Here is a 72,089-nt window from a genome sequence, read left to right as displayed (position 1 = left end):
CATTATAACAGGAAAATATATCTCGTATTTTGTATTCAAGGCTTCAGCTGTCTATTTATTTGGGCCAACGAAACAATAATTCTCTGGCATGTGACGTCAGATTGGCACGAAAATGCGTCTACGTAAAGTTGTATGTCTGTCCGGCTTAGACACTTAAGTTACGCTAGAAAAATCAAGCTAGGCAAAAGAGCGCTGTGTTCGAAAATCATCAATTGCCAGGGCATTTATGTTAGAAGCCGGTTAGAACTGATTGCCTTTCATTAATTACTATTTTCCGTTTACACATAACTTTTTGAAACCTGTTTTGCATGTACGCGAAACCACATTGCTGTGGTTTCTTATCTTCGCGTGTTGCTTCTTAGTACACGTTGCCGCTAATTCCGGCCGCGGCAGCAGCATTTTCCACGGAGGCGAAAATGCTTGAAAACCGTGTACTTAATTTGGGTGCACGTTAACAAACCCCAAAAGGTCAAAATTTCCGGAGGCTTTCCCTACGACGTCTCTAAAAATCATATCGCGGTTTTTCGGCGTTAAACCCCATCAATTATTATTATTACACGTTGCCGCTGCTTCGACCGTACAAAAAGTGCAGAAATGGAAAAAGGTAAACTAAAACTTCTCTTGTTGCAGTCCTCTCTACTCCCCCGTTAATAGCGAACCATAAGGCAGCGACATAACAAACACGTCTTCGATCCGACGTTGATCTTCTCGTTGACACAATTTGACTGCGGTGTCTTAAAATAATAGATTTCTGGCCTATCTATGACTCTTCGTAAATGAATTAGTTTTCTAAACACCGGAATAAACTTACACTGCAGTATAGCTGCGGAATTGCACCATGATTTCTGTGCAACGCATGAACTCCAAAATGGTACTTTTTTATGCCGAAATAATGTGCATGTTAAATAATACTTACAACATAAGCCGAAGACGAAGATGTATGTGAAGAGAACACCAAACAGACATCGCTTCATTTTTTTTATAAAGAGACGGGGGCCGTCTTATATTTCGGCTTATAAACATACGACACGTTTCAAATTTATTTTATAGACATTCACTTCCTGCCAAATGTGCCAGTATTGCTATCTCAAGAGAACATTTAAAATAAGGTAACCACAGACTGAAAGCTAGTTAAAACTGCCGTCATATTGTCGTTAATCACGAAGCCTTTTCACGTAGCCTGCTTGCCTGTACGCCATTCCTGCAGAAATGTATTAACAATTCAGCATGATAGAAAGCGTAATTCATTCCTTTACAGTCTAATCTTGGATGTTCAAGTTACACGCTGTAGTGATATTGCAACACACATTCCTTTCTTGCTATTGTCAAGACGTTTATTAACGGGCACTCAGCGACGGCGCACGGCAGCGACAGTCAAAGCGGGGCCGACTCTCTGCACGAGGGGCGTGCTCTCCGAGAAGAGAACGACCCACTGGAAGGCGCTCGAGAGGACGACCCATTACTCAGTAGGAATGCTTCGCTACAATTACCCCGGCGACGAAAAGGGAGCCGCCTGGCGACCTAGCAACTTGTCACTATGAGCGGGTCATGGTAGGGCTTCAGGCGCGCCACGTTGACAATGTCGCACCCTCGACGGCGCATGTCCGAAGATGGGTCGATGGGTTCGATCAGGTAGTTCACCGGGGATGTGCGTTCGACGACACGGTAGGGGCCTTCGTATTTGGGCAGTAGTTTGGAAGAGAGGCCAGGTGCAGTGGTAGGGACCGAGAGCCATACGAGCGCTCCAGGAAGGAACGTGGGCGCAGAACTGGTGGTGTCACCGCGAATGCTTTTCTGCCGCTCTTGGCTATGCATAGTAAAGGTCTTGGAGAGCTCGCGACACTCCTCAGCAAGTCTGGCTGTGGCAGAAATAGGCGCGCATTCAGATCGATCCGGCTTGTAGGGAAGGATTGTGTCGATGATGTGCGACGGGTGCCTGCCATACAATAAGAAAAATGGTGAGAAACCAGTAGTGCTCTGAGGAGCGGTATTCTAGGCGTACGTGACGAAGGGCAGAATGACATCCCAATTCGTGTGGTCGGCGGCGACGTACATCGTACATTTATACGTACGTTTATACAGACGTACATTTATATAGCCGCCTAAGAAAAACTTAGGCGACTATATAAATAATACATGAATGGATACAGTCGAAGTTGGTTTGGTAGACCAAAAAGGGCTCCGCGTATTGTGAACAAGGTATGTTTAGTGCCTCTGAAGTACATAAAATACAAGCACGACGAATCGCAAGTGCTCCTAAGATTTAGGAGCAATCAGCTCTAATGTTTCGGTGATGCGGAGTTCAAATGTTCATTTTTTTGTTTTTCCAAAGCTATGACGGCCTTTAAAAAAACGTCTAATGCTGAACAATGTTGTTCAGAAAAGTGTTGCGTGTAGAACGCGTTCATTATTTACGAGCATATCAGTGTTACAGCTCAAAATATTTTCTCGCCAGTTTACTAAATGTCGTAGGCCATTCTGTATGAATTTATTCCCAATAAATGAAAAATTGCAAGAGCGATAATATCCCATCTCTGCACCACATAAGCACTCATGGCAACGTGGTGCAGACTCAAAGCCTTACACTAGGAGTCATTGGATGGTATTCTACCTAAAAGTTACAAAATTATGCAGGTTGGTTGTAAGCTCTTCGTACAAGAGGTGAGTTTTGTTTTATATATTGCTGTATTAATTATTATTTGCGCAAAGTGTAATCCTGATGGGCTAATACGGGTGTGGGTGTGTATATAGAACACTGAACAATAGTGAGAATATGTAGATAAATAAGCAAAATTAAATAAATGTTACAGCTGTTCCACGGTTTGTGAGAATCAATTTAAAGGAAGAAGCCAGTAGACTCATGCGATAAATTCTAGTGTTCCATTACACAAGAAAACAATGCAGGGCACCTCAAAACTAGTGGTTCCAAGACTTTGGTAGCAGTGGAGCTGGCGTTGCTCCGCTCCTTCTCGCCCTCACCTGCCTATTTTTTATTTATCTTTCTATATTAATTTGTCTTTCACGGTCTATCTATCTTTCTTTCGCTCTATCTGTGTATTTCTCGCAAACTCGCATACCTTTCCACTCTCTTTCTTGTATTCCCTCTCTTTCTCTCCTTATTTTTCTTTCTGCCTTTCCTTCTCTCTTTTTCTCTTTGTATGGTGTGTTTTACTCTCTCCCCTCATTGTACTAGTCCTCACCCTCACATCTGTCCTCCTCTCTCTCACTTTCCTTTCAGACCCCCTTGCTATACTGCACTACACAAGGCTATGTTCCCTGCTACTGTGCCTCGATGGCCTAGTGCTCGCTTTAGGATGGTGTGTAGGCGGGTTCGAATCTCGCCTCGCGAAGAAATACTTTTCCCCAGCAATTCCCTCTTTCTCTGCTTTTATTTCTCTTTCCTTGTATAACCCATTACTCTTTTTCTATCTCTGTACTCGTCGTCTCGCCTAGTAGAGTTAGTGCATTCCACGCCGAAGAAAGGGGCGTTTGTGTTTTGGGAGCGAAGCATAAGATTACAACGTCAAGTAGAGGACGAAAAGATCGCACCCCAGTTCATGCTGAGCATTCTGGTGGCATCGCGCATACTACGGTGAGCTACAACAGCTTGCCTGTTAAAATGCTTCATTTAGATGTGTCTGTAAGGACAAAATAAGCCGGACTTTTTTGTGTTGGACATTACACCAGGAGTTAGGTAATGATCTGAACAGAACTGACTCAATGAGTAACTTACGCAGTGCAAGACGCTCAGGGATTAAAAAGCAATTACACTGGTTCCATGTACTTCTATCAAACAAACAATGATGCCCTAGAATTTGTAATGGGTTTAGGCGTACGGTGCACGACCATGCACAAAAGAACGCAATGGGACCTGTATATTTTTTCCAATTCAGTGTGTCTGTCTACCACGAAAGAAACTGACGTAGAAGTAAGCGATATCTAGAGCAATAACGCCGATCAGCAAGAAAATAAGGCGTCCATGTCAAGGAGAACAATCTAAACAAATTCTAACCACTGATTGGTGCAGATGTACGTTTAAAAATACGAAACCTGCTGCTACATCAAGGACTTCTCATGGATTCATTCCATTGCAAGCGCACAAGTGTGGTTCATATATAGTTCACGGTTGCTATTGTCTCGGCAAATGATGAAGAGACTGCGTGACCTGAGAACGCCCTATTTTAATATCACGAGGCTGCGCGCCTTTCAGTTCTCAGTAGCCGCATTCTGAGCAAGTGCAAGATAATACGCAGACGTGTGAGACGTGCACACTTGTAACGGTAGCTGGAGTAGCCCGCGCAGGCGTATGCTCACCAGGGCCCGTGACATCAGTTCTCTTATTCAATTCGGAGCATGCCGCTACTGCGCCCGCAGGGAAAATAAAAAAGAAATGCTACATGAATACTCAGAATCCTATTTACTGGCTTTTTGCCAGGAAATAGCATTCTTTGATTCGGTAGCTACTTCGCTTTTGCTAACACATTTTCCTGGCTTATTTAATTTACCCTCGCCACGGATCGCTTTTCCGGATCCTAATTTGTGCAATTCGCCTACATGTTATTCTTCGCGCTGCATGAGTAGAGATAGCTGATATAAGGCATCACACAACGCCGTACAATATGCTATTAGGCGATTTCCACGCATTTTCTTGAGGTCATTATGTATTTTGACGGGAATCGTGTCCTAATGCCTATTTCTAGCATTCATCTATGCTTACCTTATTATGACGACTGGACGTCCTTACCTATTCAAATAATTGTTTAAATCCTTGTTTTAAGGTGTCACTTCACGGCTCGAGTACCAAAGTTCGCTTGCAGTGCGCTTCCTATCGAGCTCTATGTACTCCAATAAAAAATTCCCATTTTTCTTGTTTTTTGCCCAGAACCTTAAACTACCATTATTACTCTAGCGCGTGCCCTTCAGTTCTCGCCCTCTTTCTCCGAAGAGTCAAGTACCCCGTGACACACATGCGTTTTTTTGCGATTTATAGGGATATTCGTCACACTCTTCACCGAGCCGGCTCCTCTCGCCTTTGGGTAGCAATAGTCATTGAGGCAGCACCCGCGATACTAAGATGCCTTCAAAGGTTATAGCTGTCCTGTTGTTAATTTTCGAATAATATCTTTCCACTCCCTGATCTCAAGCTCTCAAGACATCCATTTTTCGCCTCCAATAAACCCAGCTTGCGACAAGTGATGACTAAGGATATTTACGTTTTTTTTCGAGTACCACCCATACCCGATGCCACTACTACTTATGCTGGTGCAGACGGAACTTACTACGTCTATTGTCATTGATGCAGACCTTCAGTTTTCCAGCATCTGGCCCAAGAATCCCTCAGTTCTATTGTCGCTAGTAGGGACCCATTTCCGAAAAAGTCGCATCCTTCCGCAAACAATGAACGCAGGTGAAATTCGTTGCCGCACTACCCTCCATCAGCGCCGCTACGATAGATCTTTTTTTTTTCATTCTGGGTACGCCTTCTGCCGCAACATATGACGTGCTCAAGCACACTCCTGCGACACATGGAGCCGGTATAATAAAGTAATTTTCAAGAACTCCTCTCCGTACAATATATTGACCAACAATAGTGGAAAGACGAGCAGGCTGCGTCTTTATAACGTCAGCGCGCGCTTGCACATCAACACCAGCGCCGCCAAAGGGATAATTCGTACGTGCGAGCCAGCAAAGCGAAAGCGGTACTCCAGCGTCCGGAGATGACACATATCTGTGAAAGAGAGAAGCGGAGGCGAAACGCCAACGCCGAGAGTGGGGCGCACTGCGCCTGGAGCAGCAAACCACAGAAAAAAAAATTACACCATCTCCCGCTAAAGGGGACCATGAGCCGATGCGAAGCCGGAGCACTTGCACGATCGCGTTCCGTTGGCGTTCGTTAGGCATGCTACCGACCTCGCATCGTGGAACGCGAAGAGGGACGCTACGCGCGTCGTATGTTCCATCTAGCCTGGCCGTTAATTTTTACAGGGCGAGTGGCGAACGCGGTCGACAGGCGGGCGAGAGGCGGGCAGCGTAGGAGAGGAGAGAGAAGGGAAGGGGACGCGCATGCGCTCGGGCTCATCGCGGCGTTGGGCATGAGAGAATTTCGGCATGTAGAGCCCGCGTTTCAGAGGTGGAGTGCTGAGGGGGAAAGGGGAGAAGGGAAGTGGAGAGGAGGAATGGAGAGAGAGAGGGGAAAGGGAAAGGGAGGGGGAGAGGAGGAGTGGAGATGGGAGGGGAGAGGGAGAGGGGAGAGGGAGAGGAGGAGTGGAGAGGGGAAGTGGAGAGGGGAAGTGGAGAGGGACATGAAAGGGGAAAGGGAAGGAGAGAGGTGATGTGGAGAGGGAAAGGGGAGAGAGGGGGTGGAGTGGGGAGTGGAGAAGGTTTGCGCATGCGCAGTAAGGGTGGTCACGCCGCACACCACCACCACCACCGGATTGAACTCCGCTATAAGATGCTTCACATCTAATATAAAGTTGCATTCAACGTAAAAGATGTACGAAGTGCGGAGCAGGGATTCGCCTGCGCTTTGGTGACGCTGGTGTTCACGTGCAAACAAGCGCTGTCATTCCGAACGTACAGCCCACTCTGCATTCACGGAGGAACGGAAACATCTATTTGTTATGCAGTAGCACCCTCTCCTCTCCGCATTTCGCTCCTTCTCAGTGTCACATCAATGTGTCACCCCCTTGCTACACTACACCTTGCACGGTTATGCTTGCATTATGCTTCCGTTCTTCTTTTCTCTCCTCCTCATCTTCACATCTCTCCTCACATGCTCACTTCCCTTTCCCACACCTAGCTATACTATCGTACGCACAGCTACGCTGTTTGCACTTCTCCTCTACCTTTTCCTCCTCGTCACCATCACATCTCTCCTGAACCTCGCTCCCCTTTCCCACCCATTGCTGTATTGTACAACACATGTCAAAGCTATACTATGAATATTTACGCTATGCTTTACCCTTTCCTTGCTGCATTCGCTCCTTCTCATCCTCACTTCATTTTTACGTCAATTGAAGCACGCAGATACGCGGCCAATTTTTTCAACCCCTTGCTGTACCGTACTATGCACGGCTATGCTCGCCCTCCTCATTTCCTTCCTCCTCACCCTCACTTCTCTTTTCCACCCCCTTGGCATACTATACTACACACAGCTGTGCTATGCTTTACTCTCCGTCTCATCCTTCCCACCCCCTCATTCTCACTTATCCCCCCCTAAGCCTCACTTCGTTTCCCACCCACCTCCTATATTTCACTATACATGGCTCCACTAAGCTCTACCCTCCCCTCTTTCTGACTCAGATTCGCTTTTCATTTCATCATTTATAGAGGAGATCTACATGCGTGCCAAAAATACGTGCGGACTGCTTGCTCGTTGAGTTGGCTATAAATGCTCACGCATTGAAAGGCGCGTCTTTTTTCCCCGGCTGCATTGCAATGCGGTATGACGATTCTAGAACGTCGAGCAAGTTCTCTTCTGTGTGTCCAGACTCCAGAACAGCCCCTCGTTGCTGTATAGGCTAGCTCAGACAAGAAATCTGCTATCCCGCCCTCACCTCTGCGGGCGTGTCAAGTGAAAATGAAGATGCAGCACACTCATGTGACCAGCGAGTGGTAGATTTTTGCGCATTCCGCCCAGCTCTGCATGATGTGCTGCGTGTGTGCGACTGTTCAATGCCGTGGAACGTTTTTTTAAAGGAACACCATTTTCTTCATTCGTTACGTTCCGTCGTGAACGTAACGAGACATAATTAAATTCCACCAACCCTTATTAAACAGTGGTGTTTTTCTATACCTCGAGCAAGGAACTAGTTCCTGCAAGGTCGTTCCTAGAAACGCCGTTCTCTACAACACTCAGTGGAGGGCTCCTGAAATCTCCACAATCTCTTGTCTTTTATCGTGCGCTAACATCGCATGGCACATGGGGCCCGGCCCTAGCATTTAGCGGCATGAAAATGCGACCGTCTCGGCCAGGATCGAACGCGCGACTTTGAGGTCGGCAGCTGAGCATCGATACGACTGCACCACCGAGGTGGACATGCATGTGGAGTTTTCCGAAGCCTGTCCATATTGGAAAATGTTCAAACATGTACCTAAAAAACGCTTATAAAGGGTCTAGGAGATGTGCTAGCTGTTCATAGAACTCATGATGATGAGTCCGAACGCCAGGAAATATCGACACACTAGCATCATACTTTCCGGCCCAACACAAGCAACGAGTCATCGTCTGTAGCACCCGACTCGTTTGTGGCAGTGTCGGCATTTCTTGCCAACTCAGCAGCACTGTATGAGTTGCCTAAATGTGTCCATATGCTTCAAGATTCCAAGAGCTCTTGGCGCGCCTATATATCCCACGGAAGAAGAGGCACACCCATTCGGCCTCGGCTTCGCGCAGACAGTAGTTCATAGGTTGACATAGCCAGGGTGATCGTTGGTATCCACTTATTCCCCTCCTATGATCTCTTTTGGGTATACCTTCTCGCGTGCCTTCTCATCCTATTTCTCCCTTCTTCCTTTGCGCAGACAGCTTGGGTTAAGCTAGTGTCCATGGCATTAATGATAGTGTCTATGCTTGGTAGGTATTTGCGCCTTAACGTGTCAAGTTTTAAAGGTGCCCTAGTCAGCTTTTCTTTAAGTGAACGCTTTCGTTGCGGAAGGAAGCATTTGATAGATGGTAGGATTCGTTAGCATTACCTGATCGCCACACTACGAATAATAACGACTAAGATGCATGAGTGGACCGTTTACAGCGGAGCTCTTATTGTTTCCAGCGAGTCACCCGTGTACAAAGGTCCAGCGTACGGGGAAAAACGCCTGGGGTTGCAGTCTCGCTTGGCAAACAGCGGCTTCACGCCTGCCGCGGCTGGTGCACTTGCTTGATGGTAATCTTTACTTCCTATTGACGTAAAGCGCTGCATAGGCACTTTATCTTACTTATGTTCCGGCTGCGCAATCGGTAAGCAGCGCATAGTGAACATCGCCCAAGAACAGTTTCCCTACGAAGAACATCAGCAGGAGCAGAAGCGCGAATGGGGGCGAAGGCGGGCAAAGGTGGCCGAAGGTGTTGATGGTTCGGGTCCGCCGAGTATTGGCACAGCGGCGGAACAACATAGTCCCCGAGAACATCAATGTTGGTAACACAAACGTCAATGGGCAGGCCGGCGGAAGGAGCACTGTACGCACGATGACTTGGCCGAACGGCTAGCGTAGGTTTGCCTTCCGTTGATGTGCATTCGACGTTTCAAGCATGGCTGTGGGCGCTGACCACCGTTGGAAAACATGTCAGGGCACAGCTCATAGCGAACAGAGCAATGATGAACGGGCGTACTATTCCTCATCTTCTCAAAACTGGAAATAGGAAGAACAAATAACTGAATGGACACAGATAAAACATGTCAAAAGGAACGCGAAAAGGAGCATGTGTGAAGTCATCAGCACGTGTGAGCACGTGCGAAGTCATCATTAGTGTGGAGTCAACAATTATGCCTGTCAGTCAAAGGAACGAAGGCCTCAGGGCCTACAGCGCTATGAACGCATTTCAGTGGTCATTTCTAAAAAGGTCAGAGCCTCCACAGTAGAACGAACGACCCATTTCTTATACGGCACCGTGAATCTGTGATATATTGCATTGAAGCCGCACATATAAAACTCGCGAAAGCAGAAATCGCCTCGGCATGCTAACGAACCCAGTTCAGATTACGTGCCAGCTAGATGTGTACACAAATTGGTGCCATCCGTTTTTGTCAGGAGTTCATACACAAGCGAAAACAGAGAAGTCGTTTATGCACATTTAACTAAAATGGCAGTGAGATAAAGGATAAGGAGTTTTCACACCAACCGGCCCGATGCTGCCACATCATGTCACAACCATGGATGGGGCAACAGCAACATTTTCTACAATTCAGGTCAAATTGCTAGAGGCCTATGTACTTAGATTTAAATGCACGTTAATGAACACAAGATGATCAAAATTTCAGGAGCACTCCATTAACAGGTGTTTATAGTTATAACGTGGTTTCCGGATGCAAAGCCAGCAAAAATATATTTAGTGATTTTCCTTATGGTTATGCAGGCTCCAGTGTTAGAACCGCATACGCAAAACTTGATAAATTTTCTGTTCTGTACTAGAGCAATGTACAACGGCTTATTGCCTATTGTCACGGGGTCGTGACGTCGACGAAGGCAGACGTCGGCATGTTGAAGATGAAACTCCTTATTTGGCCGAACTTGTGGCCGGGAAAGTGAAAGTCAAACTGTAGCAATACACACTGCACACTGATAGCGAAGAACAGAGCGTCGGCCGTTGAAAAACTGAACATCGCTGGGATGCGCCGTCTTTGATACATCACGCGTCGAACTTTTCAGCCTTATAAAAGGTGGTAGCGCAAGCTCTGGAATAATCTTGACAATTCACGTCATGTGCGCAATATTAAAATGATCCACTACAATCTGAAATCTTCTCAGGCATTCTGGCGCACTTTTCGCAAGGCAGCCGCTAGACGTACAATGCGCCGGTAACAGAAAACATAGAAAGAAAGGAGCTTGTGTGGCATTTCCCTACTCAGAAAAGGCATCGCCCCGATGCTTGTAGCAGAGCATGGAAGGGAAAACAAATGCATAGAGAAGGGAAGTACAATAATAAAGCAAAAAGGGACAACAAGCAATAAATATAAGCAAAATTACAATAATAAAGGTAAAGGTACACTCCTCAGGTTCATTAACGCGCATGAAACGGCTTAAGGCACATGACACGAACGACTTCAGGTCATGCACAGCGGTATTGAGAGTTCGTAATGCCGTCCGCGATAACCTCGTAATCAAGGATGCCGAGACGTCGAGGTACCTTGTATGGCCCTTAGTATCGCCGAAGAAGTTTTTCACTAAGACCACGTCGGTGTATCGGCGTCCAGACCCAAACAGAGTCACCGGGCTGGCATTCCACAAAGCGTCGTCGAAGATTGTAACGGCGGCTATCGGTCGTCTGCTGATCCTTGATGCGTAGGCGGCCGAGTTGTCGGGCTTCTTCGGCACGCTGAAGGTAGACAGTCACGCCGAGGTTGTCTTCGTCGGTGACGTTGGATAGCATGGGGTCCAGCGTCGTTGCCCGGTTCCTTCCGTAGACCAACTCGTAGGGCGTTATCTACGTCGTTTCTTGCACGGCCATGTTGTAAGCGAAAGTCACGCACGGAAGGATGGTATCCCAGGTCTTGTGTTCGACGTCGACGTACATGTCCAGCGTATCGGTGATTGTCTTGTTTAGACGCTGAGTGAGGTCATTTGTCTGTGGGTGGTAGGCGGTTGTGCGGCAGTGACTTGTCTGGCTGTATCTGAGAATCGCCTGAGGCAGGTCCGCAGTAAAGGCTATGCGTGATGAGGACCTCTGGGGCGCCATGACGTAGGACGATGTTCTCAACGAAGAACTTTGCTACCTCGGCGGCACTGCCTTTGGGCTGGGCCCGTGTTTCGGTGTAGCGGGTCAGCTAGCCGGTACCTACGACGATCCACCTATTACCGCAAGTCGACGTTGGGAACGACCCCAGGAGGTCCATCCCGATCTGCTGGAATGGTCGCCGAGGTGGCTCGCTGGTCTTGTTGGCGGTCTGTTGCGTCCCTGACATTCTCTACACGTCCTTACGTAGCTAGTGACGTCGGCGGCAAGGCGCGGCCAGTAGTACTTTTCCTGCATTCTTGTCAACGTCCAGGAAACACCGAGGTGTCCTACTGTCGGGTCTTCGTGTAGGGCGTGGAGGACTTCTAGTCGCCATTCTGAAGGCACCACTTGAAGGTACTTGGCTCGAAGGGGTGAGAAGTTCTTCTTTTGGAGAACGCCGCTGCGCAAGAAAAACCGCGCCAGTGCTCGCTTGAATACTTTCGGAACTATGGCAGTCTCGCCATCGAGGTATTTCATAAGGCCGCTGACGTTCAGCGAAGTCGTCGGCACTTATGGTTCCCAAGAAGCAGTCATCATCCTGGGCGCCTTGCGGCGGCGGGTCCACGGGGGCAGGAGTCAGGCAGTCGGCGTCAGAGTGTTTTCTTCCGGTCTTGTAAACGACGGTAATGTCGAATTCTTGAAGTCGCGGGCTCCACCGTGCGAGAAGACCTGAAATGTCCTTCAAGTTAGCTAGCCAACACAAGGCGTGGTGGTCGCTCACCATGGAGGAAAAAAAAACCAGGAGGGAGCGTCACGTGACATTTCTGAAGCCCAGCCAAAACAAATAAAACATGGGCATGCTGGGAAATGAGCACCCTCACGTGATAGGCAAGCGGTGAGAGGGGGAAGCGGCGTCCGAGGAGGTTGGCTTGTGGACGCTAGAAGCGCGCGCTCGTCAATTTTTGTTTTTTGTTCATGAGCCCACCAAAAAAGGAAATGAAACAGGAGCACCATGGGAAATGAGCCTCGAACGCGAGGAGCAAGCGTTTCAGAGGAGGTTTGCGCGGTTTCAAAGGAGGATTGCGCGGCTTCACATGAGGTTGGCTTGTGAACGCTAGGCGTGCTCCCTCCTATATTTTTTTCTTTCCTCCATGTCGCTCACAACTTTGAAGGGCCTGCCATATTGATAGGGGCGAAAGTTGCATGTAGCCCAGATGATGGCCCGGCACTCCTTTTCTATTGTGTTGTAGTTGCTTTCTGCCTTGGATAGCGACCGGCTAGCATAGCTGACAAACCTTTCCAATCGATCGGTCTTCTGTACAAGCACGGCGCCGAGTCCTGAAACAAGCACGGCGCCGTTCCGAAATTGGTATTGGCTACACCCAGGACAATCCAGGACCCTTATGGGACGGTTACATTCCACATATTGCCCGCTTTAGCAAAAATAAATAGGCGGACGTGAGCCAACCTAAGGACGAGTTTACAAGGTCTTGAGAAAACCACTAAAATATCAAACCGCCTGTTAATGGAAACAACTGTGAGTAGCGAGTGCGATGCGTACACACACTCCCCACCCAACTAGCGCTGACTCGCCTGTGTTGCATGACCGTATTGGAGCTTAAATGTGCTGTAAGGGCAGTAGCTGTTTTATAGGTGCGGTCTCTTCCCAATTTGAGTAGTGCCAAGGCGGTCATTAAGGGTCTCTGACTGGATTCCAAGAGATGGCAAACACGTGAGCGGGAGACAGAAAATTAGGTGGGTAGATGAGATTAAGAAGTTTGTAGGTATAACGTGGCAGCAGAAAGCACAGGGCCGGGTTGATTGGCGGAACATGGGAGAGGCCTTTGCCCTGCAGTGAGCGTAGACAGGCTGATGATGACGATGATGATGACTATATGCTGCCGAAGGAAATTAAAAATATCTTCCCAATAGGATGTCCACACGCCATGTCCCACGTTTCAATAGGCGCCAACTACGTAAGAAACGAATGTCAAAGAAAATTCGGCAGTTCCCACGTACCATGGGAATCGATGTTATGCCAAACATGCGCGGGATGGTGGCTGTGGCGTAATTTTTCACATTGAGCGAAACGTTACGGTATGACGCTAGAGAAATGAGGAAGTTGTATACGCACACTCATGTTGAAGAGTCGCATATGTATATTATAACCATTGTTTACACTTGCGTAACGGTGTCAACAGCAACATGGGTGTTACCAACACCAGACGCGGTAAGCTGATATGTAGTGCTTATATTCTTCAATAGTGCGTAGCGCGAATCCGAACAGGACAAAGAAGAAACATGGATGCACAGGACAGGCGTTACTCGCAACTAAGCTTCATTCAGGAAAGTTTCCCTACATATATACACAGCCAAGTGGCACGCGCAGGCACACTGCACGTATGTTACAGTCACAGTTGCAGTCGTTAAAGTTGCATTACAGTTGTTATGCTTATAACTGTCCGTTATGACGGAGAACGTACGACGTCTCACGAACCCGTGTATATGTGTGCAAGGGGTTCTTGACAGTTCTTGAACAAGGTCATCATCACCGTGATCAGCGAGCACCAACAGCTGGACCGGACTTCTTAATCGAATGCATTCGTGATCGCGGCTACGAGGGGTCTATGTGTAGTGAAGCGGGAGGTATAGTACAGCTGGTGGAAATCCTGGATGCCTCTTACGATGAAATGATCTATGGTGGCTCCTGTCCGGGACATGGCGGCGAGGTCTTTTGATGCTCTGTCCAAATCGAAGCCATCTTTTAAGCATTATAAAGACCAGGCGTTGTTGGATCTTCATAAATTAGTGTTGAAGTCACCGGTAATGATGAGAGGCCTGGTTCTCTCGGCAGACTTAATGCAGGAAGCATTGACCCCGGCTTTTGCGGAATCCACGTGGGGCGCAACGTGGACCACGGGGTGTTCTGTCTTTAGCGTTCTCACTTTCCTTGCCTCGACCGCGGTGGTGCAGCGGTTCCGGCAGTCGGCTGCTGACCCGAAGGTCGCGGGTTCGATCCCGGTCGCGGCGGTCGAATTTCGATGGAGGCAAAACGCTAGGTGCCCGTGTACCGTGCGTTCTCGATACACGTTAAATAATGGCAGATGGTCCAAATTTCCGGAGCCCCACGCGATGGCCTCTCTCATAATCCAATTGTGGTTTTGGGACACAAAAGCCCCAACAATTATTATTTTTATCACTTACATTGCGTGTCAATGTGTGTGTTTGCGGTTACTGTGTTGGTTGATACTCTGTATCACCTGCGGCACATACCCGCATAACTTGAACTCTGGTGTGCAGGTATGTGCCACACGTGACTGAGAGAAAGGGATTCATGACGTACGCGACAGGTATTTTAGATGCGAAGTATCTTATGGCGGAGTTCAATCCGGTGGTGGTGGTGGTGGCGTGCTGCGTGACCACCCTTACTGAGCATGCGCATACTCTCTCCACTCACCCTTATCCTCTCCACATCCCCTCTCCCCTCCCCCTCTCCACTTCCCCTCTATCATTTCCCTCGATCCATTTCCCTCTCCACTCACCCTCTCCACTTCCTCTCTCCACTCACCCTCTCCACTTCCCCTCTCACATTTCCCTCTCTCCCCTTTCTGTCTCTCCACATTCTCTCTCTCTCATCCCCCTCTCCACTTCCCCTTTCCACTCTTCCTATGAAACGCCCGGGCTAGACATGCCGAAATTCTCTCCTGCGCAACACCGCGGTGAGCACCAGCGCATGCGCGTCCCCTCCCCCTCTCTCTCCTCTCCTACGCTGCACCCCTCTCGCATGTCTGCTGACCACGTTCCCCGCTCGCCCTGTGAGAATTAACGGCCAGGCTAGAGGGAAGACAAGACGCGAGTAGCGTTCCTCTTCGCGTTCCACGACGCGAGGTCGGTAGCATGCCCAAAGAACGACAATGGAACGCGATCGTGCAAGTGCTCCGGCTTCGCATCGCCTCATAGACCCCTTTAGCGGGAAATGGTGTAATTTTTCGTTATTCAGGTCATGACCAGTGAATCGTGTTCGTCATACACTGATACCCTGCTATGCCAATTTTGGCATATTACACGTTATAGAGACGACCAGGAGAGAGCCCAGACGTAGGCGGCTAGATAGATAGATAGATAGATAGATAGATAGATAGATAGATAGATAGATAGATAGATAGATAGATAGATAGATAGATAGATAGATAGATAGATAGACAGACAGACAGACAGACAGACAGACAGACAGACAGACAGACAGACAGACAGACAGATAGATAGATAGATAGATAGATAGATAGATAGATAGATAGATAGATAGATAGATAGATAGATAGATAGATAGATAGATAGATAGACAGACAGACAGACAGACAGACAGACAGACAGACAGACAGACAGACAGACAGACAGACAGACAGACAGACAGACAGACAGACAGATAGATAGATAGATAGATAGATAGATAGATAGATAGATAGATAGATAGATAGATAGATAGATAGATAGATAGATAGATAGATAGATAGATAGATAGATAGATAGATAGATAGATAGATAGATAGATAGATAGAAACGGCCAAAGTGCCTGAGGTTCGCTAAGAAATGCTTCGCATATAAAAACGCAGCACTCCTTTTTTTTAAATTGCGCACTTCGTGCAGTTTCTGCAATCCCGCTAAATTGTTGGGAGTTTCACATGGGACAAATTTGTTGATGTTCAATTAAAGGTTCAGGGAGTGTTGACATCAACATCGCGCAAGAGATGCGCTCTTGCTCTACATTGAGAGGATTGCGCATTTAACCCAATCTTCAAAGCGAATTTATTAAGCCAACATACGAACAAACATGTGCGCAAAACAATAGAAGTAGAAATAATTCAGGGATGAGGTGATCAATGCGTTAGTTCGCGTCTGTCATGCTATCTAACGAGGAGTTACAATTCTTGCGATTGGGTTTTCAAAGTTGACGGCAAGTGTTCATCTGCTTTTCACGTGCGCACTGAAGTGGCCTATTTACCTATGCATTTGTGAAAGAAGCTCGATTAAATTGTTTTAAGTATATGCTCTCTTGTGTTCCCCTTCTGTGTCCTGGTAGTCTGGCGCACTCTTTGATTCATAATTATCATGTCAACTCACCCAAGTATCCCTAGCTTAATAGTGAAGTTTTTCCTTGTAGTACTCCCTATGAGGATACTTGCTAAAGAATGGTTTGAATATACTGATTTATCAGTTGGCGTGTGACTCAATTAAAAAATTCACCCTGACATTCAGTAATACACGCATGCATCATGTGTGGCTATATATTGTGATAACCCTGGGGTCAGCACATTTTCTTGTGAGAGTAGATGTGCAAGGCGCTATTCAAGTTATTTATGAAGGAATTCTAAGAGCAGCAGGAATGTCCGCTCTCTAGAGAACTCCCTTATCCGTGCAACTCAGACTTGCACGAAAGAGGTTTGAGTATAAAAGAACAAATTTTATTTTTCAAAGTAGGGCACTTGGAATATCTAATATTTGCGGCAGACTAGGATATTTATTTGGCAGGTGACGGACAACCTTGTCGATAGCCGGTATACTCTGGTTCGTCGCAAAGTACGTTAAAATAACTCAGTGTTGACTGGTCAACGTTTTTGATATAGTCTTTCTTGGCCCAAAGAGAACATAGTGGCTTCTCTGCAAAGCATTCAATAATCATATATGTAACCACAAAGCCTCGCAAATGCATGAATGCAATTTGACAGCACTCTAACATCAGGATAAGTATGAATTGATGTTGACAGGCATATTCGGATCAATATGTCAAATGCAGCCGGCTCTGTGAGTATATAAAGTCGAAAAAAGTATTCTCGCTCATCCCGAAGATATTTACAAATGAAAATACACACGTTTGAGAAGTAAAAACAAATAATAATTTATTACCTACGTTGCGGCCTGTGATGCGGCCTTCGTCATACTAAATATGGTTACAGCGCGCCGTAGTTTTTAATGCTTTGGATGGTACAACAACTTATTTTTCTGAATTAGCAGGGACAGTTGGGCGAGTTGGTTGAAGTTCATCTTTAAAAGGCGCGAAAAAAACCACAACGGACAGGTAGGAAGGAGACAGGACGACGCGCTTCTAGCAACTGAAGCTTTAATCAAAAAGCGAAAGAAGATATACACACACATTACAAAAACAAGAAAAAGAACCAGACCACCGCAGAATGAATATGCATATAAAAGATAAAACACCGGGCTTGTTTTTTGTAAAACACCGGGCTTCTTGTTTTTGTAATGTGTGTGTATATCTTCTTTCGCTTTTTGATTAAAGCTTCAGTTGCTAGAAGCGCGTCGTCCTGTCTCCTTCCTACCTGTCCGTTGTGGTTTTTTTCGCGCCTTTTAAAGATGAACTTATTTTTCTTCCGAACGGACACAAAGAAAGAGAATGCACGCCGGGGCGCCACAAGTATGCGCGCGAAGAGGTCACGTTTACAGCTTCTTTCGGAGCAGCAGCCACATGCGATTGGGCGCGTGCATGTACAAAAAAGACATAATCCGCCAAGATCATAACACGACGCTGGAATCCTTCAGAGTGGCGGAAAGGTCAAACCACTCCCAACCCCGAGGAATTATCTTAGTGCCAAACACAATTAAAAGTTCACTCTATGTGACTATGTAGTCTTGTGTTCTACCTTCTACTTTCTCTTCTACACCTTCTAACCTATGCTACAGTGTCATTATATGTGAACGCGACAAATAAATAATAAGTGAACGAAGAAAGACATAAAAAGACAAAAAGAAAAAAAGAAAAAAGCCTTCTATGTTCAAAAAGGTGTCATATGTTGGACGGGACGTCATGCTGCAACTTTTTTCAGAACAGCAGCCAAGTGCGTTTGCACGCGTGCATGCACAAGAAGACATAATCCACCATAATCAGTATTGCACCGAGCTGGAATTCTTCACAGTGGCAGAAAGGCTGAACGGCTCCCACCCCCGAGGGATTATCACCTTAGTGGTAAACCAGGGTGTCGGAGCGAAATGTTTTTCGTTTGTGTTTCAGTTTCGTTTCACCGCAGGAAGTGCCGTTCCGTTTCTGTTCCGGAACGAAAAGAAATGTTGGTAACGGGTCGTAACGTTTTTTCTTTGTACGCAAAAATTTAAAATTAAGGTAATCATCAAAACATTTCATTTGTGATGTAGTTAATTGCCCTCCTCTTAAGAAAGTGGGGCAGGGGTAAAACACGCTCTTCAGAGGAACGGGAGTAACTACACCCCGACATCCTACTAACTAGAACAATCCAGTATAGCCTTCAAAATCATAGTATTTATTTTCTCAAAAGTCGATTACGATTTTTTAGCGCGCTCAATGCTTTGTGTTAGGGAGTGAGCACAATCTCAGAAGCAGCACGTCATTGAGTGTGCTCTCTGGTGCGCTGTTGTGATAAAAGTATCGCCAGGCCTGCGCGAAACACGCAGCGCACTCACAGCAAAAGCAGGAAGAGGGGCCTTTCTAGAGCCCGTTGTATACCGTCTGGGGAAACTAATACAAGTACACATCACAGGTACCCAATACGCCATAAATCATCGTATTTTTTTCTGAAGTGGCGATACACCAACTATTCGTCATTCTTCTGATAAGCGAGGTACCCGCTGCACTTCTGTAAGGCATTATGTGCACTGTGTGATGTGGCTGATGACGGTGAAGAATTATGGCTGAGCTCTTTTTTAATGAGTTCGAAGCTTTCAACGACCGACTTTTTGCGCAATTCACATTGTGTGATGCCTGGTTGTTATTTTACTGTTCTGCCACGCTATATCACATCTTAACACGATTCCTCACCCGACATGACACCTGTGTAGAGTATTTTTGCGAAGGAGTTACACGCACCAGCGTGGCTCATTCTGGCAAATAAAAAAACAGTGTGGCACTGTGGTGGAATGCACCACTGCCACGCAGAGGGTACGGGTTGAAATCTCATACGATCCTAGAACACTGTTTCTCATTTCATTTTTTTTCTTATTTCACGCGATAGCAGTTACGGGCACCGGCGACGGCGGACAACTATGACGCAAAAATCGGCGGCTGTGATCTCATAACAGCTTTCGCTGCGAAACACTTCAGCGCCTTAAATGCCCTCTCTACGTTTGCCTGCGTGACAGGTACGCAAAAGTCCGCTTGCGTTAATATGAACATCTTTGGTTTCACTATTTTCGTTTTTTGCGCAATTCCAACATATCCTTTGTTTTCGAATTTCTGCCTGAAATACGCGCTGATACTGTACCCTGAGATATGCCGAATTGCTCGTGTTGCAAGACCTCAGTTGTTCCGGATGGCCAAGTTTTCTCATGAACCGAAAAACGATTTTAAAAATTTCGGTTTCACTAAGGAATGAAATAATACACAAAGCTTCGGCTACGTTTTCGTGCCGGTCAAAAATATAGTTTTTTTTGCTTTTTTTTTTGCTTTTCGTTACGTTCCGCCACACTGTGCGAAACATAACCAGAAACCCACACCATGTAAGTGGGTAGCGATCACGTGTTCCATCTTCTAAAATATGTTACAGTCGTTGTCAATATACAAGAATGAATGACTAAATTATATATATAAAATATTGGCAGATCCCACGTCTTGTTTGAATCGGTTTTATGCGAGTAGTTTTATGCTGCATTTTTGGGCTTTGAGCCAAGCATTACGAAGTACATTAGCGAGTTTTTGTAGGTGTATTAGTTCGGTGGACATCATCGTCTTACCAGGCACGTGGACAACACTGGCGTTTAAAGGGTAACTCAGTGGTTGACGTAACGACGTGAGCCAGTATTATCAAAAGGAAGCGCACTGTACAGTGCGATGATGTGAATAATATTGCCACGCCCGCTTCTTCTTTTATTTTGATGTGTTCGAGTTTGACCAGCAAGGACGGTTATCAACGCTCGACGCTGGCCGTGAAGCAGTGTTCGAGAAGCTTCACGATTTTAGTAGATCGTTTTGTTAAGATTGCGTGCCGCACGCGAATGTTCCAGCTTTGTCGAGAGATAACGCCGCCACCAGCGATATTGCTGGAAAGTTCCATAGCGCCTGTATAAAAGCCGACGCGCTTGACCGCTTGTCAGTTGATCGACGGTCGACGCTCTGTCCGCCGCTATCAGTGTGTTGCTGTAGATTGACTTACAGTTTCCCGGCCACAAGTTCGGCCAAATAAACAGTTTCATCTCGAACGTGCTGACAGCTGTCTTCGTCGTCACGACCACGTGACATCTGGTGGAGGTGCTGCTTCATGATCCGGACGCCACCGCGGGGCGCTGACCCAAGCCCAAGCCGAGAAGAAGACGACGCTAAGGACAACCCGGATCCTCGAACCAGCCGCCGGCAGAAGGGACTACAACCAGAGTACGGGCTCCTTCCCGAAAACACCAGGCAGCCGAAGACCGTCACATCGACCGCCGAGACGATGACAGACCCCCTGCCACCTACAACGGTAGTGATGCAACAGCCAAGGGAGCCACCGACTTTCCGTGGATCGTCGTTTGAAGACCCGGAGAGCTGGCTGGAGACGTACGAGCGAGTCGCCGCCTTCAACCACTGGGACACTGAAGAGAAGCTGCGCCACGTCTACTTCTACTTAGAAGACGCCGCGAAGACGTGGTTCGAAAACCATGAATCGAGCCTTCAATCCTGGGACCTCTTTCGGACGACGTTCCTTAATACCTTCGCGAGCATCGTCCGCAAGGAAAAGGCCGCTGCTTTGCTGGAGACAAGAGCACAGCTACCGAATGAGACGGTCACCATCTACACGGAAGAGATGACGCGACTTTTCCGCCTGGCTGATGCTGCGATGCCTGAGGAAAAAAAGGTCCGCTTCCTTATGCGGGGAGTGAAACAAGACCTCTTTGCAGGATTGGTGCGGAGCCCACCGAAAACTGTCATCGAATTCCTAAAGGAGGCTACAACAATTGAAAAATCCCTCGAGATTAGGACGAAGCAATACAACCGCTCAACCCTGTCGACAGGCTACACAGAAGCGCACTCGCTAGGCACTGACGACCTACGGGAAACCATCAGAGCGATAGTGCGGGAGGAGCTGCGCAAGCTGTTGCCTTCAGCGCAGCCTCAAGTGGATTCGATCGCCGACATGGTCCGCGAGGAAATCCAGCAGTCGCTGGGCACCCCCGATGCAGCGCAGCCGCAGCTGCAAGCAATGAACTATGCTGCAGCAGCCCGACGCAACGCCCCCGCTCCTCGTCCACGTCATGACGCCGCGCCGCCGCAGCAGTTCGGCCGCCAGACGCCGCCGCCGCCACCACCACCAACGCCCTACCGTCCTCCTGTCGCCCGGCGCTATGCCCCGCGCTATGCCCCAAGGAAGACCGACGTTTGGCGCGCCCCTGACAACCGCCCGCTCTGCTACCACTGCGGGGAGGCCGGCCATACCTACCGCCGCTGCCAGTACCGTCAGATGGGGCTACGCGGATTCGCCGTCAACGCGCCGCGCCCCCAGCCAGGCGAACGGCCTCGCGACATCGACGACTTCCTCACCGGAACACAGTGGCAAGAACGACGACCTTCCCGCTCGCCGTCGCCCGGCCGCTACATGTCACCGCACCGCCGGCAGTACACTGGCCCAAACCGGGGCCGGTCGCCTAGCCCGTATCCGGAAAACTAAGGGCAGCAACCGATGGAGGTGCGGTTGCTGCACGACGAAATGCCGAAGATCCTCCGCGGCCGCCGACGACGACAACGCGAGGAGACCTGCAGAACACGACGCGAAGCAGACGAAGTCCTGCCGATGAAACCTCGCGGACCGAAGTAGACCTGACGACGCAACGGGGAAGCAGCGGAACAAACCGACGTAGCCGTGACCCCACGCCACGACCTAACTGCAACGCGAGACGACGAACTAGCGACCTCGACGTTCTTATCGACGGCCACAGCGTCACAGCTCTCGTCGACACCGGAGCCGACTATTCTGTCTTCAGTGGACCGTTCGCCACCAAGCTGAAGAAAGTAAAGACCGCTTGGAGTGGACCCGAAATCCGGACAGCTGGAGGCCACCTGATAACGCCGATTGGTGTCTGCACGGCGAGAGTCACCATCAATAACCGGACTTATCCTGCGAGCTTTGTAATCCTACAAAATTGCTCTAGGGATGTGATACTTGGAATGGACTTCCTAAGTGACCACGGCGCCGTCATCGACCTGAGATCTGAGTCGATAACGCTAACCTCAGACAAAGCGCTCCCGCCCCACGCGACGCCAGGGAACCATGCATTGAATGTGATAGAAGAGCAGGTGACCGTTCCGCCCTGCTCCAGCGTCATTATTTCCGTCGGCACCGAAAAACCTCCGAACCTTGAAGGCGTCATCGAGGGCGATCAGCAACTACTCCTGAACCGTCAAATTTGCGTCGCAAGAGGTATAGCCGAACTGCGTGACGGTAGAGCAAAGGTAGTGCTGACAAACGTCAGCCACGAATATAGGCACCTCAACATTGGTACGACGGTTGCCTACATTGACGAATGTGTAGCCGCCAGCGATGCTTTCGCCCTCTTCGATGCTGCCGAACCTGCTTCGACGAATAGAGGTCCCGAACCGGATTTTGACGTCAACCCGAGCCTTGCGAAGGTCAAACAAGACCAGCTCAAAACCCTGCTCCTGCAATACAAGGACTGTTTCTCGTCGTCATCGCGGGTACGACAAACGCACCTTGTTAAACACCGCATTATAACAGAAGAAGATTCTCGACCACTCCGTCAGAGCCCCTACAGAGTTTCGACTCGAGAGCGCGACGCGATAAAGAAACAAGTCGACGAGATGCTACGCGACAACATCATCCAGCCGTCCAAGAGTCCGTGGGCGTCACCCGTGGTGTTAGTGAGGAAGAAGGACGGGACACTGCGCTTCTGCGTTGATTATCGGCGCCTGAACAAAATCACGAAGAAGGACGTGTACCCCCTCCCACGGATAGACGACACCCTGGATCGACTTCACAACGCGACGTACTTTTCATCGATGGACCTCAAGACCGGCTATTGGCCAGATCGAAGTAGACGAGAGAGACCGAGAAAAGACGGCTTTTATAACACCCGACGGCCTCTTTGAATTCAAGGTCATGCCTTTCGGTCTTTGCTCGGCACCTGCGACGTTCCAGCGCATCATGGACACTGTACTGGCCGGATTGAAGTGGCAGACGTGCCTTGTGTATTTGGACGACGTCGTCGTGTTTTCCTCGACCTTCGACGAGCATCTCCGGCGGCTCGAGGCAGTACTTCAAGCAATAAAGGCCTCTGGACTGACCCTGAAGCCAGAAAAGTGCCGATTCGCGTACAACGAGCTCTTGTTTCTGGTCCATGTGATCAGCAAGTCTGGAGTGCGCCCAGACCCGCGGAAAACAGCGGCGATCGCCGACTTCGCGCCTCCCACCGACAAGAAGGCCGTGCGCCGATTTCTCGGCTTATGCGCCTATTACAGACGCTTCGTCAAAAACTTTTCACGCATCGCCGAACCACTGACGCTTCTCACGAAGACTAACGTGGAATTCAGGTGGGAAACGGCGCAAGTGCAAGCATTTGAGGAACTTAAACGACGCCTGCAGACGCCACCCATACTTGCGCATTTCGACGATTGCGCCGACACTGAAATACACACCGACGCTAGCAGCGTAGGACTCGGTGCCGTCCTTGTGCAAAAGACTGACGGGCTTGAAAGGGTTATCAGTTATGCTAGCCGGTCACTATCCAAGGCAGAAGCCAACTATTCCACAACAGAAAGGGAATGCCTTGCCATCATCTGGGCTACGTCAAAGTTTCGCCCCTACCTCTATGGCAGGCCCTTCAAAGTTGTCAGTGACCATCACGCCTTATGCTGGCTAGCTAACTTGAAGGACCCTTCAGGTCGTCTCGCACGATGGAGTTTGAGGCTTCAAGAATTCGACATTACCGTCGTGTACAAGTCCGGACGAAAACACTCTGACGCCGACTGCCTCTCTCGTGCCCCCGTCGACGCGCCGCCGCAAGACGACGACGATGACTGCTTCCTCGGAACTATAAGTGCCGACGACTTCGCCGAAAAGCAACGAGCCGACGCGGAACTGGGGGGCCTTATGGAGTACCCTCGAGTGCAAGACCGCCGTTGTTCCGAAGGTATTCAAGCGAGGACTGTCGTCGTTTTTCTTACGGAACGGCGTTCTCCTGAAAAAGAACTTCTCGCCACTTCGAACGGACTACCTTCTTGTCGTGCCCTCATCATTGCGACCAGAAGTCCTCCAGGCCCTACACGACGACCCGACGGCTGGACACCTCGGTGTTTCCCGCACCCTCGCCAGAATACAGGAAAAGTACTACTGGCCACGCCTTGCTGCCGACGTCGCCCACTACGTCAAGACTTGCCGAGATTGCCAGCGACGGAAGACACCACCGACTAGGCCAGCGGGACTTATGCAGCCAATCGAACCACCTCACCGGCCGTTCCAGCAAATCGGGATGGACCTACTGGGGCCGTTCCCGACGTCGACTTCCGGCAACAAGTGGATCGTCGTAGCGACTGACTACCTCACCCGCTACGCGGAGACGAAGGCCTTGCCCAAAGGCAGTGCCGCCGAGGTAGCAAAGTTCTTCGTTGAGAACATCCTCCTGCGTCATGGCGCCCCAGAGGTCCTCATCACCGACAGAGGTACGGCGTTTACTGCTGACCTAACTCAGGCAATACTGAGATACAGCCAAACAAGCCACCGCCGGACCACAGCGTACCACCCACAGACCAATGGCCTCACCGAGCGGCCTAAACAAGACCATCGCCGACATGCTGGCCATGTATGTCGACGTCGAACACAAGACGTGGGATGCATCCTTCCGTATGTGACCTTCGCATGACAACACGGCCATGCAAGAAACGACGCAAATGACGCCGTACAAGCTGGTCTACGGAAGGAGCCCGGCAACAACGCTCGACGCAATGCTACCACCGCCAACCGACGAAGACGATCTCGACGTTGCCGCCTATTTGCAACGCGCCGAAGAAGCTCGACAGCTCGCCCGCCTGCGCATCAAGAACCAGCAGAGGGTCGACAGCAGTCACTATAATCTTCGACGACGCCACATGGAGTACCAACCCGGTGACCGTGTGTGGGTCTGGACGCCGATACGCCGACGTGGGCTCAGTGAAAAACTTTCTTCGGCGATACTTCGGCCGCATACAAGGTGCTTCGACGTCACGGCGCTCTTGACTTACGAGGTCGTCCCGGACGGCATACGAACTCCCAGCGGACGCCGCGCACGACCTGAAGTCGTCCATGTCGTGCGCCTTAAGCCGTTTTTTGCGCGTTTAGCGAACCTGAGAAACTCTACTTTTCCTTTGTTATTGTAATTTATTTGTGCATGCACTTGTTTTTTCCTTTGCATGTTCTGTTGCAAGCATCGGGACGATGCTTTTTCAGAGGGGGGCAATGCCACGCCCGCTTCTTCTTTTATTTTGATGTGTTCGAGTTTGACCAGCAAGGACGGTTATCAACGCTCGACGCTGGCCGTGAAGCAGTGTTCGAGAAGCTTCACGATTTTAGTATATCGTTTTGTTAAGATTGCGTGCCGCACGCGAATGTTCCAGCTTTGTCGAGAGATAACGCCGCCACCAGCGATATTGCTGGAAAGTTCCATAGCGCCTGTATAAAAGCCGACGCGCTTGACCGCTTGTCAGTTGATCGACGGTCGACGCTCTGTCCGCCGCTATCAGTGTGTGCTGCTAGATTGACTTACAGTTTCCCGGCCACAAGTTCGGCCAAATAAACAGTTTCATCTCGAACGTGCTGACCGCTGTCTTCGTCGTCACGACCACGTGACAATATACGTAACTTTCTTTAGCGCATTCCTCCGGGATCGACAAGCCATTGAACATAGCGTGCTAAATCATAGAAACACAAATGTAATGTTTATTAGACTGCTGTAAAAGCGGAGCGAAAACTGGAACCACATACGTTAACCTGACATGACGCGTGTATCTTAGAAGAACATATTTAGCGTTTATTGCTTTGTTATCAAATTAGATAGCCGGAACCACAAACATAATTGACGTTGCACTGGCATTACACCAGCGTACCTTAACTTAGTGTACACCAAAATTGGCATGGGAGGGAAAGAGAATTTGACGAATATGACTCTTAGTAATGACATGAAAGACGTGATAAATCCTCTCGCGGACGTCGTCAAACCCTTTACTGCGGACACGTGTGGTACATACCCGCTTACCAAGGACTTGGTGTACGGGTATGAGCCAGAGGTGATTGACAGTTTATATGTACCCAAAAATGAAGAGAACAGATACTTGTCATTCAAATGCGAGAGCGGTAAGAAAAAACTGACATCGGCAGCGTTACCGACGATTGCAAAGAATAAAAAATTAGGATTCCAGCAAGAATCCAAGCCAAGCACTTGCGCGGTAGTCAGGTATTCTACAACAGAGCTCCGCTAGGCCTAGAAACTGCTTTGGAAAAACACCCTACTCAGGCGTAATGTCGGTGCAAGGTCAATTGTGGTTGTGGCTTTGGCTATCTAATTTGATACCAAAGCTATAAATGCTTCATTTGTACTCCTATGATACAGTTGTCATGTGATGTTGACGTCTGTGGTTCCAATGTTGGCTCCGCTTTTATAATAGTCTAAGAAACATTGCATTTACATTGCTATAATTCAGCAAGCTATATTCAAGCGTTGCTCGACCCCGCAGGCCTACTCTAACGAAAGTTACATATCATATTCGCCTCATCGTACCGTAATGTGCACTTCGTTTCGATAATACTGGCGTATGTGCACTAACGAGAGTACTGACGTTACGCCAAACCACGTTAACCCTTAAACGCCAGGGTCGTCGATATGCCGGTAAGCCCACGATGTACACTGAACTACTTTTCTTACAAAAGCACGTTGATCCACCTCGTAACGCTTGGTTCTAAGCAAAACGTCCAGCATAGAACTACTCGATTAGTGCTTCGCATCAAACCGATTCCGCTAAAATTTGGTATCTGCTGTTTTTAGTTATTTACTGATTTTGTCGCGTTCCTGTATGTATATGTATTTGGACCAAGATTTAAAAACGCACGCACGCTAGGAGAGTTCTACCTTTGTATATTAGTGGTAGCCGTGTACATACACAAGCTGCATTGTTTTCATGACTAAGTTCAAATTAATTAATTTGCTTTAATTAGCCAACTTATAGATTATTACCTTTATGTTGTACCATGCCTCAAGTAACCCCACTACACGCATTTATTTTTTGCTGATACCTGCCTGGTTGTTTTTTTTTTCCTAGAAAAAGCAAAAGCGCTCGAAATACGCCAAATATGAAATAGACGCGTGCTCGTGCGCCGCTGCTTCGGCGCGTCCAAGCGTTGTTTGATTGCGGAAGACTACAATTCCTGACTGCGGCCCGCTAGCTGCGGTGAGTATGATATCTTTGGTATACCTGATTGTTTATTCTAACGTTATACCAGCTATACCAACGTTGATGTGGATGCACCCACGGTGGCGCCTAATGCCGTATCTACATCCCGACGACTAACGCCAAAGGTGATGAGTCAAACCTTGTGGTAGCTGAAGTAGCTAAAATACGCCAGCACCTGGCACATGCTGGATCCCGCGAAACGATGGCATCAACAAGCGCATAACACTGGCACCGAGCATGCAATGATAAAAACCGTCGTCATTTGTGAGTGTGCGCCAAGGTGTGCGCTCCCTATTAATACGGTAACCTACGTCTCTGCTGTATGGTATACAATAGAGCGCTTCGCGAACGCGAGAGACTAAGTTCGTAACTTGATCTCCCCACGCAGGAAGGCGTTCCGCTTACGACTGGTGCGCTCTGCTATGAGCGTCCCCTTTATAACAAGGCGGTGACAAGTGTGCCACCAAGCTCGACCAAAAAATATTTTCCTTTTTTTTAATGTTGACCTAATGCCTTTACTTCCATAAAATCTATCTTACTACACGGAAAGAAACGTAAATTCTCGGCCCAGTTCTGTCCCCTTTACGGCAGACGGTCCTTATATTTTTTCCAATATTTATTTTTGTCCTTTCTCTCCAATTTTCTGCCACCAATACTCTAACCATCTCTTACTTATTTCAATCGCGGGTGAGTTCAAATTTCCATTGTTGTCCCTAAAACCGAAGGCTTCATGTAGGCTCATGCCCAAACGTACACCTGGGTGGATATCTCCACATTCAATCAGAACATGCTCCGCCGTTTCCTTATCTTCCCCGCAGCATGTGCATTGTTCTTCTTCTTTACTAAACTACTCGTTCTAAGGCAACCCGATCTCGCTTCAAACAGTAAAGCGCTCCCCCTTGAATTATCGTAAAATGCCTCCCTCCTTATTTTATGCTGAGGATATCAAAGCGCCCCCTGCAAGCGCTCGTTAGCGTCATGTTGCGGTACTTCACTTCAGCGATCCGAGACGGTGAAACCGCGCCACGCCAACCGTGGTCACTGTGAGTGGGAGAAGGTGTGGGAGATATAAGGCGCGTTTGTGAAGCCTCAGGCATGAACGTCGGTCGCGCAGTGGGTAGAGACCCTGACAGCGATCGTCGCGGACCGAGAACTCATCGTTTCGACTCCCAGATCATCGAAATCAACGAAACCTTTTCTTCTCATTTTTCCTTGTAATCTGCTCGTGCGTATTTGTTCGACGTCACATCCATCGGGGAGATGATATCGGTAAAGTGTTGGTGGAAACCGGAATAAAAGACTGTCGTGTGGACACTGAGGGCTATGGTTGCATCCCCCAGGCGACACAAGACTCGTCAAAGGCTGCTGGAAGGCGCTTGCTATGGCGAGGACGTGAGGTAACGGCTCTCAAGGCCGCCACGCGAAGATATCCGATAAGGGCCGTCGGCCACGACGACATGGATGGCGCCGATGAAACCACCACCGAGGTGGAGTCGGCAACGTAGTGGTCCGAGGGGCAAGTCGGCAATCTGGGAGTGGATGACCGAACCCACCGCGGTATGATTCGCCCCATCCAATTCCTCATTAGATGAGGATGTGAGAGTGTGGGGTGCTGGCAACAGGCAGAGAAAGGAGAAAGAGGACAGTGAAATGGCGCTCGAGATAGCGCGCTCGCGCTCGTGCCACAAGCAGGCAGTTAGAGCCTAGGGCAGGTTCAATAAAGGTGGCTTCTTCTGTGATTCGCCTGGCTCCTTGTTCCCTTTCCGCAATATATATATATATATATATATATATATATATATATATATATATATATATATATATATATATAGCCTGCGTAGGAGAAGCACTGCGCCAGCTGGACGAACACCCCACACGAAATATGGTGGTGGTGGTGATGGTTGTGATGTTGCAGCAAGCGGGGTTAGCTTGGCCTGCATGGCCGGCAATTGTTCCGCCTGAGCATCTCCTGAATTTTCGGCGTCTGTTACCACGTATTCAACATCGCAGTATCTTGCAGGAAGACCATCACACTTTTTGCACGCTCCTTCTCGTTGCCACAGGCCCTACAGAAAAAAATGACGTGTTCAAATGTTCGGTGCCTATGGCAGTCCTTTGCAAGCTGCGGACTATCGCTGCTCTATCCTCATCAAACTGCGGGCAAAACCAAATGAAATGTTCAATGTCACCGATGTAACCGCAGGAGGCACGAAACGTGGAAGCGTTTCGCCCAGTCTTGATGACCAAGGCGGGTGTATGTGGAGCCGCTGACTTATGAGGCACAACAGCGGCGCTTGTTCTCGAGAAAATTCATGGATTACACATGCTTGGTGTAGAAACATGTAGATCCGCCTTAAAATTATTGCGTATCACATCGTTGTTGTGCTGGTATGTCTTAGGAGCTCTTACTTTCACCACACATATCTGCGTTACGCATGCAAGGGCATTTTACTGCATGTAACATTGCCTTCTGAATGCCAACGTTTGATGGGGTCCACTGAAGCTCCTGAAAACTATTGACAACCAGGTGAGTGCCAGACACTTCCTTGTGAACTTTTCTTGAGGTAGGTTGAAACAATATTCAATATTTCAGAGCGATGAAACGCTGTGCGTACAAATTTAAACAAAAGAAAAAAAAACATTAACTCTGAAACCCAGTCGCAGTACTGCGTGAAACGCAGAGCAAGTCGTACGACGTGTCAAATTTCCAGCTGCGCTTTCGACGCTGGGTCTATATGGCACTATCCGGCAGACCCCGTAGTTCACATCTCTAACGAAATTCAAGATTTAACGGCCAAAGAATTTACAAACGCTTGCTTTAAAAAGGAAGGCGTTGGCGCTTTCTGAGCAGCTTCGCTGACAATCTGCTCCTTGGCCATTATTTAGATGTCCTACTGCTACTAGCAGGGTGATGGTGTAAAAATAGGCCATGTTTGCAGAGTGAAATGGTATTCATCGTGACTGTATATTCTGTTTTGTCGGCCTTCGTTGCATATTGTTCTTGTGTTCAATCTGGGACCTTTCTTTGGACGTTCAACTGCATCCCCACAGAAGGACGATCCATAATATTTCAAGAGAATGATACAATGACTGTTTTTTTTCTAAGTACCGACACAGAACTCACTACATGCCTCTGCAGGTCATGGCAAACTGATTGCCCAGTTAGCACTACGCCTGCTTGGTCGATGAAACACTATGCATCGCCATTCGCCAAATTTTTTGCTACGTATGTATTTCATATTCGTCTGTGAAAGCTGCACCGCTGCCATGAGTATCGGAATTGTGGGGACTTTAATTGTTGCGCTTTAAACATCCTAAATGGTAATCTTCCAATGGGGGGTTTACACACTCACGCGTAACAAATGCAAAGGGCTGTAGCCACTTACAGACAGAATGCCGCAATCATGCATTCTCTGTGAAAGGGCACCGTAATGCTCCTAAGAATTTAGCTTTTTTATATGAGAAATCTCAGAGATACAGGAATATATGCTTGGGAAAACTTGAGAAACAACGCAAAGACAGGACGAAGTAAAGTGACACACGGACGGGCGCTGACTGCCAACTGAAATTTTTTTGTCTTCAGGGCCGAGGCTAGGCGACAGATCAGGATCCTGAAGGATTGCTTGTTCCATGCCCCGTCCGTGTGTCACTTTCCTTCGTCCTGTCTTTGCGCTGTTTCTCAAGTTTTAAGTTATGTACCAACTAGCCTGCCTTTTGCCGCTTCTCCAATATGCTTGGGCACACTATACCAAAAACGTAGATACAGGTACACAGCAGCGAACATGAATTTTCCTGACAAAGTAACCAAATCAGAGCGGGATCACTACCTTATCAGAGAACACAGTTATTTTACGGGAAAAATTATCGCTACTCAGGCCGTTTTGCAAGATAAATGACACAAATTACACGACAATCACCAGTATCTACAATGCCTTGTTTGTAGAATGTAAATATGCATATTAACGCACTTACCTCTTACACTGTGAAATAGCTCCGACAAAACCATAGTATTCCACGTATAATGCAACATCAAATACTGTGTCTCGACACCTTTCATTTTGAGCAGCTGACCTGCACGATTTAATTCGATTTCCATACATTCGTTGAAAGATGCACCGATTGCTGTATTTTGTCATCTACGTGCAATCTGAACATTCAAACACTGCATCTATCTCTAGTATCGCCGTGTATTGGTGTAATGATAGCGAGTTGTGTACTTCTGGTCGGCAGACACACGTATATAGAAAATATGAGAAATTATGTTCCGTTTTTGGTAAGAACAAGGAAAGTCCGCATTCGCCTGATACAGCTGATAAAAATAATGGTGGCATATTACACCCACTGTATGCAGCGAACAGACAAAAGGAAAATGCGCAAGGAGAACCATGCAGCCGATCCCCCGCATTGGGGAAATCGACCTCATGCGAAGCAGGCAGCTAGCATTTGCCCATACTTCGTTAAGTGGCATTGCGTCAAGAGTCACGAGGCTGATCGACCCCTCCTGGTACATTGATTGGCGTGCATATCATCGGGTTGTTGGGGACGTCAAGGACGCTAGACGCCTAAAGTGAAGCTCATGAATCGACGTAGCACCTGTGCGCCGCTCAGAAATCGCCGTGCGTGAGCTCGCCGGTGTTTTCCATCTCCGGCAGGGCGTGTGACTACACGAAGTTTGAGCGGTTCGACGGCCGTGTGGCGCACAAGAAGGGGGCGCAGTAGATTAGATAGTTGGCAGGTCGGAGAAAGTGGTCCCTTGGATTTAGAAAAAAATGACAGCGTCGCCAAAATGACGAAGCAATTAATGCGATGCCGAAAAATCGTAATGTCAACACGATGTAAGGCATCTATCATACGAAGTAAAACATCTATCTGTCAAAGTAAAGCAGCTAGCTCCTTTGGATCCGATCTCGCGTAACTCTACGAAACACTGGCTGTGTTGAATGAGGCCGCTGCCAGGAGAGTATCGGTTTCAAGCAATGCCGTCTCAGCGCAGAGCGGTCAAATCGCAACACGTAGAAAGGGATGCGAGCCATTTCCTGATGACTGCCGAGGTAGCGTGCTCACCAGCGCTCGAGACCGCGGCCTTATGTTCAAAATTCTTAGTTGCCACTCGAGCGACACCTCCCTCCTCCCTCTACTGGCGTCCCGATTCATGCTCCTTGAAGACGGGCGTGGTGTTTCCTCGCTACTTGAAGAGCAATCGACGGGAGGCCTCGCCCGCGGGCTGATCTCATCGCCTGCGCAACCCGTGCGACGGAGATGGATGGCTCGTTTCCATGCTGCTTCACCCGCATTCGGCTGTGGCGCTCGCGATATTTTACTCGTGCGCACAATCTACGAAGCAATGTTATCGACTTGAACTGTCTATGGAGCACGAGGGCGACTGCAAACACCAGACGAGAGTGTCCATATAATTGCAGATGCGATAAAAAGTATATGCAATAACCGTGGAAGCGGGTTCGCCCCCCCCCCCCCCATTTTTTTAAAGATTCATCGCCTCCGCTGTAAAGAGTTTGTCCGTTGGAAGAACCAAATAATTGTGCGTCTTGTTCATTCTCTTTACTGCTGTATTTATTTATTAATTTACACGATTACAGGATACAAATTTAGAGAAACAGTGCAGACACGCATTGACATATTTTCGAACTAATTTATTCATCTGTACATAGTGTAGTAGGTCGGAAACTCCAAAAATATAATATCGAGCGAGGCGCCCTTTAAGAGCACGGACAGCCAAGTTTTATGTCACCTGTTTTCTTTAGCGCAACGGGAAGCTTCCTGGTGAAAATGTCTAGTCAAGGAATGGTAACGCGGAAGACCCCGTGAAACGGATGAAAATTTTTCGACCTGCGGTAAATTTCAAGGCCTGTACGCACAGCACCATAGTGCAAATACTGGCAGGTAAGCGCGAGAGCAGTTCGTGTTCGTGCGCCACGGTTTTCTGCGCATGGGTGCAGTCCGCACCCATGCTCAAAGCTCGGCACGTTCCTCTAGCTGCCGCGAATACAGCGCAGCTTCTCAGCGTGCAACACCCGCTGCCTCCTAAGCAGCACAGAATACAGCGGCGATGGCTCATAATATACATACTCTAGATTCGATTCTGCAAAAACTGCGCGAAAAACGTGGACAAAGGGAGAACCGGACGACACAAGCGACACAACGCTAATTCTGTAATCAGGCGTCAGACAATGCGAATTGCGCAACGAGAAGGTTGTTCAGTGCTTCCAACCCATTACAAAGGGATCCGCCATAATTATTCATCGTCATCAGGCACAGCATCAACAAAGTGCGCATAATGCCTTACATGCGTTTAGCCGGTACCACGGCTCTCCGTGGAATGACGAAAAATGGCGTAATGCCTACTTTCCTACTTCTAAAAAATTATAATGATTTATAGCATAGTGAGTTCCTCGCAAGTGCACTTGTATTAGTTGCCAAGGGAGCCCATAAGCGCATGATCCATTTCCTCGGGGTCGCAGTAAAGTTCTTCGCCCCCCCTCACCTCTCTCTCCCACGTCAACGTATGCTATACAGCATGGCGGGAGAGGGGACATAGCGACCGGGCGTCACCTAATGCAAATACAAACTGGTGGGCGTTTAAAGCTTCCAACCCATTACAAAGGGTTTTTGAGCCATAATTCTCATCGTCATCAGTCGTCGCGTCAACAAAGTGCACATAATGCTTACAGACGTGTAGCTGGTGCCTCGCTTCTCCGTAGAATGACGGATAATGGCTTAGTAGGTGCTTCCGAACTTCACAAAAATTGTGATTTATGGCGTAGTTTTATTGCTAGTGTACTTGTATTAGTAGCCCCAAGAGAGCTTACAACGGTGCTTTAGAAACGCCGCTCTTCCAGCTTTCGCTGTGACTGTGCTGCGGTTTCAGCGCAGGCGTGGCGTTTTTTTTCGAGCCTCGTGGCACACACTTCACCACCCCGCTATAAAAAGGACGATCATATCATCCATCCATCCAAGACCAGTGTGACAGAGAAGTGTGAAAGAATATACGCGTGTTTATGTGGCTTCGGTGATGTGTTTGGTGGTAGCTCAGTGAGATAAATGTCCACCTGCGATCGTCGCGGAACTAGAGGTTATGGGTTCGTCTCCTTTCAATGCAACTTTTTCTTGAAGTTTTTTTGCCCATTTGATGACGTTCATTTTGCTGATGTATTTCCGCAACAGAATTACATCATGAAGCTCTTGGTGCACCCCAGCATAAAACACTTTCGTGTTAAAATTCTGTGGCACATACCCGTACACGGTGATGATGGTTTTCGGGCGGTCACACATTCCACAAGGTTCACGCCGAGCTAGAACAACTTCGCTTTTAGAAAGACCGCTGTTTCCTCTGGCTCTCTTTCAACGCAATGGGGCATAAGCAGTCGGGGAGATGGCCAAGAAGCCGTCTTAACACTTGTAGGATACTTTTAAGAATTCGCAGGGCTTAAAATAATAAAATAACAGTTTATATATCAGTGAAGCACAGCAACTACTCAGCGACTTCGCAAGCAGTACAATTACCTGACCAGAGCAATTTAGAATAAACACTTTTGATAATAGCATAATTGTTTTAACTTTTAACTTTAAACGGAAATGAAAGGCACCCTGATCTGTTACAAAATTACAACGCGACATTGGAATTTGTGCGAGCTTTTGCGAGCGCCCACACTAGAACTAAGCACTGTTTCTAGGTCACGCTGCGGTTTGTTTTACCATTTGTCAGCCTGCTATTATGGTGTACTAGAATGGGGTAGTGTGCCGTCTCCGCAGCAAACCAATGGGAGAATGGTGGTCGCTTTTGCGATGATGCCACCAGTAGGGCGCCACGATCGAACGGTGTGCCCGGCGCGCGAAATTTAAATCAAAATTGCGAAAATTTCTGCCGTTCTTGAGTCAAATGGTCACGTAACACGATAGAAACTAAATATATTTGCAAGATTTAAACAGTTAAACACATTTTGTTGCATTTATTGCAATAAAAAAAAATGTTTCTGCGTCGGTCTGAGCTTCCACAAATTCCTATCGCTGAGCCAGAGTCCCGGATCGTTCTACATGCTACTGTTTTGATTGCAAAAGGCAATAAAAAAAGCAAATCGCTGTCATTCCATGCATATATACACCTGTCTAGCTATCACACTAACTTGAAGTTATGCGTCGAAGCACACGAGGAGGTCCGGAAGGCTAACGTTAGCAGCATTGAGGTGAGTTGCACGACCACCCTTCACCTGCATCAGCCAGAAGAGCAGTCGCAAGGTTTTCGACGGAAAAAATACAACGCTAAATGACGAAGCTCCTCCATTTTTTTTTATAGTAAAATGATTTTACTCCTCAAAGGGGTGCCAAACGCAGGAATGCAGCTAAATGCATCGCGGTGTATTCGGGTGTGTTGGATTTATCCTTTTTGAATAAGTCCGTAATTCCAATCGGTCTTCAAAAACTTGAATGCATCAGGCTTCCTCAAACACTGAGTCAGCCATGCACACGGAAAAATTCGTAACGTGTCATGAGAAACAGAAGGGAACAATCAGCAAGTTTCCCACGTACACGCACGACCACCGCGGCAACTACAACTACAAATCTCGGAGGCTTTGTATCTCAGCTTACCATAAATTACTTCAGGGGGCGGCGTCAGGTGGCGACACAGTAGTACGGTGTGCTCTGGCACCGCAGGCTGTCATCGCAAAAAGAGCCACGTTTCCGGCACCAGACGGCACACTACCCCATTCTAGTACACCATACTGCTACACACATCGGCGATATCATATACAGAGCAGCCAAGCAGTCGTTGCGCGCGCACAACGTCGAAATAAAACATATAGGTAGTCATTTCGAAACACCTTCAAAACAGCTCAGATTACGACGGGATAGATAAGATTCAAGGACAAACCACAACAATACACCACTATTGCCCACCCCCAATCTAACTTCTTGATTTCGAGTAGTTTCCCAAATTAATGCGATGCTCCAAAAACATGTATAAGAAAATTGCAGTAAAGATCTCATTTTGCGTACGTCGCATGGAAACCACCCGGGGAACGCTTCTCAAGGAAAGTTATCATTAGGTAGACTACGTTACGAATAATGAAATTTTAGGTTAAAGGTGCATGTTTTTCAGTAGCATGAACTTCTGGTTATGCGGACTCTAGTAATAAGGTAGTCCCAGTGTCCAGAGTATTTCATATCGTATCTCATTTAGAATCACGCGGACGTTTAAACCTCTAAGGCGACGAAAGGGGTTAGTTGGTTCATGTTGTTTTGGCGACGCGCCTATGGTAGGGCAACGATAAGAGAACGCTACAAAGAACACAGTTTAACAGAACGAGTGCAGACTTCAACTGGTTTATTGTTCACGCGCAGTCGGCGTTACATAAAAGTCAAGGAGCACGTGGAAAGAGATAATTCGCTTGACCCGCCTGTATGACTTCCATCACGGAAATCGATTCCAGCAGGGGCTAGTTTTATTGATGACTAATTGACGCATGTATCGACGCCCAGAGATGCGTTGAGTGCGGCTTCGTAAACTATTCTCTCCCTGTCGTTTTTTACCCGCTTCATAGATGTTGGTTTTTTTTAAAGTGATGTGCGCATATGCATTCGGTACAGCTGGTAGCTAACTTCCCAAAGCGGGTTATCTGTTGACAATTAGACCTGTGTTCTTTAAGCCTTCAGTTAACGCATCTTGAGGTCTGCCCGATATATGTTCTTCCGCATGTTAATGGCACACTGTATACAACTGCAAAAGGCCCGTTGCCAGAAACTTTTTTCGGCGGGGGGGGGCACTTTGTGAAAACCTTGACTTTTTGAGAAAAACACCTATTTTTATTGTTCATTTTTGGTAAAAACACAAATTCACCCAAAATTTGGGGGGGGGAGGGGGGGCTAGCCCCCTCCCCCCCGGCTACGGGCCTGAACTGCAGCATCACTGTGAACAATGCTTGAGTTTGTGGCTTAGTTTGCATTTCTTTTTTTTTTTGCTTTCTTTTTTAGTTATTAACTTTCTTACCCGACCCCAGCAATTTTTGGGGCGCTGAACTGGACGTGATGTTTGTTGGCGACCTTAAGTCTATGCGATATTTTATGGATTTCGGGAATAGCCGCGGGTCGTTTCCCTTGTTTTGAGGGATTGTACTTCTCTTTTTTTTCGCTCACATATTACCAAGCATTTTTTCAGCAAAAGCCACAATTCTTGAATCAGGGAAGCTGCTTCTTTTAACCTATTTACATGCTACGTTCAAACTCTTTGGAATCATGTGATCGCCTAATTTCTAAATTAATTGGGAAAGTAATGTAGGCGCAACAATTCTTTTACCGAGTTCTGAATGGCCACAATGGTATCTCATAAGCGCCTTTTCATCTTTCGTCATATAGACGCAACGTATATGGCGGAGATTCGGGAAACATGCTTCTGTATATGCCAGCCACGAAGGCAAAGGGCTGCGGTTATGCCCTAAATCCACAAGATATCAGCTAGACTAAGAAAGATCGCCAACAAACACGGACGTTCCAGTTTCATTTTCCGCACCCCGAAAATTGATAGGGTTGTGTAAGAAAGTTAATAACAAAAAGGCAAAGCAAGAATAAAACAAAAGCAAAATAAGCCACAAACCAGTTAAATGTGATGTAGCAGTTGTATACAGTGTGCCATTAGCATGCGGAACAATATATATCGGACAGACCTCAACATTCATTAACACACGACTTCAAGAGCACATGTATAATTGACAACAGATAACCCACCTCGGGAACTTAGCTACCCACTTTAACGAATACACATGCGCACCCTCAGTTTGAAAAAAACAGTAATTATGAAGATGGTGAAAGACGACGTGGAGAGAAGAGATTGTGATGCCGCACTCATTTCACCTTTTGGCGCCGATACATGCGTCAGTGAGTAATCAATAAAACTACTTCCGTCTGAAATCAATTACGTGATGGATGTCACAAAGGCGGGGTCACGTGAACTATCTCTTTCCAGTGCTCCTTGAATTTTATCTCGACTACGCATGAACAATAAACCACTTGAAGTTTGAGCTTGTTTTGTTAAAAAGTGTCCTGTGTTTGCGACGTGTTCTTTGTAGCTGTTCCTCTAGCATATTTGCATCGCCAACACAACGTTTAAACCTGCAGTTACTCTGAACCTATATCGTGCATTTTGGCGCTTTTTCGCCTAAGGAAATCCCCTTTAGGTTTTACAGCAAGAAACAAAACTTTCCACTTGTACATGCATTACTACGGCAACAATATTTGGACGGTGATTAGGCTGTTAGCGTGTAGTTTACACGTAGTTCTCATTTGCTTTATTGTCAGCAGTTCGCTTTTTATGTGCAAGCCTACATGAGCCATTTCTGAAATCGTCGACGCGCAAAGCAACGACATGAAGAGATATAGTAGAGAAGAAGAATAACGAAGCCTTGAGGAGTAGGCGCACGTCAGCCATATATAATACGCGGGCAAACGAAGAAAACATTAGCGTACTCATTAAATTAACTAGCCCAGTGTTTCGTCGCACAGACCAAGACGAGTACATCTCATTCGAACACGCCGAAGATTTCCTTCACAATGCTACCGCCTAAGCATAGCAGGTCAACCCCTTGCCAACGTCTTGGCGCCATAAGAAATTACAGTGACCTTTCACTCCGTGAATTCGGACGACGCGCTTCAGAACAGGTGCTATCGCAATTTCCAGAGGAGGTCAACAGAATGCTTCCACCTGGCCGAACCTTCCTTCATCTTCCTGTCTGGTGGTAGCGGGGCTGAACTCCTCATGTTCATTGGGGTGTACTGTTCCAGAGACACCGATCTGAGTTCTGTTTGTCATAGTCTATGGCATGTGTAATAGATCACTTAAGTGTACGTAGTGTAAGTTGCCATGCTGGTACTAATTTTCCCGTGGCTGACGTGAAAGCATTCAAAGTATGCAGCTCGCACCAAGGCTCCTTTCGTTAATGACTAGGCCCCGTCTTTCTCGACATTCAATGCGTATGTGTATCCGTTCAGGCATCGTCACCAGCATTCACAGAATGAAACGTCACTGTTTTTTTTAGAATCCTTCACGACGATAATAGCGATGGAAACCATCATCGGTAATTATCACTAGATATATGTAAAATTATACAGCAGCAACTGAACATGTAAGCATAGTCTTGTAAAAAATTTGCAGGCATGTAACATTGCATGGTATACTTACATGAATTAGTTAGATTCATTCTCATAGAGCACAGTGTAGCTTGTAGCCGAATGACTATTTCCCTGAAAGGTAATGACATAACGTTTTTATCTATGCTGATATCCTGCTTGAATTAAAAACCTCAATGAATATACAGCATAACGAAAAGTATTAAAGCTTAGAATAACAGAGAGCTGAGCTAGTTACCATGTTAGACCATGTTAGACCATGTTAGTTACCAAGTATACCATATTAGACGGCGTTTGTGGTGTCCTGACTTCTTTCTTGTGTCCGTGTTTGCACGCCCTGTCTTTTTAGAATGAATACTTACCAACTAGCTGAGTTGTTAGACGGCGTTTGCGGTGTCCTGACTTCCTTCTTGTGTCCGTGTTTGCACGCTCTATCTTTTTAGAATGAAAAGTAATAATTGGGCGCGCTGTATCTTTTCCGCAGTGTTAATAAAAATAGGAAAATAACGTGAAGCTCTCGAAGCATCCGGCATCCGCTACTTGGCAACCTACGTTGAAAAATTCTTCGGGCATTACACGACATTGTGTAATTCTGGAAAATTAGAAAAAAAAACGAATATCGCTAAAAGTAAGAGGTTTCGAAACGTGAGCTTGGGAACATGTGGCGAGATATACGGTGAGCGCTCTAATATTATAAAGATAGCAGCCGCTGCATTTATCAATAAAAACATTAGATATACTATAATTAATCAGAAGAAAATGGCACACCGAAAACGGAATACAGAATACCTAAGCAACAAGCACATAGAAGATATGTAATATACGCGTGACATAACACTACTGTAACGTGTAATTAAGGTACTGTACACATTCGACATTACTGACGACACTTTCATTTCATTTCATTTATTTTACCCTCAATCGCCAAAGCTTTACAGAGAGGAGTACGGTACATGGAATAAAAATTATAAACAAATCAAACAAAACAATCAAAAAGAAAAAAAATACCAAAGGTATTATTCTAAGAAACGCTCATATCGATGCACAGAAATCGGCATTTCATTCGAGGAGCCAATCAACACTGCAAGCAAAAAAATCACGATCTATCCAACCTTTATGCTTTAAGAACGTCTGCATGAATGAACCTCATGCTAAATAAGACTACTACAATGAGTCCGTCGAAACGCTAGTAATACCCATGAGTAAGAATATATCTGTGCGCCGCTATCGGCCACCTAGCAGCGAGTGTGGAAGGCCGCATGGGAAAGGAACTCAAGAAATTAGGGAGGGCATACGAAGAAATAAAAGGCACAGTTCTCCTTTATAATAACTCCTACCTATTTATCTGTGTCAGAAACGAGCGCTTAACTAGGCGCCGCGCCGGCGCCTTCAGACGACGAGTGAAATCACTGCGCCAACAGTTCCTTGAACAAGCGCGCGCAACGGAAAAAAGAAACAAGTATCAAAGACACTCCGAGCGCGCCTCCTCACTCACTCGAAACGGCCGCCGGCAACCAGCAGTATCAAATGAAACGTCCCGCAAAGCCTTGAAACATCACGAAGCGAAACATGATGCAATGCCGAGGGACGCCACGGCGAGCGGAACAGGCCAGAAGAATGTAGCCTTTTTCCTAGCTTTGCTGCGCTGCACTCCGAAGACACCGGAAGCTTCTGGAACCCGGTCGCGAGGAGATACAAACGCACAGCGACGGGGCGTGAGAGTTCTGTTCCTCAAGTGAGAGTGGTTCGGTCGGCCACAGAAGACGTGTTTTATGATGTAGTGCGGTCAGTCAATGTGCAAGAATCAGTTGATGACGCCGTGTGAGCAGCGAAAAATTACGGTGTTTCCTGGAAGAGAAGCATTCAAGTTACGTTCCCAGAATTGAGGACTGGACACGTTTGAAGAATAGTCAAGACTTTAAGTGTTCTTGTATGGTTTTAACGCATGAGATGGCATTTGTAGCGCAATTCCCTGGTTTGTTCCCGTTGTGTTAACAACATCCGAGTTATATTGTGCGTTGTAACTGTTAGTAGCCGACTGTGCATTTTTTGTGATACTGGATACTGCCTTAACTGAAAATATACTTTGTGTTATCAACTCTTGGCTATGACTCGGTCTTAGGAACACAACCAGCGTTCGATGGCGCGTAACAAGGACGTACCCTAAATTGTCCGCGCTTTATTAGTGCGTTTCGGGGGGCCCATACGTCACCCATTGGAATCTGCCTGCCCATTCACGAGATTAGTGACAATTATTCTGACAGTCCGCATACAGGACCTCTTTGATGCAAATTGTGTCCAAAGCAGGGAGAAGGAACCTTCAGTCATTCATAGTGCTTTCGTAACGTTGCTTGAGTGTTGCACCGTGTTCTTGCTAACCTGTGTGTAGAGAGTATTTTGGTACTTCATAGTTAGGCAGAAATTTTGTGCACGCGGATGGGTGACGGGCATCATGGATCCCGAGAAGTTGGCTACTCTTGGTGAGAAGATTGGTCTTTCTGAGGCCAAACTACTAAAGTGGATTAGCCAAAATGAAAAAGAAGAAATGAATGGCTAAGGAAGAAAAAGCATGAGAGCTTGAAACAGGGAGGTTGGCGGTTGAAAGGGTCAAGGAAAAGAGAGCAGCAGAGCTAGAAGAGAGAGGCTAGTAGCTGAGAGAGCGAAGAAGAGCGAGAGGCGAAGGAGCGATTCATAAAAGAAGAGAGGGAAGCTGAAATGGCTGAGAGAGAAAGGCACTGGCAGCACGAGTTAGAACTCGAACGACTCCGTTTGCAACAGCGCATAGAAGCTGCCGTCCAGCCTGGAGTCGAGAGCCGTGAGATAAAAGATAATGGCTTCCGTTTGAACCCAAGCAAGCTGCTTGTGGCATTTGATGAGAGGAAGGATGACCTTGATGCGTACTTGCCCAGGTTTGAGACGATTGCTAACAGCCGCCATTGGCTGGAGCGTCAGTGGTGTACTACTTTGAGTACTTGAGTGGCGAAGCCCTCAGTGTGTACGGTATGCTGACGCCAACTGATATGCAGCCACCTATGCAAAGGTGAAAGCTGATGCTTCGCTTAAACGTTTCATATTCACGGTAGAAGGCTGCCGAGATAGGTTTCCAAGAGGAAAGCCAGCTTATGGCGATACGGCTGCGCAGTATGCCATGCGACTCAGCTATTATTTTGACAGGTGGATCGAACTTTCAGAGACCGTACAGGGGTACGGTGCGTTAAGCGAACTTCTTATCAGAGTGCAATTTGTCACCAGTTGCCACTCGAGCCTGTCGCAATATCTAAAAGATTGGAGAGCTAAATTACTGGAGGATATTCCGGAATTGGCTGACGAATTCTTCGGAGCGGAAGGTGGCACGAATTTGGCCAGAGTCAAAAACGAGGGTCCCGAGGATTCGAAGAAATCGACACCAGGAGAAAAGACGCACACACAGGAGAGTGTTCAGCGATGCTTTTTGTGTAACCGAGTAGGTCATCGCGCTTCAACTTTACGCGTCCCAGTGTGATGAAATGTTTTAAATGTGGACAAACTGGGCACAAGGCAGACGCATGTCGAAACTAAGCGAGCAAAGTCCAACAAGCAGCCTGTGTGTATATCCCACAAAAAGAGCTTGCAGGAGCGAACAGTGGAGAATTTGTCGAGTTGAAGAGCGGGCAGAAGGTTCATATCGTTGATGCGGTGATGGAAACACCGCCAATATGCATAACGAAAGATTTGCCTACACTTACGGGGAAAATTGTTACTGCGGTAGCCACGATAATAAGAGATACTGTAAGCACCACTGTTACCGTGCGAAATGACTTGGTCCCAGGCAGTTAATTCACAGGCAATACCGACCCGGTTTGCCTGATTGATGGTTCAGGTTGGATGCTTCCTGAAGCCATGATCGAGCTTGAGACTGCTGACTTTAGCGGGAGAGTTACCGCCCTGTGAATGAACACCCCTCTGTACGACCTTACCATTGGAAACACTGACGGAGCGCGAGGGTCGAACGATCCAGAACGTTTGGTAGAAGACCCGAAGATGGAGCACTCATCAGCTCGGGAAACGCGAAGAGAAGGAACAGCGGAAGAGGATCGCATGAAAGATGTCGCCCGAGATCAAACTGAAGCCGAGGTATCAGAAGAAGTCAATCACGAGGCACCAACGGTCACTGTACCACATGGAAAACCTGCCGTGCAGGTGATGTTGCCACGAAGCAGCCACCACCGGAGAGTGAAATGAAGACAATGTCGGTCGCCTTGGCGCAACACTGCGACCAGCAGAAGCTGACGAAGAACCGACAGCGTCCTCGCGAGCGCGTTGACGCTTTGTCAGCGTAGAAAGTGCCAAAGGTGACCGAAACGCCTCCACCCATGCCGTCACTCTGAACGGCCCGGAAGAAAAGAAAGAAGAACAAAACGAGAGTGAGTGCGCACCACAAGAAGGGGCCCAAGCGCGGCACGATTCACGCATAGGTTCTTTTATTTCAATGTGTTTGAAGTGTCTTGAGTTGAATGGGTTGTTTTATTATATCCTGTGTCAAGTGTGTATGGCTAGTGATCCCAAGTGCGTTCGTATTGTTTTGTATGAAATATGTATTGCGATTTTGAATGGAATTGTGAATTGTATTGAGAATTCTATTGTGAATAATGACGCACCATGTGTGACGGATTCAGTTATGGACTCATGTATCTGGCATTTCTGGTTGTGTATAGGCGCGCTCATGTGTGTTGTTTGAATATTATGTGAAAATATTCTTAATATATGGGGGGCAGTGTCACGCACGAGAGCTTAATTAGGCGCGCGTGCCGTCGCTTTAAGACGATACCATGAAATCACGGCTCCAACAGTTCCTTCAACAAGCACGCGCAACGGAAAAAACAAGTACCAAAAGACGCCCCGAGCGTGCCTCCTCACCCACTCGAAACGGCCGCCGGAAACCAGCAGTCTCGAATCAAACGCCCGGCAAAGTCGGGAAACATCACGACACAAAACATGATACATTGCCGAGTGACGCCACGGCGAGTGAAACCGGCGAGGAGAATCTAGCCCTTTGCCTAGCTTTGGATGTGCTGCACGCCGAAAAAGACACCCAAAGCTTCAGAAACCCAGTCGAGCAGTCGATCTGGAAGAAACAGGTGAGAACGCCGTGAGTGGTGAAAAGTTGCGTGGGTATTTCCTAGAAGAAAAACATTCGGGACCGAAGGCGAAAAGTAAGAACGATAATCAGCGCTGGAATCTGCGTCAGTGTTTTCTGGAAGAGAAGCATTCAACTTACGTTCCAAGAACTGTGAACTGGATACGTTTGGTGAATATTTAAGATTTTAGGTGTTCTTGAATAGCGTGTAATGCATCAGATTGCATTTGTAGCGCGTGATCTGGTTCTTTTGCTCATGCTGTTTTATACAGCATCTAAGTTGCGAGTTATAATTGATACCAGCCGAGTGTGCATGTTTGCGTGATATTGGTACTACCTTAACTAAGAATATATTTCGCTTGTGGTGTGAACTCTTTGCTCTGACTTGGTATTTAGACCACAGCCGGCGTTCGCTGGCGCACTAAAAGGACCTACCCTAAATTGTGTGCGCTTTCGTGGTGCGTTTCTGGGGGTCGATACGTCAGCCCTTGGCTTCAGCCCGGCGATTGCTTGCCCCTTAACCGGGTCAGTGGCAATCTGTCTAAGTTCTTGGTGTTCCCTCATCATTTTCGTAGCTGGTACATACCGCAATTGATGTGACTACTTCTAAGTATGATGAATACGAACGATGGGTCATGACATTAATAGTGTGACAGGTATATTTGCGCGGCTGATGCCATATATTTCTACGATGACCTATATAAATGACACGAATTAAGGCGCGCAAGAAGCAATGGTCGTTTTATTAGCGTAGTATGTGCCAGAGAGCATGTGTATTTATGGTAAAATTTTTATTACTTGTAATATGACATGCCATATATGGCATACATCACAATGTATATATTCATTGGTTTCTTTTGTCTACAATTCTAAGTATATAAGTATATATTACCACGCGTGCTCTTTTTCTTTTTTTTTTATCTAAGCGGCCCGGTACACGTGTAACCACTGCCTTGCGCAAACCACTCCCGAATTTTTGAGAACCTTCTAGAATATTTGGAAATATTATCATAAGATTGCGCGCACAACGTGAAGAATACAGTTTGTAGTCGAGCTAACGTGGCCACCAAAGATAACGCATGAACTTTCGATGCGTCATGTAGAAATGCGGACGCGTTTTACCGTGGTTAAGATTACCCACTGCTGACTCTGTGATCGCCGTTATGAGTGTACAGTACAAGTTCGCCCGACAAAGAGTTTCATCTTTATTAGCCCAAATGCCGTCTTCAACTTCACGACCACGTGACAATATTGCTACGGACAGCCATCCATCAAGAGACGAATGCGGTGAAGAAGAAGAAAAGGCGCACCATCTCCCGCTAAAGGGGACCACGAGGCGATGCGAAACAGTGTTTCGGCATGTAGAGCCCCCGTTTCAGAGGGGGAGTGGTGAGAGGATAGGGGGAAAGGGGAGGGGAGAGGGGGGAAAAGGGGAGTGGAGAGTGCTTGCGCATGCGCAGTATGCTGGTGTGTGCTGCTGCCTTAGGGTGAAGTGCCCGAGTACTCCTCTCGGTGTACACTTCTATATAGCCTCTCGTCGGCGTCTCTTCGCGTAGCACTTTGGTGGACGTGCCGGGTACCTGTTTCCGTCACGTAGCTTCAAAGCGACCGCCACCTTGAGCCTTCCAACATGACCTTCGATGATGGGTAGCCCACTCCGGTGCCAGCACATGCCACCAACACGACGTACATTAAGGTCAATGCTTCGTGACACCTTGCTAATTGTTCTGGCGCCATTGTGCAAGGCGTCGACAAATGACTCAGCCCTAACGAGCGTGTCAGCACGGGTAACCCGTGGGACCCTACTCCCATGCTTGCAAATGTGCTATTTCACCTTCACGGCGCACCTCGTGTCTGGTATTACACGCACGATTCTGAGCTGGTCAGTTGCAATACGTTTAGAGAGTAGATTCGAGAGTTGTACTCTAACCCTGATGGTCATCAGCTCGCTGCGAAACAGGCGTTATCGGGCCGCATGCTGTGTTAAGAGAGCCTTACGTGATGTACATCGAAGACGTCTTGGCTCTCTGTCTTGCTGTTGATTCACGCTTGACGGCACAGGACTAGGTAGTCCACATCTTCAAGGGCACCGCCCCTTCAACCTGGTCATTTTCAATAACGTGTCTACTGTTGATGCAATCAACGAGCGCCGGCACATTCGAACTCGTGGTCCCCAGATCTGAAGGCGATCATGGGGCCACTGGTCAAAAGAGGCGACGACGGATGCTGTCGTACGTGCGCGATATGCCTAGATCTCCTGCAGTGGGGGCGTCATGAAGTTCAAAAAAATTAAGGAAGCCTCGCAATAGTGGTGCTATGTTATGCTCTGCTCTGCTATGCTATGCATAGAATAATTTAATATAGCAAGGGGGTGGGACAGGAAAGTGGGGTGGGCAGGGTAAATGTGACGGTGAAGTAAAAAAGAAAGGAAGCCAAAGAAATAATCAAAGAAAGGGAGCGAAAGAAATGGAGAGAACAAAAGTAATAAATAGAAAGAAACAAAGAAAATGGGAAAGGAAAGGCAGAATAAGAAAGAAAGAGAGGACGAAAAAAAGAGAAAAGTAAAGAGAAACAAAGAAGGCCTCCCAGCTCCGCACTTCTTTCAGACTTGGCACCACAACTGCGAAGCTTCCCTAATTTTTTTGAACTTCATGACGCCCCCACTGCAGATCTAGGCATATCGCGCACGTACGACAGCATCCGTCGTCGCCTCTTTTGACCCGGTCTGGCCCGTTCAGTCATTCGAAACGTTTCCGCCTGTGATTCCTGTAAACGTCGAAAAACGCCCAAGACGCTCCTTGCTGGTCCTCTCCAACTTATGGACATTCAAGTAGAGCCGTTATTCTGTGTTCCTTTGATCTTCCTCAATATCATCGTCCGGGAACGAGCAGGTGGTCGTTTCAGCCGACTACGCCACCTGATATGCCATAACATGGTATTTTCCCATCAGTTGTGGCACCGACGCTGCGGGCTTTCTTTTGCGTGACATTGCTTCATGGTGCTCCATGACAGCTGCTCACTAATCCTGGTGGTAACTTTTAGGGGCGAAGCTCCTCTTAGTCTAGCCTTGTCACGTCTCCGTTATCCGGCGTAACAACCTTTGCAAACTGCCCACTACTTCGTCTTTGCAAACATTCCACTATGACCCATCACCGATCCTTTGCAAACTGCCCACTACTTCGTTTTAGCAAGCATCCCACTACGATCCATCACCGATCCATTACTTCACCGACCATAAAGCCGTTATAATGAAGGGGGAACGGAAGCCACGTCTAGCTACCACTTACGAATAATAAAATTTCTTGTATAAATGTATACAGTGTTTGTCACGCCTTTTATAATGTACTGGGCTATTGCTTTGATTACTGCTGGGCGAAACGACTAAAGATTTCACGGTGTAACCATGATTGCTTCAGGAGCTTCGCCCAAGCTCTTCATCATTCACCCGTGGATGTGCTGTGAATTTTTAAAGACGATAGTCTTTCTTGGGGAACTTAAACGCAGAAATTTTGGTCTGTCTTTCTGTCTGTCTTTCTGTTTGTCGGCACGTCCCTCGATTCAGCCACTCGGCCAAAATTGAACCACTTGCCCAAGGGCCAGCCGTCGTGAACGGCTGACTAGGTTCATACTTGTGAACATTGTTGATCAAAAAGCAAACATTACGCATATCTGAGGCGCATCACTAGGTAAGTATTAGGTGGTGTGTTCCTTTAATAGAAAATACATAGATATGTAATTCTAGAGACCCTAGTTTCTTAAGCTGCGCTGAAAATGCGACTGCGCCGAACCTTGGCTTCCTCCGTGTCCTCTGCACGAGCTCATTGTTGTGTTTCGGTTTCGGTTCAGTATTGCACTGTACGAGTGCCATGGGGCGCCGCTCTGGCATTCCTGCTTTACCCAGGCGACGTGAATATAAAAGAGTGTGTGGAGAGTACTCGTTGAGTGCGGACGTTTCTGCTGCTTCGGCGCTTCGCGCCAGACCGCGTGTTCGGGCTGGCTGGCGTCCGCGCCGGTCGCGTTGGTCACCGCCGGTCTTCGCCTGCTGCTGCGCCGGGACTACCAGCCCGCAACACAGCATTCACGTTTCCCGACGTATTGCCAGATGGCGTTCATATCTCACGCAGCGCCTCTTTATCGTCTTTAGACGACATTTGCAGCAAAGCACGCAGATACGCGGCCAATTTTTTCTCCTGCGTTCCTCATCCGCTCAACAAAACGGACCACCTCATACCATCCTGATAGGAAGGGTCCCACAGAGCGGGTCGAAAGAACCCTCACAGAAATGATGTCCATATACGTATCGAATGATCGCCATGGCGAGGCATTGCTCTCCCTTACATCACGTTTACATAGTTCTTCTCAACACGCCACAGCCGGATTTTTCCATTTTATCCACTGTATGGTGGCGAACTGCTTTCCTTTGATTACCCGCCCCACTACCCAGTACACACACGATGCCATAGTCCTTCAGCTTGCTCTTACTCGGCTGACTGCTTCACAAAACACACAACGATATTACTAGGGTGCCCACCGCCGTGACGCACAGTTCCCACTATGGACCCTCGTGCTCCTGTGGTCACCTTCTCGTCATCTGGGACTTTCAGAGACGCTCCTGTCGGGATACACAAGGCCCTACTGCGTCGGCCGCCAACATACACCGGGAACCTACGTGATTACCCTGGTCAGTCGTCCTTCACGCCCTGCCATGGCGGCAAGTCACATCGTACATGTCAATAGACACTAGGCCTGCTCCAGTGTGCTCCAGTGTATTGATTTTAAATCTTTTACTGCTGGGAGCATTGCTACGGACAGCCAACGTGCTGTTTCAATAAAATGATCTTCAACCAACTTGTCCAACTTACCATCTTTATTTCGCTAGTTAAGCGGTGGCTTTTGACGGCTAATGCCCACTAGCACTAGCCGACAACATTACCATTATTCAACACTCAGTATTGGCTCATTCTGACTCAATTTGGGCTAGTGCATGTTATTTGTAGTCTGTGGTAGATGCTGACATCTCATCATTGATTATTTTCTGATTTTATCTCATGCTGTCAGACGTTTCAGATGTTTTCAAATGTTATTTCAGATGATTCGAGGATACAGATGTACCACATTTGTCAGGGTTTCCTCTGACACAGTGCTGTGGCACGTTAAGTTAAAAAAATTTGCTCACTGTGGGGTACCACCGGTCACGTTTTGTGGATGGACCCTGATCTGACCCTGAGGAGCAGTGCAGGCGTTGCGGAGACCCCAGTGCTTACGCGTTTCCAGTGCTTAACAGTGCTTTTCTGTGCACGGCGGTCTGTACAGTGTATTCCAGTGCCTTACAGCGTGCTGGGAGGCACATGGGCTTATTGTGCAGCCTTTTAAGCGGTCAAATGCGTCGAAAGGCGCTAGGATTGCTGTTTAGTATGCCCAGTGTCTTACAGCGTCTTGAGAGACACTGAGCAGAATGCACCGTGTGTGCCCGCGCGCTGGGAACACTGGCGGCACATTGAAAAGAACTGAATTTGCCTCGTTAGGCGCACGTTGTATAAAGATTTATATGATATTGTGAGCAGTCGACCATATTATTCAAGCAAACTTCGTATTGACTGACCAGTGAAGCTGTTGGCGGTGGTGTTCCAAAAGACCCAGTGCGGCCAAAAAAACAAAAAAATTACGTCACGTAACCCAATGGTCATTTTCTTACAACTCCTCACTAAGAAAGAAAGGCATCTGGCTATTGGTGAAGCCTCACCTACGCCATCGAACTTTATTCTTAATGAGTAGACATCATCATGCTCGAATAAGGCAATTCCTACTAAAAGTTTAACATTACAACATCAATCGCCACTATTCTATGAAATAATTATGCAAAGAAAATGTTAACTGCGCTTGCGAATGTCTTGCGCCAAGCTCTACTACGCAGTAGTATTCAGCAATGTACAGCTCCGTCTAAACGTAGACTATGCTTCCCAATCAAGCCATACGAGTGGCTCCAAATATAGTTGTAATAATCTCGCTACAATTTAACCAAAGGCACCAGCTGTGTTTCGCAATGACCGTACAAGTAAGTCGTTTCGGTCACCAGGCGTCCCTTTTCTCTGGAGCTTAGGACAAAAGTTAAAATTTTCACCGACGACTACGGTACTGCCTAATGCGAATTCTCAGCCCAGCTTCGTGTTTGGGTAAAGCCAATTGTGTTAAATTTTTGGCTTTCCGCAGTCGTAGCAGTGTAACTTTCATTTCATATCGCCACAGAAAGTGTCAGTGCTCGAGTGCTACGAACACCACTCTGTCTACTGCAGGCGTCGCGAACCAAGGGGACACCTACTATGCCATAAGTTGTCTTTCTGCGGATAAGCGAGGTACTCGCTGCACATCTGTAATGTATTATGTGCACATTGTTGATGCTGCATGCGGCTAATGGCGATGAAGAATAATGGCTGCGCACTTTGCAGTGCGTGGGAAGCTTTAAACTACACGCTCTTTGCACAATTAGCATTGTGTGATGTCTGATTTTACTCTTCTGCAACGCTATACGACATAGGTTAACGCGGTTCCTTGCACGACATGGCGCCTGCATAGGGTGTTTTTGCAAATGAGTATCAACCACCAGCGTGTCTCTGTGGTAGAATACTTTACTACGAGACAGAGCACCCGGCTTCAAATCCCGTTCGATGCTGGATATTTTTTTCTCTTTCCTTTTTTTCATATCTATCGGTTACGCCGATGCGGACGCGAACGGCGATGCCGCTCAACGTAGGTACGGGCACCTAAGAGTGGCACTGTAAAAAATTGTCTTTTAGAACCCTATCATGATCTGACTGCTTTAAAATTAGCACAATCTAACATATAAACATTACGGCCAATCACAATCGTAATATTGGCGGTTTTCACTTGAGCACTGTTTGTAAAATTTATAATTTTATTGCAAAATACATACTCATCCCACTCTTTCTTTGGCTGAAAAGAACAGAAAAAAAGGAAACTACTAATTATGATGAAGAAAGCCTCGTATCTACATGAAACCAAAATTCACAAATTCTCTAAAAGACAAGGTGATTGCGCAGGGTATGGTCGTAATATAAAAAAAACCATTGGGTCCCTATGTAACCACTTAAGATAACTGGAAAACGAAAGCCATCTTCTTTTATTACGATAGCAATTACATGGACACTCTTGGGGGACGTTTACCGTCATCATCACAGCCGTCATCACGTGCCGTATATGTATATATATGTAATATACATAAAAGCAACAAATAAAAATAATTCACAAGAAAAAAATTCTGAAACGCACGACCGGAAATTCGAACCTGCGACCCTTCGCTCTGCAGCGAGCTGCCTTAAATAATTACGCCATGCGTCGTTTTTTTCTTTCTTCATGAAAAGTTGACTTCTTGCTGCTGTGAACCGCGCACAACATAAATCGTCACATCAGAATTACCTTCACATACACAACACCCACATTGTTTTCTACAGTAGGAGGCATTTCAAAAGTAAAGAAAACGTAGAGAAGCGTTAAGAAGTGGAAGCCACTCCGGAACGTGCTCAAATGTCTCAACCAGTCTGCGCACTTGAGCAGCTCCTTCTCGGAAGACAGACATCGTCGATCGTGGTGGCTCGGCGTGTCTCTCGATCATGCGACTTTTTCATAGCGAATTATGTCCTAATAACATAAATAAATCATACTCTGTATTACTGGTGGGGCTCTTTTTGAAAGGAAGGAACCTAGTACTATGAGCTGCGGTAGAAAGCTCCTTTCCGATGGTTCTCTTTAGAATGGCCCACAAATAAAATGCGTCACGACATTGGAAAAAAATGCTCTATGGTCTCCAGTTTGTTACAGAATCTACGATTTACAGTCCAGGGCTTATATACAGTGAAACCTCGGTGATACGAATCTCACGGGACCACCAAAAATATTCGTATCATCCGAAATTCATATCACCCAGAAAGCATGGAAAATTAGCATGGGCCAAAAGAAAGCTGGCGTACATTTTCATTTATTGTTTTTCAGGGCCGCAGCAACGTCAGGAAGAACCCTGAATGACTGTCAGTCAAGTTTTTAGATGTCGACAATCATACCAGCACTCGTAAATATTTACGAGTGCTGGTAAAAATTTACGAGTGCTGGCAATAATTAAATACTCGCGTATTTAATTAATGAACCAGGTGCGTTGTGACCCGCGACAGCAGTAGCCCCTTCCAAATTTTAGTTACCTTTTTTACAAGACACGGGTGTACTGCAGCAAAAGTAACAGAAGAAGCGCTTTGACGCGATGGATCAAGGCCACAAAATTACAGAACCACGGTCTTGTGTTATGATTTTGTTATCGCGGAGGTGTTGGGGATGTTTTTGGGAGCTTTACGGCCGTGCCAGCACAAGTGCGACCTCAACGGTCGCGCATGTTGACGTTGTGGGGCCTGACTCCTTCGCCAAGACCGTCTTCGCCTTCTTTCGGTCCTCGTCCACCTTTCATAGGGTGTGTGATGCACGAAACAGGCACGTGTAAACAGCAATACAGTGACAGCAGCCCGCGTCGACGCGTTATAAAAAAAATCATGGCGCTAATGTCCTCTGTAATCTAAACACGAAGGCACACGGAGGCACATAAGAGCCTCAGAGATTCGCGCACACAATGTCGGAGGCCGTGACGTGTCTCTGAAGGTCTATTCTGACCGTAAGAAAAGTGTTTTTCTTACACCGCGATTCTGACGATGTGGCGGTGCGGCGCGCGTGACCACGCTTGCGTTCCCGCGCTCGCACGTGCTTGGCGCGTCTTCCGCGACAGCGCGGACAGCACCTCTTCGTACCTGGGCGGTAGCGTACGTTCGTATCAAACGTCGCTGGGTGAAAATCGGTTCGCAACAACCGTACTCCATTACACTGCAGGCCAATGGGCCTTGGCCGGGACCAACGAAAAATTCGTATGACCCCGAAATTCGTATGAGCTGTGTTCGTATCACCGAGGTTTCACTGTATATTACTTTTTTCAATAAGCCATGTCTTCACTGGTTAAGTGAATGCGTGCAGTTCAAAGAAAAACGTATTCGCTGCTGGGAATATACACATTCTACGTATACGGAAAAACGCACCATGGCCAGGCAAAAGCGAATAAGGCAGTCGGTATACAGGTTCTGGGAAACGGTTACCGCATTTACTCGAATGTAACGCGACCACGATTGTAACGCGAGGGGTGACTTTTCAGTACCGAAAAAAGAAAGGAAGAACACGAATGTAACGCGAGTAAAGCGGGGGGGGAAAAAGTACCTTTGTTTGCTGCACATGGTAGTGGCAAAGACATCCCAGTTTCTAAATATAAAGTGAGTTTTGTTCATTCGTCGCTTTCATCGCCATCATCGCCGGTGGTCGAGCCCTCTTTGTCACTTTCTTCCTCCCAGATGAGGTAATCCTTCGTGCCATCCATATAGTTCGATATACAGCACTTCTTAAACGCGCGAACTATCATGTCGTGTGGCAGGCCGTACCAAGCGGCGGACACCCACTCGGCAATCTTCGCGGCGCTAGGTCGCTTTATCCTACCCGTGGGTGTCAAAGCCCGATCTTCTCGCATCCATTCTCCGTACAGCTGCCGCGTTCTATCCTTACATGGTTTGTTCAGGCAGACGTCTAATGGCTGCAGCACGGACGTCATACCTCCGGGAATAACAGCGAGCTGCGTCTGAGTTTCCCGCATCAGCTTCTTCACTTCGGGCGTCAGGTGACCGCGAAATGAGTCAAGAACTAGGATGGTGGCGGGGTGGAGGAGCGCACCTGGCCGTCGGCACCACAGTCTTGACCCAGTCAAGCATAAGCGGAGTGTCCACCCAACCTTTTTCTTGGCAGCGGACAATCACATCCCTGGGGAGCAGCTCCTTCGGGATGGTTTTTCGCCGGAAAATGATGTATGGCGGCAACTTGCGCCCATCCGCCAAGCAGGCTAGCATCACGGTTAGCCGCGTCTTCTCGTTGCCTGTTGTCCTTATGCGAACTTGGGGGGCACCTGTTTCGCTGACAGTCCTTGACATAAGCATGTCCAAGAAAGCGGGAGTCTGGTCCGCGTTGCCAATGTGCCCCAACGGCATTTGCGGCGAGCGGCGCAGGTCGAGCACATAGCGCTGAAACTCCACTAGCTTCGCTTAGCAATCTGCTGGTAGCTTCTGCCTTATCGACGTTGTTCGCCGGATGGAAAATCCATTTCTTCGCATGAACTTTTGTGCCCATCCACGTGAAGCCTTAAAGTTCTCCCGCGGGATCCCCATTTGTCGAGCTACGTCTCGGGCTTTCCACTGAATCAGCTCAACGTTGACCCCCAATAGGCGATTTCGCTGCTCAATCACAAACTCCGCCACTTTTTTTTCGAGTTCTGTGTGACGGCCACAACGAGGTCCACAGAAGCCTTTTCGGCCGGGCTCACTCTTGAAGAGCGCTTCACGCTAGAGCCTCCACCCACGGATAGTAAATTCCGCCACATCTAGCCGTCGAGCCGCGGCTGAGTTCCCGATTTCCTCAGCCATCAGTATTGCACTTCTCTTAAAGCGGGCATCGTACTGAACTCGTCGCGCGGCCATTTGCTCGAACCGAAGTCGCGGAAGCACAAAGGAAATGAACCGCCCGCAAAACACGTCGCGAACAATAGGATTGGATTGGATTCGATGTTGCCAGCGTGCATATGTTGCCAGCACAAGGTTGAAAGATCGCTAGGTATGCCGTAGCCATTTTAAGGAACCAGTGGGACGGCACCGCCAAGGCACGATTTGAGGTGCTTCGATCATAACGCGGACCCCCAAATCACTTCAGAAAAAATTTAAAAAAAAGTCGCGTTACATTCGAGTAAATACGGTATTCATAAGTGCAGCGGCTAGCATTGTTCCGGCTATATTATAAAAATACTCTATAGTAAATTGGCTTCCAAAAAGTTGCCAGCGTCAACAATTTCTTTTAAGAATCCCAACAACTGCGATTCTTTAGCAACACTTGTCGTGACATAAAGAAAATGAAGGTGGTAACATTTGTTGTCCAGGACACTAACGACAAAGGAGACGCGCGGGACGCTGGGTGAAACGCACGGGGCGCCATACGTGGCGAAATTAAAATTCTGTGAGACGCGGGCCATGCTGCATCGCTGCCGGCGCTGCGTTTGCATCGTATCGCTGGCCGCCCACGCAAGTTTTTCATTTTGTGGTTCTGGCTCGACGTCACTGGTGCTCACTCGACCAGGGAAAAAATCACAGCATATCCACGGAGTGAATGATGATGAGTGGGCGAAGCTGCGGAGGTTCATCGGTAAACCGTGAATCTTCCGTGAATTCTGCCCAGTACATCATCACCTACGTGAGATCGGGCGCGTTTACACTAAAGGTTCGATGAGAGTTATGACGACTTGCAGCTCACTTTAATTTTACATGTACGCTGTGAATTTTCATTGTTTAGAAAACCATTGCTTTAGAAAACATCTGCCGTCTTTTCGTTTTGCTTTAGAAACATCTGGCGTGTTTTCGTTTTGCTTTTAGAAAACATCTGGCGTCTTTCGTTGGTTTATTTCATCAATCAACGGCGTTTTGAACAAAATTTTTATTGTTTAATCACGCACAGGCGAAATCTCACCAGGCACTACCTTGGAGGTAAACAATGGCTGCTAATGGGAATGAGAGACAGAAGAAGTCGGCTTTTAGCTAACACTTACACTTCTACTAACGTTTCCTACTGGAACATGCCAATGGCTGCTAATGGGGAATGAGAGACAAAAGAATTCGGCTTTTAGTTAACGCGCACGCTGCGAATTTTTTATTGTTCAACAACGCACAGGAGAAATCTCCCACCGGCACCACCTTGGAGGTCAAGATCTAGTACTAGCGTTAAGACTGGTTACATACTACGACGGGGACGAACGGGTGCCGCTTTAAGGAGCTTCGCCCCTAAAAAGAGCATCCCATGGCTCGTGCTGGCGCGAGCTAGTGGGGACGCTTTGGCTCTTGTAGGCTTATGCCACAGGAGGGAAGAAACGAGATGGTTGAACCAGAATCCCAGTACATATCTTACACCGTGAGCAGAATGCTGAGGCTAATGTACAGCGCAAACGCACAAGGCACCCACTAAGAAAAGTAACGTACGACACAAGCGCTGACTAACAAATACCCAATAACTGCGCCACGCCGACGGTCAAATTTCGCGTTCAGTGAGGCGTGTAAGGCTTTCGCCTTAATATTTTGGAGGGTAAACATGGCAAAAAGTAATTGAAAATGCACAGAAGACCCATGACGAAGCACCCGTTCATCAGTCAGAGCAACATCGCAACAACGCGAATCTGTAAGCTTCAGTTGTATTGAAGAAAAATACTGGAGCCTATATGGTAGTGCTATGTTACCGTCAAGATGTAAGCAACAGCTATTTTAGTTTTTCTATTTGCCAACCATAATGAGTATGACGGCGAAGAAGAGAGTGCCACGAAAGATTTTTCGGACATCGGGCAATGCCTTACGCATTATAACACAGACATTGACTATCAACATATACGACATGCCTGTTGCTGACAATAAGACTGGGAAGTGAGGACACCGACTAGTAATCGTAAAACGTAGGCTCCAAACCGAAGATTCCCGCAAGGAACTTACGAGATTTCGAGCGCTCTTTCTAACCTACCTTCCAAAGTTAACACAGGGCGCCCTCAAGACGACTGAAGGATGGCAATCGTTAATTTAGAATAATTATTCATTAAATGAGCTTCTTCACCACAGATGCCCTGGAAAACGTTAACTACGTTACCTATTTGGACTACCACCCATTGGGACACAGCAACAGCATTGTGGGCGTTGTCATTGCTGCGTTATGTGCTGCGGAAAAGCCGAAGATGTGGTCAGCTATCGCATAGTTGAATTTGTAGTGTCAACCTACAAAGAATAAAAAGGGAAACTAAGAGCGAAGAGAAAAGTGCTGAAAGCAGCTAGCTGTCTGAGTGACTTTATCGGAAGATGCTGTTTCTCGTATGCTGTTTCTCTCGAACGAGAAGGTTGAATTGCAGGCGCTACAGGAACTGCTTGCACAGTTGCTGGCTAACAACGCCCTGCCTATGGTCATTGAAAAGGTGATAGCCATTCCGACGTATGGTGGCCGTCGAGCTTTCTTTGTGGAGGATTTCCTCGAAACGCGACAGTAGAGACGCGGACGTGGTTAGCTTCAACATCGCTTCAATGTGCTGATATGACCTGGTAGCCCAGGGAGCACAATATAGGGCGGTTAAATTGCCATGAACCTCGGAACAGATCAAAGCAACGTGAAGACCATCTACATGCGCCACAGTAATTTACCAGATGTCGGAGGCTGCTTGGGGATCGAAAGGAAGAGCTTGTAGTTTGCCGAATCGAAAGAAGGGGATGAGGTAGCGCTCGCTCTTCACGCACACCACATATTCATCATTACACATTGAACAACAAATTGCTTCACTAACATTATTGATCCACATCTCTAAATCATGGGGGGACGTTCATATTGTCTCACATAAGCCTTTTGTAGGTATAAGCATTAATACAGGGATTTTTCTGGCTCTCTAGATGTTGAAATGACCTCAACTACAGTTCCTGAAGTGGACAGACACTTCGCACCAAAATTTCCCCAGGAACTGAGTGTGATGGTTGCGGAAGTAGAGTCATGCCTTATCTTCTCACGTCGGCTCCTTTTTTCCATCGGGGCACGAAGGTCATGCACGTATACAGAATGCATCGCTTCCAGCGACCGTTTAATTTTTCCAGGGCTCTTCTCGATGGGCCATGACTCGAGTAAGAGCGGATTTCCCAGGTTCTTATCGGTGTCAGTCACGAATGAACCGTCACAATGAACTTGACTAGCACGTTTCACACAATACCCGGCAAGGGCGCTATGCTGTATTTCCGTTCTCCTCACATCGTATATCTCTTGGTCGATTCTGTTATGAAAGTCCCTGCTTTCACATATGTAACTGACGTAGCACTCAGAGCATGAGATGATATAGATGATTCCATGTTATTTCCCAGCGATAGCTTTTATGTCTTCAGAACAGCCAAGTGTGGTGGCATCTTGAAAGCTGACGTCCTGTCTGGTTGTAGCGGCGCATGATTAACGATGAATAATACTCCTGCTGCTCAGAAACGCGCTGTGCTGCTCGAGCCTGATCAAGATGCACCAAAACGCGCTACACTGTTTTTACAAGCGTAAAAATTTACCTCCTGTATGAATGCAACGACGCCTCAGGTGATGACACTGCCATCCCCGACAACGAGTTCTGCGATGATTGTAGGGAGGAGTTACACTGAATAAAACCGAGGAGTGAGATATATATTGAGAGGTGTATAAAATGACAAGGCGCAGTTCATTTAAAGCCTGTGTAGTGTGTGCATTCATAGGAAAACCTTGCTGAAGTTTTATTTTTATTTATGTGCATAATAGCCAATGCAAAAATTGTGGATAATGACTCGCTGACATTTTCGGCGTTATTTTTTTTTGTCCACGGAAAGATTACGCCACGTAGTCATCCCACCTGTGAAGAAGGTGTGCCTCCATCCAGCAGCATCGCCAACACTCGGCTCGCTCGGCTCGTGTTTTCGATAGCTGCTGTCTCGTTGGACGGTGCCTCATGCTGCCTCGCCACTGAAAAAAATCAAATCCTTGGACTGCCAATTGACCTCTTCACAATTGGTGGAGATGCTGTTTTCCCCGTCGCTACAACCTGGAGTTGCGAAATCGAAGCCTTCCACCTATCATCATCGAAACGCAATCCCACCGCCGCCTTCGCCCCAGGACGTCACCTACACCGGCGTTAATCGGCTAATGGCCGAAAAATTCATTCAGCGGGTCATGAGGGACCGGCGTGGATAACTAACTTGAATACAAAATGGTGAGCACGCATAACGAGTGCGATAACTCCGATGGGGTAAGCCACGTCATATTTTACCTGGGGTACAACATTCGCAAGCACGACATCCCCACATGGTCCGTTTTCAAGACGTCTTTCTCAGAAGTGTTTGGTCGACTGGCTGTCTCCAAGGGGCGCGCTGTGCAGCGCTTGTGCTTCCGCAGGCAGCAGACTGGAGAAAACTTGACAAGCTACACTGAAGACGTACCGACTACGCCATGCGCGAAGCACTAACTCGCCAGCCTCCGCGGGGTGAGTCACTTTCAATTTTTGACACTATGCGTGACGATTCCACGGTGCTTGAGCAGGTCTGAGACTTCGTCCGTGAGGAAGTTGCCCGCCGAGTTTCCTTGACTCATTTCACTCACGATGCCACCTCCCCTCCCTTCGGCCCCCCACGCTCCGCACTGTTATTTCCGAGGAGGTTGCTCACGCTGTTCCCCTAGCACACTACGAGCCACCTCCAGACACCTCTGTTACCTATGCGCATGCATTGCAGCCTTTGGTCGCTCCTCTGGTATATCTGCAAGCCGTGCAGCCTGTAGTTGTGACTTCACGTATGTGCAGGTGGTGTGAAGGCATACGCAACCAACTTACACCTCCCACTCACAGCCCCCGTAACCGCCTCTTCGTACTGATTCTTGGGCAGGCACCGATATTCAACAATCCTAGTCAACGCCTGATAATCGTCTCATTTGTTACGCCTGCTTCAATCCTGGACACGCCGCCCGGCATCGTAGCCGCCGCCCCTAAACTTTCAGTGACGCTGTCCTGTCATTGCCATACGGAAGCCAGTCCTTCCCCCAATATGTCTCTGTCCCCTCACCGAGCTATGTCTCTTCCAACCACCCTGACTTCCATTCGCAGCTCTCACCATCTCCTTGTCGACCATCGCTCTTCCCAATACGTCGCCGGCCAGGACCTTCCGACCAGGAAAACTAAGCACCGCTGTTCAAGAGGCAAGAACTGCGCCATCTTCGAACTGCCAAATCCCTCGCTCCTCACCTGCTACGGTGGTCGCAATAAATGTTGAAGGTTTTTGTACTTTTGCGCTTATTGACAAGGCGCAGCTGTTTCTGTTTTATCCGATATTGTGCCATTCCTTACGCAAGGTGACGACGCCGCTTTCGGTACTGTCGCTCCACACCGCAAGTGCGCAGAAAGTGACGCATCTCGCAGCCTACACTGAAGGAGTGTTTGTACAAGGAAATGTGTGCATCGTTGAGTTTATTATCATTTCTGCCAGTTCGCATGACGCTATTCTTAGTGGGACTTCCTACCCCACCATAATGCCGCCAACAACTGCGCACGCACCGAAGTTGAGTTTTCGCCATTGCGTGACGCCCCACACATGACGCTCTTCCTAAGCCGCCCAAACTGCTCGTTCGTTAGAGTACCGGTATTCCACCTCGCTCTTGCGCATTTAATCTCGTTTCCTGCCGAGGCTTCAGCAACTCTATGGTCGCTTTCACGCCGTCCGATGTCCTCACAATTCTTCAAGCTCTACCACTACCTTTCGCAACGTTTCACAATGCCGCCGGCTGCAGCAAAATATCCGTCTTGAATCCGCTCTCCGCGCCTGTCACGTTGCTTGTGGGCGAATGTATCTGGGGCGTGGATGTCTTCGACTCGCCGTGTTTGGTTGACGTCTTGGAACACTATTGTGATCGACGAAGTGCCCTTTCCGCCCCGGAGCAGTCGTCCAGTGATATCTTTTCTAGCAAGCAAGTATCGACAACGCTCGTCTGCCTTGGATCGTGCTTCTAATTGCTGCTGTCTAGCTAGACGGTGCCGCACGCTGCCGCACCACTGATAAGCATAACGTCCTTTGACCGCCAATGAAACTCTTGACACACCTTGGAATTGCGTCAATTTTTTTAAAAGAAGCGCGATCATTATGCGAATAACTACCATTACATTAGCGAAACAATACTTACAGAGTTTAGGTGCGTATGGTTCTCGGTTTCCTGAAACAATTAACATAATCTGTAAAAAATCATCGCATCTCCACTAATGTGAATCATGACCAGTGGCGAAGCACTGGGTATCCTACCGGTATATCACCGTACGTCACCCGCGCCTTCGCACTGGAAATGTAAATTGAGTGACATAAAGTGTATATATCTAAAAATGTATTTATTTGCTTCCTCTGAAATGCTCTTCTGTTTTAATCGTCTTGTTATAATTCGTATATCGTTTTGAGTTCGGGATTCCGTTTCCCCTTCATGTTTCCTGATATGTAGTCTGTGAAACGGAGAGCCCATGGTTCTTCGAGTGGACCTAATCTAAAGTTGGCAAAGACAACCTCTATGCATGTTCCTCTGGTTGTTGTTTTTTTGTTTCCAGTCATATAAAATGCATCTTAGAGAGTATCGAGACATCATATACTGCATAATCCAGTCGCTGTCTATGTCTACGTTGAAGTCGCCGACTAGTATAAAGGGTTTCTGCTTGTACTTTCTTTCGTAATCGCAACATACACATATATGTTTCCCCTTTGAGGAGGAAATGCCACGGACATCTAAAGGTGTTTCCGACTGAGCTCTAGCGCAAGCATTCCTCCAGGGTTTCTCGTTGAAGACAGACTGTCAGGCACGACACCTTCCACATCCCACTGTGAAAATCCTTCCAAATTGCGATAGCCAGATTTGTTGATTTCGGGAACATAGTGCCTTTAATTGTTATTCGATTTTACTTTTCTTAAGACATTTCAGGAGAGTTTTGTGTGCTGCATGTGACTTTTATCTGAGGCTTTAAAATGATAATCGTAATCGCAACATACACACATATGTTTAGACTATAGCAATGGTTTTTTATATACCGTGACAGCGGACAGTGAGAGTCGACGACAAAGCTAGATCCTAAGGCTTTTCACCCCTAAAAAGATTGGAATTACAAAATATGCACCTATAATTCAACGCCCCAGATCTCACCACAGTTTTGAAGACTGCCGCAAAATCTCTAACGAAATGAGCTTCGGAAAGGCGCGCCCCCTCCAGCTGCTATCAAAATAATTTATCTACTGAAAAATTACGCTGGCTTTTGCGGCGTCAGCGCACTGCAATTCGATAGTGACGGCGTGTCATACGCAGTATACAAAGTAAAGTCGACAGTATTCCGCCCCCAAACATTCGCCGCCGATGGCTCTCGAACGTTAAGGTGGGCACGATCTAAAGCGACCCTAATGCAAGGCTTCGGAGCCTCGGAGGGACACTCGCACCGGTTCCATCTCTTTTATCCAAGTTTTCGGCGGTTGGATTACGTGTGCTGTCGAAGCAATGTAGAAGCGTGGCTGCGTGGTTGAGATCTGAAGCGTCAGGTTCCGCATTTAAACGAAACCGATGGGTGTCTGAGATGTAATTGCTGTTTACAAAACTTTTTACTAATTTACCGATTTTCATTTGCCTTATTCAGTATTATACAACACACAGCTTAACTCATTCTACCCCTTTCAAAAACGTCTTTGTTTTATAACATATATGTTCGAAAATCGCGCCCGCACTAAATAGGGTGGCCTGGAAGAGACCAAAAAGTGTCACTCGGTGATCGTGCGGGTAATAATTTCGATATCAAATGGCAATATTATTTTCGCTCACGTTATTATGTGCGTCTCCGAATCTCTAGCACATATGTCAAGCAACGAATTAGACCAGTGAGTGATAACGTGAAAGTTCTCTGGTTCGGCCTGAAGCAGCACTGAGCCTTTATCTTGGAAATTTACATGATGTACTTGCAATGGCGAATGTCGAAACGTCAATGAAACGCTGACTACTATCGGAGCATTAACAAGCCAAGATGACAGCACTTAACCGCGTCGGTAAAGCAGCCTATATTCGGTACTCATGCTATGGGGTAAGTTAGAAAACTGAAAGATATGTAAACGACTGAATAAAGGAGCATGTACTTAATCCTAAACACAGACAACTGTATTTGTGCTTCATGTAGCTTGGTGCGAGCCACCTTGCCCCCACTTCTGTATAGTTGAAGGACTCCTGAATTTTAAATGCGAAGCATTTCTTAGCGAGGCATAGCAACTTTTACCGTTTGTATCTATCTATCTATCTATCTATCTATCTATCTATCTATCTATCTATCTATCTATCTATCTATCTATCTATCTATCTATCTATCTATCTATCTATCTATCTATCTATCTATCTATCTATCTATCTATCTATCTATCTATCTAGCGGCCTACGTCTGTGTGCTCTCGTGGCCGCTTCGTTAACTTGGTATATAACAAAATTGGGATAGGAGCGTATAAGTGCATGGCGAAGGGAACTGCCATGTCAGATCACGAATAACAAGAAAAGCCTGTTCCGTAGGTCATGAAACGCTTTCCTTCAGTCACGTGTGCTACATACCCGCATACCACGGTACTTGCATGCGGGTATATGCCACACGCAATCCACAACATATATCACCGAGGAACAGCGAGAGCGCTCAGGAGCCCAGTCGCAGACAATCTAATGACAATGTCGGTGGCGCTGTCGGCGAGTGAAAAATCCCGACGGAAGCAAAGAATGAAATTGAGGTTTCGAGCCGGAACAAAACCCAGATATTTTGTGTGGCAGTCAAGTATCCTACCACACAGCCACGACAGATCTTGAAACTCGGTTTGGACAAAGAGCCCTTTGTAGGCAATATGTCGGCGAAACGTCCACTGTGGTTCCAGTGTTGGCTATAACCTATATAAAACTTAATAAACATTTCATATCTGCTCCAATGACTTGGTAAGGTACGTTCAATCGTGGCTCGCACCCGAAGGAACACGCTGACGAACGCCACGAAATATATGCACATAATTGCCCAAGACAAGCACAACACTCTATTTACATAAGCACGACACATCGATCCATCTCATACGCTTGGCTTAAAACGAACAAAATGCGGCGTAGGCAAAATCACTTGCTCACTGCTTCGCATGACACCGACTCCCGCATCGCGTGGAATCTGTCGGCATTTTAAAATTAATATTTCGGAGGCACCGCATCTTTTGTTACAGACGACTGTTGTTGGCGATCAAAAATATTTTTGTAGGAATCATCCTGCTTCCTGCTTTCTCATCCCATGAAACACGGCATCCGATGGCGGCAAGGCAGGTTGTAGAGGCAATATAGAAAGAATGCTGAAGCGGCGGGTCAATGGCGTTCACGGCCAGTTCACGTCAGTTCAGCGGCTGAACTGGCGTCGTCAGACTTGACAAGCTCGCTGCGAAAGCTTGTAAAACGAATTCACATCGAGATGGGGGGGGTAGCGATTAACGGGTTTCTATGCACCAGATTTTCGAAAACACAAGAACCTCTTGCCTCCTTAGGTTTCGACTCATGTAGACATTTCAACGAAAATTAAGACTGCAACAGAAGTACAGAACTCGTTCATAGTGGTGCAGAATGCTCATCCACGAGGCTGTGGCTACTGAGCCGTTTCTTCTAAGCGGTTATTGCTATTGTTAACTATGTTCCGTCAATGAGAAGGAATAATCTCCTAAATAACTTTCCATGCAGGCAAAAACGCGCCGCATTGCGATCATCATTATGCTGTACCTTCGGTTCTGCAACATGTACTAAAAACGAGAGCTGGGCGCTCCCAGTTTTGCATACTTACACTTTCTAGACATATGTGCTCCCGAGAATCCTGAAAACATAGGAACATGAGGCGATAAACGAACGGCGTTTCTTGGCTTTTCACTACAGAGTTTTCACAGATTTGCCGTAATCTAGCGTTCCAGGCTGAGTCTGGATGTCTCTGAAACCCGTCAGTTAAATCAGTGGAAGCAGTCTATTTTTCACTTTATGAATGCATGACACTGGTAAAGTGTTCGTTTACTGTGAATTGCAGTAACAAAAAATGAAAGCTCGCAGTCTTTCTATTTAACATGATTTTTACATGTTCTCATAAGCGCATCGGCGTAACAGTATCAGCCGCACTTGGTGTAAGCAGCTAATCATGGTGCGCACTTCTCAGGAAAAGGCCGAAAAAATACACGGAACCCAAGAAATAACTGATTAACTTGCACCTCGCGAAGCCGAACACTACCTCACTACGTTGGAGCTTTTCGCATGCGACAATGACGCCAGAAGGCGGCGAAGAGAATAAAAGAAGCGAAACTAAAGGTACAACAAATACATCTGCAGCTATATCTGCATTTATTTATGCTGCCAAAAGGGTGTCCATAATTTGGGAGTGTCCACGTGACAGTGCTTTGAATTGCTCAGCAGATACTTGCGACTGACCTTGCATAAGCTTAATTTAGGCGAAACTTCGTGCTTGACACTTGCGCGTGAAGGAATAAGTCTCTGTGTGCGATTGCTTTTAAGGTATATTTTTGGCCCCCACGTGCATTATATTAACAATAATAAGTTATTGGATTTTGACTGTCATGACCAGACGTGTTTATTAGAGGCCGTGTTGTGTCGTTGGCAGCAATGCAAGGCTCTCGGGCCAATAACGGTAGCAATAAGTGCTATACGCGTCACTCACCGTTTTTCCTTTCAAGAGCAGCTTGCGATAATGTGCACCGTCCTCGAATTTAATGTAACTAGACGCTACGCACCGGTACTGTGACATATTGAGTTTCTTCGAGTAACCCACAAGGTAAAGCATATTATGGGAAGCGGGTAGCTGAAAAAAAGGGTAATTTTTGTTTCGTTTAATAAAGCCACACAAGTCGAGCAGACAATAAGTGAAGTAGTGGCACAGACATTACGCGATTTGGCGTTATGCGTAATAGAAGCATGCCATGTTTCAAAGTGGAGAGTGGAGGCCCGCTGCTTGAGGGAACCACAGAGAAGCAAGCAAGATTTTGTAAAAAGCCCTATCACGCAGGTTCTTTATTTATCACAAATTCGTTTTTCTCTGTTGAAAATGAATAACACTCCTTTTTCGCAAGCAATTTTTTACCTCCCGGCTGATATGAGGCCGTAAGCACGCAGAGGTTACGTGAGTCGCGCTGCTTAACTCGATATCGGCCACGGCGGCCACATTGCCATGAGGAAGAATTTAACACCCATATATTTAAATTAAGTTAACTTTAAGAAACCCTAAGCGCACGTGGCCTGCAGCCGAACCTCTAGGCCGTCCAATAAGCCGATCAAGCCACTAAAGGCCAGCCACCCTTGGCCGAAACCTTGGTGTAAGAATATTTTAGGTGATTGCACTGTGGCTGGCGCCGCGTCCAGATTCTGTTTGCCGCCTAGGCAGTTTCCCTTTGCAGGAGACAGTTGGCGCTAACAGACGGGGCCTCACTGAGGAACCGCTCCGATCCACCAGCGTGGCTTATTGCTGCGGAGCCTCGCTCGTTTACTGTGCTTAATATACTTATGTACATGGATGTCGTAAGGTTATTACACCGGTTTTGGCAGTAGCGAAACTCGGTATATAATTGTACGTGCAGCAACGTCGGACTGTATAGCGATCGCATTTTTTAATTGCAGCGCAAATTGCAACAAAACACAAAAAAATCTGTATCAAAACACTATGAACCAATGCATCTCGAAGCTTAAACTCGCCCTAATTGCAAATTTTAATCGACCCTAAACCCTGAAGACAGAGAGAGAGTGCAACCCAAAAGTTGTACTCTCTCTCTCTCTCGACGTATCACCTCTGCAAGTGTTACGCTGAGCGTATTGCAAGTGGCTTCATTTCGACCACACGTAATGTCGGCTGTACCTTACACCACTGCAACACGTCATATGGACTTCAGCAGAAACGAATGGGTATATCATGGTGTATATGAATGAGAGGAAGGAGCGAGCGAGCAGAGAGTCATGCGGCGTAGAACGACGAGTCTTTATAAACGGATCAATAATTGGGCTAGTTAGTGCATATTCATTCAGCGTTCGTGTTGTGCAGTTCTTCATCGTCGTTCGTCTGTTTCCGTGCTCCCAGTAATCTGGATGAGCCTTTCGCTTGCCTTTTTCTTTTAAGGAAACCGTTTTGTTTCTGAACTGGGCGGGCCTGTGTGCAAAGTGTCAACGGGCAGTGACGAAGAGATGCAAAAGGCAACCTAGGATGGGAAAAGCCTGCCTGTTAATATCAAGTATGGCTTACCAATTAAAATCACATGAATATACTGAGCGTAAAAAAACTTCGGCTGCGTCACACAAGTTGTATTCGCAATGGTTTCTGTTCACTGGCAATTCTAGAATATGATATATGTTCACGTGCTCATGACGTTGAAGAAGGCAGCAGTCGGCGTTCTCAAGACGAAACTCTATTCGGACGAACTTGTACCCAGGAAATGAAAAGTACATGCAAGTACAAGCATGACGCGCTGCCGTCGGTCATCCGATCTGCGCTACGGCGCATCGGCCTTTCTACATGTGGCATGGAAGTTCCCAGCCTTATCGTTGTTGGTCGCATTAGTTCTAGCATAAACTGTACTGTTCGCCTTCAGTGGTCCAGCTTGTAAGAGCTACCTGAAACAGCATGTTTGTGTATAGCGCGAGGATTGACGAAGACGGAAAGACACATAAACATGCTATCGTACCGACTAGCTCAACTTTCAATACTGTTGCAGCCACCTAAAATAATAAGGAATGTTGATATTCTGCTATGGCGCATGCAAGGCCGTGGTTACATGCGTAACGGGTCGGTTATATGAGTAAAATAAGAGGCGCGCGCGGTAATATTTCTTGCTTCTAAGAAGCATGGATTACTTAGCTGAAAAAATGGCACCTCATGGAGCAAGAAATTGCCTTTTCGGCTTGATAACTGTAGGCGTCGGTAGTGAATGATGCACTCAAACTGCCAGTGTCGTGTTGGGAAACATATCCTGTTCTTCACGTGGAAGAGGCCTTACTTTCTCAAATCATAGCTTGGTCTCTTACATAGCGCGCCTGTTGACTGGGCATCAGCATGTTCTGGACTCAGTGTATTTAAGCGCAATAAATCTGACCTGCTTTGAACGGTCACGTGAAGCTCTTCCACAAGCATTGGACGCTTTTGGGTGGGTTCCAAGAAGACGGAAGTAGAGCCTGCCATTTTCGCAGAGGCTTCTAGTTTTTTCTGCGCGGTCAGGGATGGTGGACAGTCCGAGAAAGATGCTAGGCACAGCATCCGAAGAGGACGGCAGCTACGTTCTACTCCGTTCGGACTGGAGCATACTCCGGCTATTCCTATGCTCTCCCTCCGCACTACTTTGTCTCAATGCCAAATGCACGGTGTACTAGTAACCAACATACTCGCACAGTAGAACATACCTACATATGCGATTGCTTTCTAATTCGCCTTCGCGTTTCTTGGGCAGGTGGTACCTAGTAAATCGTTAAATATTTGAGGAAGTATATACAAAGAAGGTAACGGAAGTGTAAATTAGTTATGATGACCGCACTCTAACTATCCAGCTCGAGCAGTTGGCCTTGGCAGGTGGCCAGTGTTGGATGAAGACGAGACTGTTTCCATTTGTGCATAGAGGGACATGCTGCATCCAACCGATATCTGAAACGTAATTCCCGGCATACACGTGTGCCGTATGCCTTTAAATATTAAGGTACGATGCCAAGTGGAAAATAGAATTTTCATTCAAACTCATTTTTTTTTGTTTATGGCCATCTTACTAGCGCAATTTACAGCTCAGCAATTTACTGCATAAAATTTCTGTCTAGGCAGAGTCTTTAAAAAAAACGAGCAAAAATGTATGAAACGCAAACTGAAACTGAATATTGTGTCTGAAGTGTGCCGCGCTCTCAGAACACACGGAGACAGTCACGCATTCAAGCAACGAACGAACAATTGTGATTTATTCACTGTTTGACATCATGGCGAGCTCGCCTACCGAATCTGATACACAACACGCTAAGTAACCTTGTACAGTGCCAATACAATACACAGAAAACATAACACACACACAATGCACCGCGAATGCCGCGTCGCCGACGTTCGACTCACCACTAGAAGCAAGCGGGAAACGGACCACGGTATCGTCACCCTCGGAACCACCGCGGGAGACGTCCATCCACCCACGCTACCTAGCTACTCGTTGCTGTTTTCTATACGCCCGTCTATCGTCGACGACAGGGCGGCGCCACCGTGCCACCTTACACCGCGCGATCACAGCGCCACCTCTCATTCGGCGGCTGTTAAATATAACTGCGGCTGATCCGCAAGACGTGAGTGCACCATGAGACGCAAATGACTTTACAGGGGTTGATAGCACCCCTACATACCCCGAGCCTTAAATTACCACATATCCATGTAAAGAAAAAACAACTTAAAGTAACAAACAGCAACACAAGCTCTACATCGCCCGCGTGGTACGATGTTCAGTACGACTAGCAAAGACATCGGTGGCGGCTGAGAAGCCAAGCTGAAGTGAAGAAAGGCTCCTTTCTCATATGCTTCGCAAGCGGGAATGAGGGAAGCAGAGTGCAACACCACAATGCCACGACCTAACGCGTTGTGTCCCACGTGCGTGAGGCAGCTCCGCAGATCCTTAGGCCTAACGAGTCACTCGACACCCACCGACATTCAACCAGCACCCCAGTACAGGCGCAGAAGAGGCAGCCGCGAAGAGACATCAGCGCTGTGAGATGGCCCTACGCCGCTCGCTGCGCACACAGCAGCTTAAGGAGTGATCGGCGTCGAGCCGCAATATCAGCAGCAACGACACCCGTGGCCCCTGGCCAACCGGCTACACAAGCCGCGATAGGCGTGCCATTCCCTAGGAATTGATCACTGCACTACTTCACCCTACCATCCCAGCCCAATTGGACGAAGCGAACCAATCGTACGCTCAATCCGATGTTGGCGGCCTTTGCCGAAAGTGAAAAAGACTGCACAGTCCATTTGAGTGAGCTCGCGTTCGGAATCCCAACCTCCGAGAGTCGCTCTACTGGTTTGTCTCTTAGCCTGCGTGGATGGACGTTTCCCGTGGTGGGTTCAGGGGGGGTGATGCCACGGCTCGTTTCCCGTGGGCCCCTCGTGGTGAGTCGAAAGCCGGTGACGACGCATTCGCGGTGCACTGTGTGTGTTATGTTTTCTGTGTATTGTATTGGCAATGTATAAGTTTACTTAGCGTGTTACTAGTTGTGTATCAGATTCGTCAGGCTACTCGCAGTGATGTAAAAAAAGTTAATAAACGTACACTTGTTTGTTCGTTGCTCAACTGCGTCATTCTTTCCGTGTGTTCTGAGAACGCGGCTCACTTCAGACTCCACGTTATTTAACGATGATATTGCTACGCCCGCGTCTTGATTTATTTTTGTGTATTCGAGTTTCACCCTCAAAAGCAGCTAGCAACGCTCGGCAAAGACCGCACCGCAATGTTTCCGCAGCCATAAGATTCTCTGAGATCATAATGTCAAGATTATGCGCAGGAGGCAAAATGTCAAGGAAACACCAGCGATAACGCTGGAATCTTCGATGCCGCATATATAAATAACGACGTGTCTTACCGCAGATCACATTATCGGCGGCCGACGCTCTGTTCGCCGCTATCTGAGTAAGCGTGCATTGCTTGCAGTTTGACTTGCATTTGACAGGTTCACTCAAATAAAAAGTTTAGTCTTAAAGGCGCCGACTGCTCCCTTCGTCCACGTCAAGAACCCGTGACTATCTGGTGGATGTGCTGGATAAGAGCTTGCGCAGTTCCTCCCGCACGATCGCTCGGATCGCTTCGGGCAGGTCGTCGGAGCAGAGTGATTGAATGTCAGCGCAGCCTGGCGTCGAGCGGCGATTGAATTGCCGGGTGCGCATTTCCAGTGTCTTTTCTATTGCTGTTGCCTCCAAGAGAAATTCCTGGGCGGTGTTCGGTTGGTTGCTCGTAAGTGCAGCAAAGAGCTCCTCTTTTATTCCTCGCATGAGGAAAGGAAATTTGTTCTCGACTGACAGCCAATGGTCCAGATGACCATGAACTAGCAGGATGCGACGACCCAAATGGTCGGGCAATATCTTAATGACCACATCGTAGTTCACTTCGACAAGGCTAATACCTGAAATGGTTATCTTGACGGCCACCGTCACGGCCACCGTCACTTGTGGAAAGACGTGAGGCGTTCACTTTCCCACATATTTTATTGCTGCTTGCTCTCCGATGTACAACCACAGCCGATGTCGTTCTTGCGGGCGTCTTCTTCACTCGCGCTAGACTCAAACGTGCGGAGCAGCTGAGGCGCAACTTCGTCGTCTTCTCTCGCGCTGACGGCTCGCCATAGGTATTTAAATTTCGCGATCTTTGCGATCCAGTAGTTGTCGTGAA

At 47.4% G+C, this 72,089-nt stretch overlaps 1 long non-coding RNA gene across 1 annotated transcript; it reads right to left on the bottom strand.

Annotated features, from left to right (window-relative positions):
- Nucleotides 1-16,817: 16,817 nt before the first annotated feature.
- On the bottom strand, nt 16,818-40,010 carry LOC119399687 (uncharacterized). The gene is made up of 3 exons (XR_005184931.2): nt 39,949-40,010; nt 31,734-31,832; nt 16,818-17,029 (listed from the first exon to the last, which is right to left on the bottom strand). It is a non-coding gene; the product is annotated as an uncharacterized LOC119399687 (long non-coding RNA).
- Nucleotides 40,011-72,089: the final 32,079 nt, after the last annotated feature.

The sequence above is a fragment of the Rhipicephalus sanguineus genome, chromosome 7 (assembly GCF_013339695.2).
Source record: "Rhipicephalus sanguineus isolate Rsan-2018 chromosome 7, BIME_Rsan_1.4, whole genome shotgun sequence".
NCBI lineage: Eukaryota > Metazoa > Arthropoda > Arachnida > Ixodida > Ixodidae > Rhipicephalus > Rhipicephalus sanguineus.
Note: the sequence above shows the minus strand (reverse complement) of the source record. Positions and strands in the feature narration are given on the sequence as shown.